At 40.6% G+C, this 62,106-nt stretch overlaps 1 protein-coding gene and 1 pseudogene across 1 annotated transcript; both read right to left on the bottom strand.

Moving 5' to 3' along the window:
• Nucleotides 1-10,169: 10,169 nt before the first annotated feature.
• LOC121641682 (gastrula zinc finger protein XlCGF8.2DB-like) lies at nucleotides 10,170-20,848 on the bottom strand (the record flags this gene model as incomplete). The annotated part of the gene is made up of 3 exons (XM_041987970.1): nucleotides 20,796-20,848; nucleotides 20,613-20,690; nucleotides 10,170-11,146 (listed from the first exon to the last, which is right to left on the bottom strand). A coding segment is annotated over exon 3 (930 nt), but the record flags the coding sequence as incomplete, so codon positions are not given.
• Nucleotides 20,849-40,476: 19,628 nt separating this feature from the next.
• Nucleotides 40,477-55,791, bottom strand: LOC121641654 (annotated as a pseudogene).
• Nucleotides 55,792-62,106: the final 6,315 nt, after the last annotated feature.

Below are 62,106 nucleotides of genomic sequence, written 5' to 3'. Positions count from 1 at the left end.
TAATCCATCCACCATGCCCCGTGGGGTACACCACAGGCAGACCAGAGGACAGCTTCCAGAGGAAGCAAACTTCCCTCTGGATGTTGAGCCTCTAGAGGCAGTAGGCAACCCCTGCTCCCCAGGAGGTCCCCCAGGGCAAGACAGGCCAGGAGAGGCCGCCCCCCCACGACCGGGCCATACAGGGACCACAGCCAAAGAGTCGCCACCGACCCCAAAACACACCCATTCACCAGACACCCGGGAGGGAAGGAGAGGAGTGGAAGGAGATTAGCAGGAGAGCCCAGATCCACAGCGCACCACCCCCAGGCCCCCCAACAGGGTCATGTCATCCCTCTCCACCCCACCTACTCACCTATGATCTTGCATACTCCCACTCATCCTAGCCCATGCATACGCACACACAAACATACCCCCACACCCACATAAACATCATCCAAAGCATAGACACACACACAACATACAAACATCCCTGTCTCACACCAAAGTCACCTCACCCTATAATTCCCCGAATCTCACTCAGCCCCCCTTCAAACCCTCACACCCCTCCTGCCCCTGGGCCATACCCTGGGTCCCAGGGCGGTAACCAGACACAAGGGCATGCACCAACCCACACCATGGCAGCACATCCGGGCAGGCCCAGACCCCCGGCATATACGGACCCCACCACCTCGGAGGGAGGGGGGACCACCCCCAGGCAACAGAGTCCAGAACCCCCGCCCAGCCCGCCCCAGAATAACCCAGCCGCCCGGCCCAGGATCGACGCCCACTGACCCAAGCACCACCAGTGGCCTCACCCCCCGCCATGAGGTGACCCCAACCGCTGGCCCCCACGGCCCCCGACAGGGCCAGACCCAGAGCCACCCCCACCGCAGAGCAGCCCAGTCCCGCACCATGGGAAACCTGAGAGGATTTAGGCAGAGCCCGCAGAGTGACGCATGGGGAAAAGGAGAAAAGGGACGCTGCTGGGAGAGAGAGACGACTGTGATCGGAGGCAGCGGCCGAGAACATGGCTGGCCAAAACCACAAGCAGCTAGAACTGGAGGACTGAGACAGCACCTTGCACTCCGCAAGGTGCCAGGGAAATAGGGACCAGGTGGGACCACAGAGAAGCGAAGGCGCCTGAGAACACGAGGTGCCGCGGGACTTCCAGAGGAATGGGGAGCGGATTGCATGGAGAAGCGCAACAGCCGACCCGAAACCCATGAAGCAGCTACTCAGCCCCGGGTCGCAGGAACACCGTGTCGGCCTGGGAAAAGCGCAAATACATCTCCCTGTCATGTGTCCTGTCTTGAAGTGAGGTATCGCCTGTTGGGCAGGTGGAAAGGGGTGGGGATCTCCCCCAGAGAAACAGATGACTGCCATGTGTGTTCACTTTTCTTTTTCAGGTCGTTGGTGGGCAAGGTCCTACGATGAAGAAGAGGCGTGTAGACACATAGGAAGTGTCGGCAACATCCCGCCCAGAACTCTGCCAGAAGCTACATGCCTGGACACGCTATGAAAGACTTGAAGGCCCAAGACGTGAACAGTTTGGAGACTGGGAGATGGCAAACCTTTTTATATGAATAAACTGTTTTAATATCTTTTTACTTTTATCATGGCTTTTTAACTCTGCTCCCCCCTGACCCGAAAAGAGGAGGTGGCCCTTATCGGGGCCCATGTCACCACCTGTGACATAAAGCACTCAACAGCAACTGACAGAACAAGACAAATGTATATAAATAAAAATTCATGAAAAACTATACAGGCAAAAATTTCAGTCTTGAAATAGCTTTAATAATGAGACAGCTATACATAATACACAAGTTATTTATTTGATGGTGTACAAGGTGTCCTAATTAATGAATATTTAAGATGACTATGAATTTTCTTTGTTTTTATTCAACCACAATAACATTCAAATATAGCATTAACTCAGTACATTTAAATAGTTCCTACCAGCTTTAGTCCAACATTTACCTAACTTTACGCTTCTCCACTTTAACCAAGGATGCCTGTTTTTAAATTCCCTTGCCTGATTCTCAGTCCACAAGGCGAATTCTCTTCTACGAGAATGCACACACACACACACACACACACACACACACACACACACACACACACACACACACACACACACACACACACACACAGAACAGCAGTACCTCTCTTAGTTTCCACGAAACCACCAGTTAGCTTATATATTTTATATATCTTTTAATGTGCCAATCACCTGCTGTTTAACACTCGAATTCCACTCACCTGGAAAACTCAGAAAGTGGGTTAAACAAACTCTTAAGTTTAAAGCGCAACTCTGGGTTGACCAACTCCGAGCTGTCAATCTCAAAGTTTTCACTAAACCTGCTTTCTGAAACGGGGCCCAGGTTGAACGACAGCGTCAGGCTCTCCACCCGCCCATCAGAAGAAGCTGCAGCCTCTTTGCAGTCATCAGGCTCCTTTCTGAATTGTCAGTGAATCAATAATGGAAATGGCACAAGTAGCAGCACACTTACTGAAACACTGAAACATTGTGATTTGAGTTTGTTTTCATTTCATGTTTTATTTTCTCTGTGTTCCCTCTCCACTAACTAACCGCCCAAAAAATTCTTCCTCTTCTTTGTCTGCTGCTGATGCATCTTCTTCTTCCTCTCATCCGCTACTCTTTAATTCGTGGTTGTCTAGCAAAAAGCCACCAGCTGATAGGCACACAGGTCAGGATCAGGACAGACGGCCAAGCTGCTTTCCCTCTGCAGCGGCTCAACATCACATTCGACGGAAGTGCTCGTGGTCTAAACGAGCCGGCTTTGTGGTTAATTTATAACCGGAAAAGTGAAAGTTATGTCACAAAACCATGTTGACACGTGTCTGCACATTTTTTAGTGGTTATATGGACATTTGGGACCTTTTCTAGTGGGTATACGGCGTATACCTGCGTATCATGTAGACTACACCACTGGTCTAACACATTTTAGTTCAAGGTCCACATTCATTCAGCGTGATTCCATTTCAAGTAGGACAAAAACTAACAAAACAGCAAAATAATCTATGAATAAAGACACCCCCATGTTTAAGTGCAAAGTACAAGTACTTTGTCATGTTTACATTTACTGAACTATTGAATTTAATGAAAAAGTAGAAAACATTTAACAAACATTTAAAATTTATCTTTTCAGAAAACATTAACAGCCTGGAACTAGTGAAGAAAAAATTTAAATTAGTTTCATTAAGTGTAGTTTGGGTTTGAATTAGAAGTGTACAACAGGTTACAGCCCTTTTAACTTTTTATTTTTTGTTTTTGTTCATAATCTTTATTATAGGCATTAATATCTGACTGTAGGCCAGGGGATCGGTGGCAGCTTTGCATGTTGTATTTTTAGCCTGGTCACGGAGCAGAGGTGAACATCTCATGCTCTGATGGTGCGCTCCACTTGCTTTAAAATAACTTTGATAAGGCCACTTGCTTGGTCCAGAGGGCAAAGGTCAAGTGCTCTCGCACCACCTGGTGTGTATCTGTGCACGCCACTGACTGATTCTGTTGGTAGATGTGAAAATTAATGGATGCATAAAAATTAAGGGGCAAGGATTAGCCAAACCCTGAACTATATAAAAGCAGCAGTCCTGTGAGAATAAAACCAGTCTGAACCCGGGTTCTGACTTATGCATTCGTTGCCTGTATTTTTGATGGTGCCCTAATAAAATGCACCCTCCTTGCACCTCCTTGTCTGGATAGACATCCTTCTGCATAAAAATACCAAAACAAAGATAAGATGAAATAATATTTTATTGTCCGCTTGCATGCTACAAAAACAAAGAGTCTATAAATATCCATTAAAATATCAGCAAAAATAAAACAAACATAAAAAACATTTGAAAATGTGAATGTACACTTTATCTTTGTGTAATGTTTTAGGTGAACACACATTTTAACTCTGTAGAAAAGCCAGAAAAACAAAATATACCATGAAATTTTAGTAACTTGTTCGCAGTTTTTTTTCTTTTTTCAGTAATAAACATTTTCTTGTGTCCTCTGATTTTCTTCAGCTCTCCCACAACACGTCATCAAAGAAGAAGAGGTTCTTGCCAGCCAGCCCTGTGATCCAGAGAACAACTCCAGCCAGAACCAGGAGGAACCAGAGTCTCTCCCCATTAAAGAGGAAGAGGAGGACTTCATCCCTACTAAGGACACAGAGTAGCTGGTACTGAAGCAGGAGACTGAAACCTTTGCGGTAATTCCTATTTATGAAGATAACGACCTCTGTAAACAAGAACTAAACCAGCAAATCTCTGACAACACTCCTGCTCCTGAGAACAAAGATCAGGAACCAAGACAACATGTAGACTCAGGATCAGCAACATATACAACGACAGAAGAAAAAGAAAAGTAGTAACGGGAACAATAAAGACGACTCTCCCTTATCGACGAGTTGTGTAACAGTGATGAGGTTAATAAATCTACAAACTGTGTCATTTGTGGAAAAGCCTTTCAAGTATGATGATGAATCATGACAGAACCCACACAGGTGAGACCATATTCCTGTAAATTCTGTGGGAAAAGTTTCAGATGTGTTCGATACATACAGATCAACATGAGGATCCACACTGGTGAGAAACCTTATTCTAGCAAAACATGGCAAAAGCTTTATTTACTCATCACTGTTACATATTAAAGGCCACGCTAGAGAAAAAACATATGCCTGTAAAACATGTGGGAAAAGTTCATTTCAAGTTGTAGTTTAAATACAAGAACATCCATACAGGAGAGAAGCCAAGTCCTTGTGAAACGTGCGGTGAACGTTTCAGAGATTCTGCTAAACTGTCAGCCCACATAAGATTTCACACAGGTGAGAAGCCATTTATATGTGATACATGTGGGAAATGTTTCAGGCTTCAGGAAATACTGGTGACCACAAAAGAAGCCACACAGGCGAAAGGCCATATTTTTGCAATATATGCAAAAATTTTATATTCAGAGTGGTTCTTTAAATAAAAACTCACAGAGAAGCTGCTTCATCTTTGTACAACGTAGTGAAGATTTCACATATCGTGATGCATCGTTGGTCCACGCGAGAATCCACACAGGTGAAAAGTCGTATTCTTGTTAAACATATAGGAAAGGTTTTATTATAAATGTCAAAAGTGGACACAAGAAAACTCACACGGGTGAGAGGCCACATCCATTTAATTTACTTGGTAAATATCTGAAATTTAAGTTCTTGGAGTTGGAGTCCAATTTAGTTTTGAGCCACAAATCTGCAGAGAAAGAAATGACTGTAAAAAGGGTTGGGTCTCTACTGTTGTTTTCAGCAGAGATAAACTTATTTTATTCAGGAATTTTCAGATCTTTTCTTGGTTATCTTATCACACCATGTCAGAGTAGGCATGGTTGGAAATGTCCATAATCTTGTGTTTTGCATTATTTAAAAATCAAAGTGTTTTATTTGCTGCTTGTGAAATTGTAATCCAGTCCACCCATTTCTGTAGGCAAACCCTTGACCTTGTGTGGTCTCATTTCTGTGTAGACATTGTAAATAACTTTACACATTTCCACTATCACAATGCAAAACTCTCCCAGTCTTATGTTCGTTGTTCCTGAGCTCAAAACCTTCTCAATTTATTTCTTTGTCTATCAAGCTTCAAGCCATACAGGGTAACATGTCACCACTGCAGTCTTTTGCTAATATTTTGTATTCTGTAGCGAAGTTTTAAAATATTCTTTGTTGGCTTTAAAAGATTTGTTCACCACCTGTAAATCAATCATCAGAAGGAAGAGTGTTCAAAAATCCACATTTTTAAAAGAAGGCAAAAACACCAGAGTTTGAGTAGAATTGACAATTCTTTGTTAAGCCAGTAATAAGAAAACAATACATATCTTCTCGAGAAGGAAGCCTGTTAGCCTTAGCATCATGCCCACTAATACACAGAAGTGTCGGGAACCTTCGGTTCAGCCAAAAGACCCGCCTACCTAAATTATCCTCCTCATTTATAGTGATACAAAGCATTGCCTCTATGTGCGGGCATGTGGTGCACATTTTGATTCCTCCAGGTCCTTCGTCTGAGGTGCGTCAGAGCTGAAAGGAAAAAGACACTATGCTCTGCTTCACTATCTTTTTCTGCCTTTCTACTGACTCCCTTGTATTTTTTTCTCAAAATATTCACACAAAGGCTATTCTTTTTTAATGATTTCTGAGTTACTGGGAAATTCCGTTCTGCTAGGAGTGAATAGATAAGCAAAGAGATGTAACAATATTTATGATTTACTCCCTAATGGCCATCCAGAACATTGTCAAGGCCGCTAGTTCTTAGCTCTTTTCTCAGTATTGAACTCAATAACCCTATATGAGTTTATGTGAATACACTATCTGTAACCTGCAAAGCAATGATGACAATTAAGCTGTAGTTCTATTAATTAAAAGCAAAAACCTAATGCATGTTACTAAAATCTAAGGATAAAATGTAAATGAATAAATGAATGAGAATGCTTAAATGAGTAAATGAATAATAAATGAGTAAATGAATCAAAATGCTTATAAAATATTTGCAACAGTAGTTAATACCTTTCTTTATTTCCACCATGGTTAAAGAAGAAATAAGTTTAATAGACAGCAAACGAAGGCAGAGGGGAATGAGAATAAAAAAATCTCAGGCAAGTTACAATAAAACTTTAGCCCTGTTCAAAGTCATAAAGTTATGTTTGTGTCTTCAGATTTGTAACTGATTTGTTTGATGTTAAATCTGTTCTGTCAACAAAAACTTTTTCTCCTTTTTAATAAATATGCAAATATGGATGTGACATGTGTAGTATGTGAAAAACACATTTATCCAACACATGGTCCACATGAAAATCCACACATGCAAAAGCCATTTTCTTTAAAACATGTGGGAAAGGTTTCACTGTAAAATGTCACTAAACTGTACACGTGTCATGATGCGGAAAAGACGACATGCCCAAAGAGCAGACACAAACCACCGTTAATGCGTAAAATGAAAATTTAACCTAGCTTGCAGGCGCAGCTAAGCAGAGGATGGAGGTCTTTACCGCATGGTTCGGATCTGTTGAGCAGAGTCAGAGTTAAACAAATACAACGCAAAGAGCCACAACAGTCAGAACTTTGAATAATGAACCAGTTCTACTTGGTTTTAAAGTATCCAGGGCAGAGGGTTAAGTGGCCAACATCTCAATGTTTGTCACATAATGAAATAATTTTAAGTTTAACTCCAACATTTTTTTTAATCTAAGTTTTATTGCATTTTACTGTGTTTCATTTTTTTATGTATTGTTATAGATGTTGCTATATATGTGGATAACTCTCTCTTTTATATATTGAAAATCAATAACTTCAAGTAAAAACTGCTTTCTCCGCTCAAAACAGAGAGAGCGTGAGACAACACACTCCTGCTGTGTTCCAAAACAGTTTTTTCAAAGTCATGCTTGTGTGTTCAGGCGAGCTTCAGCCTTCTCACGGGCTTCCAGCTCCAATCTAACCAAACAGACTTTTAACGGAGTCCCAGCACGGGCATCCGAACTGTTTGAGGAAAGTGGATCACACCGGGACAGAGTGATAAGTGTCACCGGCTTTTCAGCCCCCGGTCCCCCCTCAACCGTCTTCGGGCTGGGAGTCTGAATGAGAGGTTTTACCTCTCCATTAACTGGGTCGCTTCTAGCCAGAGCGCCTTCACACACAGCTGCGGCTTCTGCAGACACTTAATCTGGCTCTTGATGGCCTGTTTCGGGACCAACAGGAAAAAATGGCCCACAGGCTGCATAAAATCAGCTTTGCGGCAACAGTCAAGAGCTACACTGGAAGGAGCCGCAAGAAACCGGTCCAAGTCAAAGGACGTAGCCTTCTCGATCAGAACAATATAGTCCACTGCTCCACACCAACCGTGCTAAATATTTTACAAGAAAATAAGCTCCCGGACGAGCCCCCACTTTATTACGACCCACTATAGGGGTATGAGAAACTCAAGCTCAAAAAGTAGCCAAAGCAGTTGTATGCTATCGAAGGCAAAACCAAAATGAAATTAGTAATTATTATTAAACTGACAACATAAACAGTCAGGTTTAACCCTGCTGAAAACTCCGAGTATTCTACGTGTCAAAATGCCACCACTAAGCACTGCAAACAGTCAAAAGCCACCACAATTCTGTCAAGCTGAGGGGGAACCATCTGTGCTAAACAGCTTCTCCCCCCAGAATGAACACAGCAGCAGTCCTTTATTTCCTGGTTGCTGGCAGCCTGCGATGTGATTGGCTGGGTGATGAGCCAACCAGAGGGAAGGAGACGAGGGTGCGTCTGGTCAAGCCACTCCGAACAGGCAGGACTGGCATTTGCATGTGTGACGAGCCTCAGGGGGCAGCAATGACCGGCTTCCGTAACAATAAAAAAAAAAATAATAATAATAATAATAAATTTATATCGCACTTTAAATTTTAGAACATTCTCAAAGTGCCATTTCTATTTTGCATGGACAAGCATGTGTCTTTTTACAGAGACAGGCCACCTAAATAATTCACCACAGACCTCACAGGAAAATGGTCTCTGTCCTGTGTGGATTCTCATGTGTTTGTCTAAGCTTGTCTTGCGACTAAATCTTTGTCCACATTAATCACAGCTGAATGGTTTGTCTCCTGTGTGGATTCTCATGTGTTGGTTTAAGCTTGTCTTCCAACTAAATCTTTGTCCACATTCCTCACAGAAGAATGGTTTGTCTCCTCTGTGGATTCTCAAGTGTTGGTTTAAGTTTGCCTTTTGACTGAATCTTTGTCCACATTCATCACAGCTGAATGGTTTGTCTCCTGTGTGGATTCTCATGTGTTGGTTTAAGCTTGTCTTCCAACTAAATCTTTGTCCACATTCCTCACAGGAGAATGGTTTGTCTCCTGTGTGGATTCTCAAGTGTTGGTTTAAGCTTGTCTTGCGACTAAATCTTTGTCCACATTCATCACAGCTGAATGGTTTTTCTCCTGTGTGGATACTCATGTGTTGGTTTAAGCTTGTCTTCCAACTAAATCTTTGTCCACATTCCTCACAGAAGAATGGTTTGTCTCCTGTGTGGATTCTCATGTGTATGTCTAAGCTTGTCTTGCGACTAAATTTTTGTCCACATTCCTCACAGAAGAATGGTTTGTCTCCTGTGTGGATTCTCATGTGTCGGTTTAAGTGTGTCTTTTGACTAAATCTTTGTCCACATTCCTCACAGAAGAATGGTTTGTCTCCTGTGTGGATTCTCATGTGTATGTCTAAGCTTGTCTTGCGACTAAATCTTTGTCCACATTAATCACAGCTGAATGGTTTGTCTCCTGTGTGGATTCTCATGTGTTGGTTTAAGCTTGTCTTCCAACTAAATCTTTGTCCACATTCCTCACAGAAGAATGGTTTGTCTCCTCTGTGGATTCTCAAGTGTTGGTTTAAGTTTGCCTTTTGACTGAATCTTTGTCCACATTCATCACAGCTGAATGGTTTGTCTCCTGTGTGGATTCTCATGTGTTGGTTTAAGCTTGTCTTCCAACTAAATCTTTGTCCACATTCCTCACAGGAGAATGGTTTGTCTCCTGTGTGGATTCTCAAGTGTTGGTTTAAGCTTGTCTTGCGACTAAATCTTTGTCCACATTCATCACAGCTGAATGGTTTTTCTCCTGTGTGGATACTCATGTGTTGGTTTAAGCTTGTCTTCCAACTAAATCTTTGTCCACATTCCTCACAGAAGAATGGTTTGTCTCCTGTGTGGATTCTCATGTGTATGTCTAAGCTTGTCTTGCGACTAAATTTTTGTCCACATTCCTCACAGAAGAATGGTTTGTCTCCTGTGTGGATTCTCATGTGTCGGTTTAAGTGTGTCTTTTGACTAAATCTTTGTCCACATTCCTCACAGAAGAATGGTTTGTCTCCTGTGTGGATTCTCATGTGTATGTCTAAGCTTGTCTTGCGACTAAATCTTTGTCCACATTCCTCACAGGAGAATGGTTTGTCTCCTGTGTGGATTCTCATGTGTTGGTTTAAGCTTGTCTTGCGACTAAATCTTTGTCCACATTCCTCACAGAAGAATGGTTTGTCTCCTGTGTGGATTCTCATGTGTTGGTTTAAGTGTGTCTTTTGACTAAATCTTTGTCCACATTCATCACAGCTGAATGGTTTGTCTCCTCTGTGGATTCTCATGTGTTGGTTTAAGCTTGTCTTGCGACTAAATCTTTGTCCACATTCATCACAGCTGAATGGTTTGTCTCCTGTGTGGATTCTCATGTGTTTGTTTAAGTTTGAATTGAGACTAAATCTTTGTCCACATTCATCACAGCTGAATGGTTTGTTTCCTGTGTGGATTCTCATGTGTACGTCTAAGTTTGTCTTGCGACTAAATCTTTGTCCACATTCCTCACAGGAGAATGGTTTGTCTCCTGTGTGGATTCTCATGTGTTGGTTTAAGTGTGTCTTTTGACTAAATCTTTGTCCACATTCATCACAGCTGAATGGTTTGTCTCCTCTGTGGATTCTCATGTGTTGGTTTAAGCTTGTCTTGCGACTAAATCTTTGTCCACATTCCTCACAGGAGAATGGTTTTTCTCCTGTGTGGATTCTCATGTGTTTGTTTAAGTTTGACTTGAGACTAAATTTTTGTCCACATTCATCACAGGAGAATGGTTTGTCTCCTGTGTGGATTCTCAAGTGTTGGTTTAAGCTTGTCTTTTGACGAAATCTGTGTCCACATTCATCACAGCTGAATGGTTTGTCTCCTGTGTGAATTCTCATGTGTAGCCCAAGTTTTCTTTTATGACTACAGATGTGACCGCAAACATCACATTTAACTGCTTTTGTCCCTGTGTGAACTCCTCTACGCAAATTTATATTTCGTGTTACTTTAAAACATTTCTTATGCTTCAAACAACTCAAAGGATTCTCTGTTAAATGTCTCTGGAGAGATTGTTGGTTGTCAAACTTTTCACCACATTCAGAGCAGCTGAGGGAGTTGTTGGCAGTGTTACACTCTACATCATCGTTTACACCTGACCCATGTGCCCTGTTGTCATTCCAACTTTTTTCACTCTTTTTGCATCCTGATTGGGCCACAGTTCCTCTGGTTCCTCTTCTAAGTAGAGGGGATCTGGATCCAGCTTGTCCAGACTCCATTTCCAGGGAACCCCCTCTCCAATCACCAACAGCTGCTGCAGGTAACACTGAAAGAAAAAAGAAAGACAAAACTGGATTTCAAGGAGCCTGAACAGTGATGTTGACAGGTTCTCAATGTAGTGAGTCTCCGGCAGCTGGTGGTTTAAGTCGGTCCCTGGGAAATTCAGTGGCTCCCCAATGTAAAAAAAACATATCTTTAAATTTGTTATATTCTTCTATTTCTTAAAATGTAGTGTTAAACTTATTTGATGGGTGTATGGTATGACATGGTTATAAATAACAGACAGTCTCCCTGTGTTGCACTTCGGTCCACATCAAGTGTTAGGATAAGGTAATAAAATAAGGAATAAAATAAATAACTATAAAACAGATTCATATATAGTGTTTACTATACAAAGCAATATATGGAAATATACATACATTAATGTTTGAAACTATAAATAAAGTATATAATACTTAATTTCCTACTGTCACATCCCCAGGCCTGTGGCCGGTGGTTGTGGTAATTTACGTTCTGGTGCTCGGTTGCTTCTCTGCAATTGGCTGTGGATGCAGCAGGGACCTCCCTCCTCTTCCCACCTCCAGAACCCCTGCTCTTCTGTTATTGGACGACTACAGTTCCGCACTTCCTCTCTGCCAGCCAACCAGAAGGACTCCAGGCCTTTAAGAAGGAGGAAGTGCCAGCACTCAGGGCGGCTGTGTACCATTAGGCCCACAGCTCGCCAACTTGGATTGTGTATAGAAGTGGCTGGTCTGAGTAACCCTTGTGGGATTTTGTAAGAGCATTTAGAATTCCCTTAGTTTTTTTTTTTTAGTTTTTTTTTTAGTTTTTTTTTTATTTATTTTTTTTTTTATTTTTATTTAAAAAAAAAAAAAAAAGAAAATAGAATTCCCTTAGTTTAGTTCACGGTTGTGTTTTTGGTTGAGATAATTGAGGATATGCGCGCTCATCGTGTGTGAGTGGCTTTTGAATTAAGTTTTATAGCAGATTTTGGTTTGTATTGAAGGCTACCGTCTGGTATTGCATTTTGGTTTTGGTTTGTATAAAAAGCTCCAATTTGGTTAAGCTTAAGAGTAAGAGTAAGATTTTTGGATTTCTATTAGAATAAGTATTTTGTTTTCGTATAGTATTTGGGTATTTTAATACATAAAGAGAATTGTTTATTATTTTGTTTAATTGTTATTGGTAATTATTGCCTCAGTTGAGGACACCTTATGTTAATTGGTTTTCTTTTTACTTTTACCGGACTTGATATACGGACTATTGGACACCTTTTGTTGTTTTTTTCTCTTTTGAACCTGGTTTTGTAATAAATTTCTTGTACAGATCTTTGAGTTTGGTCCGGCTTGTTTTTGCTATTGATCCCAATTCCCCTGGATTTGAGACATGGTCATAACAAAAGTGGAGGCTCGTCCGGGAGTTTTTTTTTTTTTTTTATTGGAGGATACGGTGAGAGCATATATCTCAATTTGTGTAGTAGTAGTGATATCTGCATTTTTGCCTGTGGTGGCTGGTCTGCCCAAGGAGGCAGGGACCTAGCAAGACTGAGCGTGATTGTCAGTTGGGCTCAGCTGGTGTCGAGGAAGCATCTTCTGTGGGGGATGGCAGGATGACTCCATCCGTCACTCTTCCTAAGTATGATCCGCTTCTCTCTGAGAATGGCTCAGGTTCCTGATGGCTAGATGCCCGGTTGAGGATGAAATTGACAAGGCTGCAGTTGGAGCATCAGCGCAGTTTGCAGCTCGAGATCCGTCGCATGGAAATCGAGGCTGATGAGCAGGTGCGCATGCGTCGTTTGGAGCTGGAAGCTCAAACCCAGTCCACTTTACCGGCGACTGATTGCTCTAGCATGTCATCAGATGCCTCGGTCCCCTCTAGTCTCTTAGATATCACTAAATTTATTCCTTTTTTTTCTCCAGTATTTGGGGATGGAGACTGCTATTTTGCAGCGTTTGAAAGAATAGCGCCAACTTTGAAGTGGCCAAAGGACTGGTGGGCCCTTCTTGTGCAATGCAGATTAAAAGAGGTCGTAGCAGCGCCCCCTCTTCTTGACAGCTAGGGCTACGACATTGTGAAGGCTGCGGTACTCAAAGCTTTTGAATTTGTACCGGAAGCCTACCGACAGAAATTTAGAACATATCAAAAGACCCAATCCCAGACTTACGTTGAATTTGCACAGGAAAAGGGCAGTCTCTTTGACCGGTGGTGCTCTTTAGGTGGTGTGAGCACTTTTGATTCTCTGAGAGAACTAATCCTCTTAGAGGAATTTAAGAAACAGCTACCCGAGAGTGTGGTAGTTTATTTAAATGAGCAGCGTGTGGCTACTTTGTCGGCTGCTGCTGTAATTGCTGACGAATATGTGCTCACTAATTAAACAGTATATAAGCCCGTTGTGAAAAACACTGCTGTTGAAAATATGAAATCAGCCAAACCTCGCGTTCAAGAAGAACGCTCGTTATTATTGCCACAGAGTAAATAATAATAGTAAATAAAATAAAAATGTTAAGGGATACGGGAGGTTCCCAAACGCTCATTTGAGCAGATGCGCTGCCCTTCACTGAAAGCTCATATGCAGGGTACACGCTACAGCATCTCCATGACAATCAACACTCTGGTTGTCTCGCGTTAATAAGTTTCACAGCTTATTTCAGCACATTCCTTCTCGCACCACTGTCATCTCCCATGACACTGATGTGGGAAACAACAGACCAGTCAAACAGCACCTGTACTGGTGTAGCTTGCCCAAGAGACAGCTCATGATTCAGGAAACCGACTATTTAGTCCACAACGGCTAGCCAAGCCAACTTTATTTATAAAGCACTTTACGACAGCAGCTACTGAACATGCTGAACTGAAAAGTGCTGAACATAATATAAGTAAAAACAGCAAAACATTAAATAAAAAAGACAAAATCATTAAAAAAAATTAAAGCAATACAAAATAAAAACAATACAAGCAATAAAAGCAAAATCATACTGGGTGAAAAGCCAATGAAAAAGAGGTGGGTTTTTAGAAGGGATTTAAAACTGAACAGTGATGAAGCCTGTCTGACCTGCAGTGGCAGACATTTCCACAGCTCTGGTCCCGCCACAGAAAAAGCCCTGTCTCCTCTGAGCTTCCTCCGCATCCTTGGCACCTCCAGGAGCAGCTGATCCGCTGACTGAAGGGACCGGGAGGGGGAGTATATGTGAAGCAGCTTAGAGAGGTAGTGGGGGCAAGGTCATTTAAAGACTTAAAAACAAATAAAAGAATTTTAAAATGAACTCTAAAAAGAACAGGCAACCAGGGCAGTGTCGCTACAACAGGACAGATGTGTTCTCTCCTTTGTGTTCCAGTTAACAGACGTGCTGCAGCATTTCGCACCAGCTGCAGACAGGACAGAGATTTCTGAGAGACACCGAAGTATACGGCATTGCAGTAGTCCAGCCGTGTTGTTATGAAAGCATGAATAACTGTTTCAAAGTCCTGCTTTGAAAGAATGTCTTTGGCCTTTGCCAGTTGCCTCAGCTGGAAAAAGCTAGCTTTCACAACTGCACTGATCCGCCTGTCTAGGTTAAAATCACTGTCCATTTTTACTCCCACGTTTGTCACATCAGATTTACAATACTGTGCCAGAGGACCCAAGTCGACAGGAGAGGACCTACTGTCAACCAGGACTAAAAACCATGACTTCTGTCTTCTTTTCATTAAAATGAAGAAAATTTAAGGCCGTCCAGGCTTTCACTTCATTGAGACAGATTACCAGTTTTTCTAAGGAATAAGAGTCCTTGTGTTTAAGAGGGACATAGACCTGACTATCATCAGCATACAGACGGAAAGCACAATTGTGCTTCCTAATAACTGACCCAAGGGGTAGGAGGTATAATGAAAAGAGCAAGGCCCAAGAATGAATCCCTGGGGAACACCACAGAATAGAGGAGCAGGGGATGACTGGAAATGGTCCAATTTAAGAGAGAATGTCCTCTCACACAGGTAGGACCTGAACCATTCCAGGGCAGTACCATGAATGCCAACACAATGCTCCAGACGAGTCATTAAAATGTTGTGATCCACTGTGTCAAAGGCTGCTGTTAAATCCAATAAAACCAAGAGTGCATGGTCACCAGAATCTGTAGCTAATAAAAGATCATTAAAAACCCTCAGTAGAGCCGACTCAGTGCTATGAAGAGGTTTGAAACCAGACTGAAAAACCTCAAAAACATTATTTTCCTCTAAAAACTCTTTTATCTGTGTATAAACAATCCTCTCTAGGATTTTAGAAATGAAAGGAAGTTTGAAAATTGGTTGGAAATTACACAGAATGGTGGGATCCACGTTGGGTTTTTTGAGCAGAGGTTAGACTATAGCATGCTTGTATTCTTTAGGATTCTTTAGGATTGGCTCGCTATGTAACAAAATTAGATCTGTTAAAAGTAGGGATGCACCGATGTGAAAATTTTGGCCGATACCGATATCCGATATTAATATTGTTGTTATGGCCGATAACCGATATTTACAGATGTCGATATATATATTTTGTTTTAAAAGGTTTAAGATTATCAAATTCTGTACAAAGTGAAAATAAGGCAAACATTAGGGGTGTTAGCTTCCCACCATTGTTTGTGAAGTTCTGGATGGCAGTTTTTCAGATGACATATCAAATTTGTGGTGCTGGACGAGTTCACACGGCATCCTCCTCGCATTACTTCGACTTTGCAGATATTGCATACTGCTTTTCGAGTACCTTCTTTCTACACTGTAAAAATTACCACATAGCTGAAATTGCTTCTTGCTTCAGTTACATCCCACAATGTAGTGCTGCATCGCTGTCACATGTCCAAACATGGCTGCATGGCCAAACCTTCTGACACATGTACACAATCAGCAATTATATGAAAATAAATATCGGCTGTTAATATCGGCCCAGTTTTGCTTATCGGACCGATACCGATATGTTAAAAAAATGACTAACATTGGCCAATACCGATATTAATGCCGATATATCGTGCATCCCTAGTTAAAAGGATACTGGCAAGTCCCACTAACAGAAACATCGTTGACCTGTCTCCAAATGTAAGTATTGCAGTTATTGTAGCTTCAGGTGAGAGAAGCTTTTCTAAACTCAAACTCATAAAAAACATATGGAAAGCCGTTTTATTCAAAATTAAATAAATAGAAAAATAACTAAATTATTGAATATATATATAAATAAATAAATATATATATATATATATATATATATGCATTAATTTATTTAATTGGGATCATGAGGACACTTTTATTTTGGAGTAATTTTTGGGAGCAACGTATACTGCAGCACCACATTGTGCTGCGCCTATTTCGTGCTTCTGTTTTATTTCGGATCCTTATATTCAAATTAAGGGGCGGGGCTTCTAGACGTGGGCTGAATGTAGTAGGGGCAGAGCAGAGTGCCTCTAGAGAGAGTGGCGCCATCTCCGTTCACTGCAATGGTTCAGTTTTTTCACAGCAATGGCGGCGTATGGAGCCCCTCAAAAGTTCCCGGTAGTTAGCAAAAGCTAAGCGACGGTCAATGTATTTCAATGGAGCAGATTGTCGGAGCTACACTTCTTCAAGGTAAGATGTTTTAATAGTCATATTTCCATATCAGTTGTGCATCGAAATCAACTTGACAGGAGTAATTAAGTATGTCGACGGATTGTCCCCGTCTAGATTAATATATTTAGAGATTATAAACCGATAAAAGTTTATGCTAGCACACTGATAGCAACAGATGCCACAGGCTGATGAATGTAAATTCTGTTCGTCAATATAAATTGATCCAACGCCGTTGATAGCGAGGTTAATGTGTAGGGAGAGCGATTGTAATTACATTTTTATTTAATTTTAATGTATTTATAAGGCTGTGGAATTATGGACAAAGATATGAAGATGAATACACAGTATTAGATAGCACAATACTCTTAGTATATATGTTTACAATCTTTGCAACTATAAAACCTAACCTGTTAAATGTAACAAACATGTTAACCTTAACAACTTAACAAAATATACAAATACAAAATAAGTGGCTGATTGTACTTGAATGCATTTGCTGCACTAGACAGCACTCAGCACTCAGTGTGCAGGATGAGAGCAGAGAAGCAGAGAGATGCTTAAGGGAAGAATATCACTCTTCCCTCGTGCAGCATTGTCCTGAAGAACTTTCAGCAGTTCTGGGGTTGCCTGACGTTAACTGGGATACTGTTCTTCTTCACCTTCCTGGTTTGGCCACTTTTAAGTGTTGTTTCCTGTCTTTTTTTCTACATTCTGCAACCTCAACCATATAAATCTCCCTGTGATGTGTTCTCTGTGTTTAATTTAAAAATATTAAACTTCCCAATAATATGGTCTTTGAAAATGTGTAAATGCATTGTTTTAATATGATTACCGCACATATTTTTTTGTTTTCACAGTCCCTGATGGTGGTCAAATGTATCCTGCTGACTTTGGCCATCCATATTTTCCTTCTGTCCCTGTCTTTGGGGAAGCCATACATACGCATGCCTTTCTCTGAGCGATTGGAGCATCCCCATGCAGCACAGCATACCATGGTGAAGACTGTATTCGAGGATAGCAGAGAAAAGAAATGGCTAGATATGCTGATCTAGTCGAGTTTTATTGTAAAGGAATTCTTTTAGGTATTAAATGCATTTGGAAAACAAAGGGTGTTTGTCTGATTTATTGTGTATATGTAGGGAGTAAGTCTTGGGATAGTTAACAAATAGTGATAGAAAGCCATGTATTTTCCATGAATTGAAATCAAAATTTTATTTATTTGCCATGGATTTTCTGTAAGAACACATTATATTGTGAGTCCAGACTTGTGTAGTTATCAGTCTGCCTCAGTCAAAATAAGTCTTAAGACTTAAAAGCAATTCACACAAGTAGATAGTAATAAGTAAGAATAGATAACCCATTTATTTGAAATGAATTGGGATCTAAATTTTATTTATTGGATATAGATTTCCTGTAAGAACAGTTATCATTATGCTGTGAGCCTAGATTTATTGTGTAGTCACTTGGTAAATCATTGTCGTCACCTGTTGGTATGCCTCAGTCTGAAAGATAAAGTTAAAAAAACAGAAAATATTACGATTTACATTGCTGTTGATGTCATACAGGTTTAGTTAACATGATTCATATCAATGAACACAACTATAAAAATATTGCAAAGCAAAGCCTTCATTGATCATTATTTACCGATTATCGTAGTTTCCTTATTATTTTGTATTGGCCGCCAAGCACTTCCTGGAACTTTTGGAGGCTACATGGACCACGTGATCGGCAAGCGTTTTGAGCTTCCGGTGGCGCCACTCTCTCTAGAGGCACACTGCTCTGCCCCTACTACATTCAGCCCACGTCTAGAAGCCCCGCCCCTTAATTTGAATATAAGGATCCGAAATAAAACAGAAGCACGAAATAGGCGCAGCACAATGTGGTGCTGCACTATATGTTGCTCCCAAAAATTACTCCAAAATAAAAGTGTCCTCATGATCTCAATTAAATAAATTAATGCATATATATATATATATATATATATATATATACATACATATATATATATATATATATATATATATATGTAAGAAGAGGCACCACACAATTTCTAACCAGTTTTTACTCCAGAGCCATAAGCATAGTGATGGTAAACTCATAACCTGCTTCCAATTCAACAGCACATTGTGCTATATTTTACTATGCTGTTCTTCTTTAGGTACCATGTACTATAGTTAATTTTGTAATATATACTGTATAATGTAATATAAACAATATTATATTTGTGTAAACACATATAAACTATTTACATTTGAAAGATTTTTCACACATATGTACATGCACACACACACACACACAGATATAAAGTTTATAATATATATTTACACACACAAAATAGTGTATACTTCATTTATAGTTTCAGACAATAATGCATGTATATTTGCATATATTGCTCTGTATATAGTAGACACCACTTTATAAGAGTCTGTTTTATTACTTGCTACTTATTTTATTACTTTTTACTTATCCTAATACTTGCACTAGAGTGACATCTGCCAGCAAAACAAAATCTTCCTTGTTTTTTAGTCCAGGAGAAAAACCTGACTCGGATGTTTCTGTGTCAGTATTCTCTGGATCCTTGGTCTGACTACTGAACCCTAAAGCTGACCAGACACTGTATCAGTTTAATTTGACTATAGTATACAGCGCCTTTGCAGAGATCCTGTTTCCAAGCTGCTCACTCAGCTCTATCCAGACTCTGGTCCTAGGAGCGACCATGCTTCCCTTTTCCAGTACTACGGCCTCTTTTGATGAGCAGAGAACTTCCAGAAGGGAATCTTTGTGTGTGTCCAAATGTTCACACTACTCCCTAACCCCTCACTTACTACATAGGGCTGCACTACATAGTGACTCATTCTTGGCGATTCGGACACGAAGCTGCCTATTTTTCCCTCGCCGTAAACCACGTGACTATCAGTCGTCACCACGGCAACCACAAGGTTGTAGGAGGTTGAAGGTAAAGCTTAAATAAACTTTAATGGTGTTGGATTTGATATAATTCTGTCATGTATATATGCCATCAACAGCTTTGAGTAGTTATTACCAAGTATTCTCATTAACCTGTTATTAATCTACTGCAGTCAAATGAAAGATGTGTTTTAACATCCAAGTTACACATTTAGACAATTTTCACTCATCTGGGTCTTTTATTATATAAATGGATGTGAATACCCAGGAAAATCTAACTGGTTTGTCTTTGCATTCATTAGATGAACCTTTCTTGCATGATGCCAAGTTACAGCATGATCTCCATTAGAAGGATGCAGCTCTATGAAGTCTGGATTGTATTAACTGATAATATTACTGCTTTTTACTTACCTTTCAATCTTTTGAGAAACAGTAAAAACTAAATTGCTGTTTAAGGAGAAGAAAAAAATAGCTAAGGTTACAGCCATTTTTCCGTTATAAAATGTTAGGGCTGACAAGAAAACCGTTGGTCCATAAACTGATTTTACGACACAAACTCCAGGTTTTCCGGCACAAACAGATTTTAAATTTATACAACAAACTTTATTGGATATTGGATTAAAACAAGCAAGAAGCTGGATGATTAAATTGTCGACTATCATCAAAAGACAAAGCCACCTTCTTCTAAAACCACACTACAACCTTCTTCTCTGTAAAATTAATTATTCTTGTAAACAACCGTTTTCGTGAGGCTGCGTGAACGGTCTAACATTTGAAATATTATTTAGCCTTTAGAAACCAAAGCAGGACAAACTATTTTTTTCTTCTGGACAAACCAGCACTAACGCAGCACAAACGATCGAGACCATTTTCACTGTTTTGCGTGGGGTGGGGGGGCAGCTTCACGCAGGTCTGGACAACTGATCTCGACACAAGACCAACTTAACATCACTAAGCACCAAACATCACGACCACACAGTTCACAGGAATATTACCACTCGCTGATTAAACCAAACACGTAACACACACCAAGGTGTGTTAATTCTCACCTTCCTTCCCGACCAGGGTCCCTCGATAACGAGTCTTTGTCCGGTCCCTCTTCCACGCCGTCGTTCCTCCCCAGCGAGCTGAACCTCCGCAGAGGACAGAAACGTACAACCGTCAGAATCCAAGATACGTCGAAGTCTCCATCTATAGTTTAAAGTTTTCATCAATTAATGTTGCAGAAATACCTTGAAAAGAAGTTAAATAGATCCTCCAGTGATGTGGCTTGCAGGGCCAAGACGTTGCACCGTGAGAAAAACCCGGAAGTTAGATTGTTTTCCTCCTTCTTCTTCTTCTTCTTAATGGCGGGTCGCAACCAACGTTTCAGGTGCATACCGCCACCTTCCGTATCGGAGTGTGTATTCTCAGGGTGACTAGTTCTTCAGGTTACAGGTTAATGTGATATAGATTTCTTCTTCTTCTTCATCTTAAACCATTTCAAGACAAACAGTGCAGTCAGAACAATAACATACAGCCGCCAGGAGGCTACAATTTCAGAAGCAGCATTTCTGAATATCGTAACACAAATACTCAAAAATGGGAAGGTTTTAAAGGAATTTTTTTCAACATTATAGTTACAAATTAAAAGGGCCTCCCCTCTCTTGGGCTCACCACCTGCAGAAGGGGCCATAGGGGACAGGCGCAGTGTGAACTGGGCGGCTGCCAGAGGAGGTGACCCTGGCAGTCTGATCCTCGGTTGCAAAAGCTAGCTCTAGGAACGTGGAATGTCACCTCTCTGGCAGGGAAGGAGCCTGAGCTGGTGCGCGAAGTTGAATGGTTCCGGCTAGATATAGTTGGACTCACCTCAATGCATGGCTTGGGCTCTGGAACCACTGTCCTTGAGAGGGGCTGGACCCTCTTCCATTCTGGAGTTGCTCCTGGTGAGAGGTGCCGAGCAGGTGTGGGCATGCTCATTGCCCCCCAACTTGGCGCTTGTACGTTGGAGTTTACCCCAGTGGACAAAAGGGTAGCCTCCCTCCGCCTTCGGGTAGGAGGATGGGTCCTGACCGTTGTTTGTGCTTATGCACCAAGTAGCAGTTCAGAGTACCTCATTGGTGGACTCCGGCAGTAAGGGATAAAGCTAAAAAAAAAAAAGGAGTCCTATCGGGCCTTTTTGGCCTGTGGGACTCCAGAGGCAGCTGATGGGTATCGGCGGGCTAAGCGGAGCGCAGCTTCGGCAGTCGCTAAAGCAAAAGCTTGGGCACTGGAGGAGTTTGGAGAGGCCATGGAGAATGACTTCCGGACTGCTTCAAGGAGATTCTGGTCCACCATCCGGGGGCTCAGGAGGGGAAAGCAGTGCTCCGTCAACACTGTGTACAGTGGGGATGGGGGGCTGCTGACCTCGACTCGGGACGTTGTGAGGTGGTGGAGAGAATACTTCGAAGACCCTCTCAATCCCACCAACACGTCTTCCAATAAGGAAGCAGAGCCTGGGATTAGTGGTGCTGGGTCTCTCATCTCTAGGGCTGAGGTCGCTGAGGTGGTTAAAAAGCTCCTCGGTGGCAAGGCCCCGGTGGTGGATGAGGTCCGCCCCGAGTTCCTTAAGGATCTGTGCTACTCCCTGCATCTGAAGACTCCTTTCTGTGGCTAACCCTGTCTTCCTGGTAGGTCAATCCACGGCTTGTGGGCACGTTTCCTGTCTGTATGGGACATTTATTTAGTTTATTTCCTTAGGGAGATTAATCAGATGGTTTCCAACAACATAGCCGTCCTGCTGATATTGGCTGCTGCGGTGCACGTTGCTGGATGAGCTACAGCTGATTATTACGGCTGTTGATCGTCTCCCTGATTGCTGCTGCTTTGCTTTGTGTGTTTTACAGTGATTGTTTTATTTCTGAGCGGCCTTGCTGTTGCTCTCAACGAAGGCCCGGACCATTCCGCCTTGTAAGCTGGTTTGACACATAGTCTCCAGCTAAAGGACTACAGCTGCGGCGGGTTACGGGCCACCACGATCTGTGGTGGGAAAGGGCGTTTCATTTCCTGCTGCCATCCTTCTGGAGGAAGGATTGAGAGTTGGTACAGTTTGGTAGTGACCTACATCACACATATGTATCACACATAACATCAGTATGGAGTGGAAACATTCCACGATTGAGGATTAGTTACTTGTTTTCTTGTAACATGTTCCTACAACTTTAATGTGATGTGGATGGTTACAACTCTAAGCTTATTTATGTATCTTAATTCTTTGGGAACCTGAAAAATATCAGTTGCTGTTTGGGGTTGTGAATGAACACTATCACTGCTTTCTGGGTGGAAGTGTTTTCTGGGACTTTCTTCATATTTATTGACATGTTACATATATTTTTCCAAGACAAACGTTTTATATTAGGTATTATGTTTTGTACCTGAAAAAACCCACTTGTATATCATATAAAATATATTCAAAATTAAAGTGTTTTTTTTTGTTGAGTACAAGTAATATATCCATCACAGAACAAGACACATCTCCTGGATCCACTTGGAGAAACTGCTTCCAAGTTAAAAAGGTGCCAGGATGCATCAAGGTAAATTGTAGTTATAGCTTTAGTTGTAATATAACACAATCATCATATATTGCTACATGTGTGGCATTAATGTATAATGCAGAGATCATCTGAGATCTTTTGAAATATTCCAAATCATGTAGCATTCACATTTGCCAAACAAATGACATTTTTATAGTTATTTTTTTACTACAGTATCTAGATTTTATCATTGTGCTCTTGATTGTCTTTAATAACTTAATAGGTTTGTTTTTTGCATGTTACTCTGGATGTTTTAACTATCTTAGGGTTCTCATGAGGAAAAAGTGGTGCATGTGTCAAGGTGGCAATGCGACACAGTGCCCCATCCCCACCAACCAGACAGCACGTCCTGTGGTGTTTTTGCCATGTGGTTCATAAAAAATGACTCTTTTTACTTAACTCTGAGTACACACACATTTTAAATGTTAGTAGGTGACTACATTGTTTTTCAATCAGTTTGAAAACATTTATGAGTGCACTAGTTGTCATTGCAAATGTTTTTTTTTCTGTGTTCCCTCTCCACTAACTAACCGCCCAAAAAATTCTTCCTCTTCTTTTTCTGCTGCTGATGCATCTTCTTCTTCCTCTCATCCGCTACTCTTAAATTCGTGGTTGTCTAGCATCCAGCCACCAGCTGATAGGCACACAGGTCAGGATCAGGACAGACGGCCAAGCTGCTTTCCCTCTGCAGTGGCTCAACATCACATTCGACGGAAGTGCTCGTGGTCTAAACGAGCCGGCTTTGTGGTTAATTTATAACCGGAAAAGTGAAAGTCATGTCACAAAACCATGTTGACACGTGTCTGCACATTTTTTAGTGCTTATATGGACATTTGGGACCTTTTCTAGTGGGTATACGGCGTATACCTGCGTATCATGTAGACTACACCACTGGTCTAACACATTTTAGTTCAAGGTCCACATTCATTCAGCGTGATTCCATTTCAAGTAGGACAAAAACTAACAAAACAAATAATCTATAAATAAAGACACCCCCATGTTTAAGTGCAAAGTACAAGTACTTTGTCATGTTTACATTTACTGAACTATTGAATTTAATGAAAATGTAGAAAACATTTAACAAACATTTAAAATGTATCTTTTCAGAAAACATTAACAGCCTGGAACTAGTGAAGAAAGAATTTAAGTCAGTTTCATTAAGTGTAGTTTGGGTTTGAATTAGAAGTCTACAACAGGTTACAGCCCTTTTAACTTTTTATTTTATGGTTTTGTTCATAATCTTTATTATAGGCATTAATATCTGACTGTAGGCCAGGGGATCGGTGGCAGCTTTGCATGTTGTATTTTTAGCCTGGTCACGGAGCAGAGGTGAACATCTCATGCTCTGATGGTGCGCTCCACTTGCTTTAAAATAACTTTGATAAGGCCACTTGCTTGGTCCAGAGGGCAAAGGTCAAGTGCTCTCGCACCACCTGGTGTGTATCTGTGCACGCCACTGACTGATTCTGTTGGTAGATGTGAAAATTAATGGATGCATAAAAATTAAGGGGCAAGGATTAGCCAAACCCTGAACTATATAAAAGCAGCAGTCCTGTGAGAATGAAACCAGTCTGAACCCGGCTTCTGACTTATGCATTCGTTGCCTGTATTTTTGATGGTGCCCTAATAAAATGCACCCTCCTTGCGCCTCCTTGTCTGGATAGACATCCTTCTGCATAAAAATACCAAAACAAATATAAGATGAAATAATATTTTATTGTCCGCTTGCATGCTACAAAAACAAAGAGTCTATAAATATCCATTAAAATATCAGCAAGAACAAAAAAATCATAAAAACATTGAAAAATTTGAATGTACACTTTATCTTTGTGTAATGTTTTAGGTGAAAACACATTTTAACTCTGTAGAAAAGCCAGAAAAACAAAATATACCATGAAATTTTAATAACTTGTTTGCATAGTTTTTTTTCTTTTTTCAGTAATAAACATTTTCTTGTGTCCTCTTATTTTCTTCAGCTCTCCCACAACACGTCATCAAAGAAGAAGAGGTTCTTGCCAGCCAGCCCTGTGATCCAGAGAACTCCAGGAGGAACCAGAGTCTCTCCCCATTAAAGGCAGAATTTGTAGGATTTCAAGGCAATTCTTTCCAACACCAGGTGGCAGTAATAAAAAAGACACAACTCCGTCACCTCCACAAACCACCACTGGATGGCAGTAATGAGCAATACTCTTCACCCCTCCCACCCCCAATTCACACAGCAGCGCCACTTTCATCTCCACCGTCCACAAGACTTATTTAGGAGCTGAGATGGCATCCAGTTTTTCAACTCCAAGTGGACCAGTAAGTAACTGTTTAAACAAGTTCTGCCTCACGCTGAAAACTGTAATTTACTATGTTGTTTTGCGAAGTAGTACATGTTAAAATTGCAATGTAGCATTATGGAATAAACAATGCTAGTAAATGAGGCAAAGCTATGTGATTAGCTATCTAGTTGCTAGGTTAATTATAACGTTATAAATATGTTTGCAAATATTCAGCTAATATTAGACTGACTTAGACTAACAGAGTGACACGATAACATGACGCAGAATTTGCAGGTGTGAATGTTACAGATATGTCAGTCTGTGCACTTGTGTTTTCAGAGTGACGAGGACGATGTGTCACAAAGTTCGCAGCGTTTGAGCCGAGGCAGGTCCGGTGGACGGTCGAGAGGACGAGCAAGAGGGTTCAGGGTACGAGGCCGAGGAACACGAGCTGCAGCTTCCAGCGCTGAGCACTCGGATAGAGTTGAACAGTATCGCCGTGACCGGTTGGCTGCCACACAGGTAAAATGCAGGATGCAGCTTCATGTTCAATGGTTTGTCAAGCTATCACTGATAAAAAATATACCTCAAAAAAGTCCATATTTTCACAAATATTGCAATAACTAATAATGCTACATATGTTTAATGTATTATTTCTTGTTGCAACGTAAATGCGTTTTTATGTGTAATTTATGGATGTACTTACAGCACTTATTCTTAGTATTTGAACTTTTTGCTTTGACAGTCAAACCATTTCATCAGATACTATAGTAATATTTAAAATTTATTTCTATACAGAATAGGGAGACACAGGCCTTCACTAATAAATCAAATCTTTTACTTGGCTTTACACTTTGTTTTCCATTAATAAATAAAATTAGGCTCCACTTGTATAACTAATCTTTTTTTATACCTTCCAGAGACTTCTTGATGACATGACTGCTGAGGAACCTAAGAAGGCTTGCATCACAGCTCGTCGAAAGGCAACCAGGCCTGATTTTTGATCTTCTATTGCAACAGAACAATTCAAGCGTCTCAGAGGCAGCTGGAGTCCCAGGAACGCCCTGGTGTACTTGTGGGTTATGCAGGGAGATGCCAACCGACAGGGAGAGGATCTGCTGTGGTCAGACACCAGCTAATTGCATCAGCAAGCTACCACATTTTACCCAATATTGCCTTGATGAAGGATATCTTAGGATACATAGGCATTATCGAGAGGATGTGAAGCACTTGGCCATGCAACAGAGCCAGGTGATGACAACAGGCAGTACCGGTATGCCGCCTATAGGCATTTCATATTATGGAAGCACGGCTCCCTGGGAGCAGGAAATCGGCATGTCATCCCCAGTTGCTGTGTGTGGGCTATTAGAGAAACATTTCCTGATCCACACAGACAGTACACCGGTTTTGTTCCTGGCATATTATATTCTTTTTGGGTAAACTGCAAATTAATATTAACATATCTGTAAAATTTTATAGATTGTACATAATTATTGTATAATTTCTGTTCACTTATAACTTTGTATTTTGTTTTTCATTTATGTATAGTTATATAACTTAATTTGGGATAGTTTGTTTTTATTCATACCTTTTTGATTAAAATAAACTCAGATTTACATGTTTTACCTCGTTAATTCAATCCTGTAATAATATAAATAATTGTACAGTGGGATGTGACTGCAAAGGAACAAGACAAATGTTTATTACAATTTAACTGCAAAAAATAGATAAATGTAACTGATGTAACAGCAGCAATACACAGTATATACACAACAAAAACCCCATAGACCAAAGCCTATCTACAAAAAAAAGCCACATATCCATACAAAGGATGTGAAATTTTGATTGCACAACAGATATTCAATCCTTCTTGACGGTGTTTTTTCTGTGGCAAACACCACTGACTGAATACACATTTTCACTTTTTTTGTTCATTACAGTTATGGAAATAATTATTAGATGCAGTAATGTATCGTATAAGATAGCTGTCAAAAAGACGTATGCATGATTCTAAGATTTGTAGTCGTATTTTTGTGTTAATAAAAGTTTTGTACACAAATCAAGGCTGTCATATATGTGCGTCTGGTCAATTTTATGGATTAGGAGTTGTTTTATGTGAGTATGAATCTTAAAGCTGTGAGTGCAAAATCTTGTGAATACAACTCCAATTTCTACGAAGACAAAGTCTCCTATTCTGTGTGGACACGAATTCACGTTTTTGGGTACGAGTAGAAAAGTATTCAGATGACGTCACAAGGGAGGAGTAATCGATCTGCCGATTGTACAAAACACAACAAGCTCCAATTTCAAAGATGGCTGAAGAAATTGCAGCGGGAGGAGCTACCGGCTCAAGTGAAGCATCACAGGTAAGATGTTCAAGCGGTCTTTATTTATATATTAAAGAAAAACATACTATTTTCAATAATATTCTTTGATTTAAAGACGTACTGCTATAGTTTGCCATGTCGGGTAGTGCTAGCATTAGAAGCTGGCTTGTGCTATTAGCATTGATGGGGAGCCGATGGAGTGAAAAGACTTAATTCCTCAACCAGCGGAGCACCGTTGCTAGGGGCATTGGCGTCCCTAGCAACGGTGCTCCGCTGATTGATCAGATGACAAAGATGATGCTCAGGGAGGAAATATGCCAGATATTTGCCCTATGAGGTTTTACGCGGTACTTAACCAACTTCAGAGTAATAGTGATGGTTAAAGAAATCCATTGCAACTTTCTACTGGGAGGAATTAAGTCTCTTCACTCCATCGGCGTCCCAGGTCACGTCACTCAAACGCCCCCGCAACCCCCGCAATATCGTGTTTATGGCAGAGAAGATTACATAAATATGCATATCATGACATATATAATAAATACGGTTATTCACCGGTACATGGATTGATTTATCCTCAGCTTCGGCGGGCGAAGGGAGTGGGGTAAATGGAAAAGAGGATTGGCGAGGACAGACTGATCGACTAAATAGCGTAATTAATAAATCCATAAAAGTCGCATTTCAATCGACATTGTCTAAGAATAAACATTTTATAGTTTCCACGCTACATCTGTATATCTGTAAAATGTAATAGATGTATATGTACATAATTATTGTATAATTTCTGTTCACTTATAATTTTGTATTTTGTTTTTCATTTATGTATAGTTATATAACTTAATTTGGGATAGTTTGTTTTTATTCATACCTTCTTGATTAAAATAAACTCAGATTTACATGTTTTACCTCGTTATTTCAATCACGTAATAATATAAATAATTGTACAGTGGGATGTGACTGCAAAGGAACAACACAAATGTTTATTACAATTTAACTGCAAAAAATAGATAAATGTAACTGATGTAACAGCAGCAATACACAGTATATACACAACAAAAACCCCATAGACCAAAGCCTATCTACAAAAAAAAGCCACATATCCATACAAAGGATGTGAAATTTTGATTGCACAACAGATATTCAATCCTTCTTGACGGTGTTTTTTCTGTGGCAAACACCACTGACTGAATACACATTTTCACTTTTTTTGTTCATTACAGTTATGGAAATAATTATTAGATGCAGTAATGGGGTTGAGGGGGCAGATTTTGTGACCTAAGCATCAGATGTCTGCTTTTTGGAGACCTTGGCCATGACCTTCTGCTGTCACTGGAGCAGATCAGTCTAGTGTGAAGTTGCTGGGATGAGAATCATCTCCAAATGTGAGAGCATGGTCCTCGGAGGGAAAAGGCTGGAATACTTCCTCTGGGTTGGCTGATGAGGTCCTGAATCAAGTGTGGGATTTCAAGTGACTCCGAGTCTTGTTCATGTGGTAGATGTGAAAATTAATGGATGCATAAAATTTAAGTTCAGTCTGAACCCGGGTTCTGACTTATGCATTCGCTGCCTGTATCTTTGATGGGGCCCTAATAAATGCACCCTCCTTGCACCTTGCTGTCTGATCTTTGTTCACTGATAGTTAAGCTTCCATTTGAAGCCTTTTTGAAGCTCTTTTTACTTAACTCTGAGTACACACACATTTTAAATGTTAGTAGGTGACTACATTGTTTTTCAATCAGTTTGAAAACATTTATGAGTGCACTAGTTGTCATTGCTGAGACTGTGCTGCAAATGAAAGCTGATGTGGTCATTACCCTGTTTGAAAATAATTTAGCAATATTTTGACAGATGACCTGACAAACATCTGTCTTCACTGTAGGGAGGCCAGTGTGGATGGCAGCCCAGGAGAGCAGCTCATCTGGGTATATTATTTTATCTATATTTATATACAATGAATATGGATATTTAATTAGACTTTTTATTTGAAACAAGAATGGGACGTAAAAATAAAACATAAACACCTGAAACTCTTTATCACTCGGTTTCCTCAATGATAAAACATCTTGTGTTGGGCCAATAAATGGAGACATTATAGAGACATATCATGAAAGTAGCATAACAACGACCAGATACTAACTCACGGGAAAAATAAAAAGAAGAATAATCTCTTAGTATATAAACCCACTGGACAACTCAGTGACTGTGTCAGCATGCAGAGGATGAGGAATAAGGAGTGATCAGTGATGAAGAGTGGTGAGTGAGATCGTGCAAATGCGACCACGCCTCTATGGAGGTCAGAGGCAAACCAGGGCAACCCAGAGACCCGGACCCTCAGCAGCAGCCCCGGAGCACTAACCCAAGCTACCCCACCACGAAGACAGCTCCGGCTCCACCCGAAGGGCAACAGAGGAGAGCCCGAGCAAGAGCCCCCCACGGTCCTGGGGCACAGGTCCCAGTGGGCCAAGATCGGCATCCGCCGGCCCCACCAGGGACCGGCCCCACAGGGCAGCCCAAGCAAAGGGCCCAGGGCCCCAGGAGCCCAGAAGCAGCCCCCCCAAAGGCAGAGGGCCCGCACCATGCCTAGGAAGACCAGGGCCCCCCACACAGCCACCTGGCGCAGGCCAGCACACACCCCAATGTTCCAGCCGCACACCCCGGGAAACCAGGGCGGCATCGACCCCCTCTCCCCTCCCTCCACCTACTCCAATCTGCACCCGATATAACCCCACACTCACACCCTCCCCTGTGCCGTACCCACAAGCACTCACTATCACAGTCACGTCACACATAATCCATCCACCATGCCCCGTGGGGTACACCACAGGCAGACCAGAGGACAGCTTCCAGAGGAAGCGAACTTCCCTATGGATTTGAGCCTCTAGAGGCAGTAGGCAACCCCTGCTCCCCAGGAGGTCCCCCAGGAGGTCCCCCAGAGCAAGACAGGCCAGGAGAGGCCGCCCCCCACGACCGGGCCATACAGGGACCACAGCCAAAGGGCCGCCACCGACCCCAAAACACACCCATTCACCAGACACCCGGGAGAGACGGAGAGGAGTGGAAGGAGATTAGCAGGAGAGCCCAGATCCACAGCGCACCACCCCCAGTCCCCCCAACAGGGTCATGTCATCCCTCTCCACCCCATCTACTCACCTATGATCTTGCACACTCCCACTCATCCTAGCCCATGCATACGCACACACAAACATACCCCCACACCCACATAAACATCATCCAAAGCATAGACACACACACAACATACAAACATCCCTGTCTCACACCCCAGCACCTCCCCCTATAATTCCCCGAATCTCACTCAGCCCCCCTTCAAACCCTTACACCCCTCCTGCCCCTGGGCCATACCCTGGGTCCCAGGGCGGTAACCAGACACAAGGGCATGCACCAACCCACACCATGGCAGCACATCCGGGCAGGCCCAGACCTCCGGCATATACGGACCCCACCACCTCGGAGGGAGGGGGGACCACCCCCAGGCACCAGAGTCCAGAACCCCCACCCAGCCCGCCCCGGAATAACCCAGCTGCCCAGGATCGACGCCCACTGACCCAAGCACCACCAGTGGCCTCACCCCCCGCCATGAGGTGACCCCAACCGCTGGCCCCCACAGCCCCCGACAGGGCCAGACCCAGAGCCACCCCCACCACAGAGCAGCCCAGTCCCGCACCACGGGAAACCTGAGAGGATTTAGGCAGACCCCGCAGAGTGAAGCATGGGGAAAAGGAGAAAAGGGACGCTGCTGGGAGAAAGAGACGACTGTGATCGGAGGCAGTGGCCGAGAACATGGCTGGCCAAAACCACAAGCAGCTAGAACCGGAGGACCGAGACAGCACCTTGCACTCCGCAAGGTGCCAGGGAAATAGGGACCAGGTGGGACCACAGAGAAGCGAAGGCGCCTGAGAACACAAGGTGCCGCGGTACTTCCAGAGGAATGGCAGGCGGATTGCATGGAGAAGTGCAACAGCCGACCCGAAACCCAGCTACTCAGCCCCGGGTCGCAGGAACACCGTGTCGGCCTGGGAAAAGCGCAAATACATCTCCCTGTCATGTGTCCTGTCTTGAAGTGAGGTATCGCCTGTTGGGCAGGCGGAAAGGGGTGGGGATATCCCCCAGAGAAACAGATGACTGCCATGTGTGTTCCCTTTTCCTTTTCAGGTCGTTGGTGGGCAAGGCCCTACGATGAAGAAGAGGCATGTAGACACATAGGAAGTGTCTGCAACATCCCGCCCAGAACTCTGCCAGAAGCTACATGCCTGGACACTCTATGGAAGACTTGAAGGCCCAAGACGTGAACATTTTGGAGACTGGGAGATGGCAAACCATTTTATATGAATAAACTGTTTTAATATCTTTTTACTTTTATTGTGGCTTTTTAACTCTGCTCCCCCCTGATTCGAAAAGAGGCGGTGGCCCTTATCGGGACCCACGTCACCACCTGTGACATAAAGCACTCAACAGCCACTGACAGAACAAGACAAATGTATATAAATAAAAATTCATAAAAAACTATACAGGCAAATATTTCATTCTTGAAATAGCTTTAATAATGAGACAACTATACATAATACACAAGTTATTTATTTGATGGTGTACAAGGTGTCCTAATTAATGAATATTTAAGCTGACTATGAATTTTCTTTGTTTTTATTTAACTACAATAACATTCAAATATAGCATTAACTCTGTACATTTAAATAGTTCCTACCAGCTGTAGTCCAACATTTACCTAACTTTACGCTTCTCCACTTTAACCAAGGATGGTTGTTTTTAAACTCCCTTGCCTGATTCTCAGTCCACAAGGCGAATTCTCTTCTACGAGAATGCACACACACACACACACACACACACACACAGAGAACAGCAGTACCTCTCTTAGTTTCCACGAAACCACCAGTTAGCTTATATATTTTTTATATATTTTAATGTGCCAATCACCTGCTGTTTAACACTCGAATTCCACTCACCTGGAAAACTCAGAAAGTGGCTTAAACAAACTCTTAAGTTTAAAGCGCAACTCTGGGTTGACCAACTTGAGCTGTCAATCTCAGAGTTTTCACTAAACCCGCTTTCTGAAACGGGGCCCAGGTTGAAAGACAGCGCCAGGAGAAGCTGCAGCCTCTTTGCAGTCATCAGGCTCCTTTCTGAATTGTCAGTGAATCAATAGTGGAAATGGCACAAGTAGCAGCACACTTACTGAAACACTGAAACATTGTGATTTGAGTTTGTTTTCGTTTCATGTTTTATTTTCTCAGTGTTCCCTCTCCACTAACTAACCGCCCAAAAAATTCTTCCTCTTCTTTTTCTGCTGCTGATACATCTTCTTCTTCCTCTCATCCGCTACTCTTAAATTCGTGGTTGTCTAGCAACCAGCCACCAGCTGATAGGCACACAGGTCAGGATCAGGACAGACGGCCAAGCTGCTTTCCCTCTGCAGCGGCTCAACATCACATTCGACGGAAGTGCTCGTGGTCTAAACGAGCCGGCTTTGTGGTTAATTTATAACCGGAAAAGTGAAAGCTATGTCACAAAACCATGTTGACACGTGTCTGCACATTTTTTAGTGGTTATATGGACATTTGGGACCTTTTCTAGTGGGTATACGGCGTATACCTGCGTATCATGTAGACTACACCACTGGTCTAACACATTTTAGTTCAAGGTCCACATTCATTCAGCGTGATTCCATTTCAAGTAGGACAAAAACTAACAAAACAAATAATCTATAAATAAAGACACCCCCATGTTTAAGTGCAAAGTACAAGTACTTTGTCATGTTTACATTTACTGAACTAATGAATTTAATGAAAATATAGAAAACATTTAACAAACATTTAAAATTTATCTTTTCAGAAAACATTAACAGCCTGGAACTAGTGAAGAAAGAATTTAAGTCAGTTTCATTAAGTGTAGTTTGGGTTTGAATTAGAAGTCTACAACAGGTTACAGCCCTTTTAACTTTTTATTTTATGGTTTTGTTCATAATCTTTATTATAGGCATTAATATCTGACTGTAGGCCAGGGGATCGGTGGCAGCTTTGCATGTTGTATTTTTAGCCTGGTCACGCAGCAGAGGTGAACATCTCATGCTCTGATGGTGCGCTCCACTTGCTTTAAAATAACTTTGATAAGGCCACTTGCTTGGTCCAGAGGGCAAAGGTCAAGTGCTCTCGCACCACCTGGTGTGTATCTGTGCACGCCACTGACTGATTCTGTTGGTAGATGTGAAAATTAATGGATGCATAAACATTAAGGGGCAAGGATTAGCCAAACCCTGAACTGTATAAAAGCAGCAGTCCTGTGAGAATGAAACCAGTCTGAACCCGGGTTCTGACTTATGCATTCGTTGCCTGTATTTTTGATGGTGCCCTAATAAAATGCACCCTCCTTGCACCTCCTTGTCTGGATAGACTTCCTTCTGCATAAAAATACCAAAACAAATATAAGATGAAATAATATTTTATTGTCCGCTTGCATGCTACAAAAACAAAGAGTCTATAAATATCCATTAAAATATCAGCAAGAACAAAAAAATCATAAAAACATTTAAAAATTTGAATGTACACTTTATCTTTGTGTAATGTTTTAGGTGAAAACACATTTTAACTCTGTAGAAAAGCCAGAAAAACAAAATATACCGTGAGCCTTTTAAATGGATAAAATTTTTAACAACTTGTTCGCGCAGTTTTTTTTTCTTTTTCAGTAATAAACATTTTCTTGTGTCCTCTTATTTTCTTCAGCTCTCCCACAACACGTCATCAAAGAAGAAGAGGTTCTTACCAGCCAGCCTTGTGATCCAGAGAACTCCAGGAGGAACCGGAGTCTCTCCCCATTAAAGGCAGAATTTGTAGGATTTCAAGGCAATTCTTTCCAACACCAGGTGGCAGTAATAAAAAAGACACAACTCCGTCACCTCCACAAACCACCACAAGATGGCAGTAATGAGCAATACTCTTCACCCCTCCCACCCCCAATTTACACAGCAGCGCCACTTTCATCTCCACCGTCCACAAGACTTATTTAGGAGCTGAGATGGCATCCAGTTTTTCAACTCCAAGTGGACCAGTAAGTAACTGTTTAAACAAGTTCTGCCTCACGCTGAAAACTGTAATTTACTATGTTGTTTTGCGAAGTAGTACATGTTAAAATTGCAATGTAGCATTATGGAATAAACAATGCTAGTAAATGAGGCAAAGCTATGTGATTAGCTATCTAGTTGCTAGGTTAATTATAACGTTATAAATATGTTTGCAAATATTCAGCTAATATTAGACTGACTTAGACTAACAGAGTGACACGATAACATGACGCAGAATTTGCAGGTGTGAATGTTACAGATATGTCAGTCTGTGCACTTGTGTTTTCAGAGTGACGAGGACGATGTGTCACAAAGTTCGCAGCGTTTGAGCCGAGGCAGGTCCGGTGGACGGTCGAGAGGACGAGCAACAGGGTTCAGGGTACGAGGCCGAGGAACACGAGCTGCAGCTTCCAGCGCTGAGCACTTGGATAGAGTTGAACAGTATCGCCGTGACCGGTTGGCTGCCACACAGGTAAAATGCAGGATGCAGCTTCATGTTCAATGGTTTGTCAAGCTATCACTGATAAAAAATATACCTCAAAAAAGTCCATATTTTCACAAATATTGCAATAACTAATAATGCTACATATGTTTAATGTATTATTTCTTGTTGCAACGTAAATGCGTTTTTATGTGTAATTTATGGATGTACTTACAGCACTTATTCTTAGTATTTGAACTTTTTGCTTTGACAGTCAAACCATTTCATCAGATACTATAGTAATATTTAAAATTTATTTCTATACAGAATAGGGAGACACAGGCCTTCACTAATAAATCAAATCTTTTACTTGGCTTTACACTTTGTTTTCCATTAATAAATAAAATTAGGCTCCACTTGTATAACTAATCTTTTTTTATACCTTCCAGAGACTTCTTGATGACATGACTGCTGAGGAACCTAAGAAGGCTTGCATCACAGCTCGTCGAAAGGCAACCAGGCCTGATTTTTGATCTTCTATTGCAACAGAGCAATTCAAGCGTCTCAGAGGCAGCTGGAGTCCCAGGAACGCCCTGGTGTACTTGTGGGTTATGCAGGGAGATGCCAACCGACAGGGAGAGGATCTGCTGTGGTCAGACACCAGCTAATTGCATCAGCAAGCTACCACATTTTACCCAATATTGCCTTGATGAAGGATATCTTAGGATACATAGGCATTATCGAGAGGATGTGAAGCACTTGGCCATGCAACAGAGCCAGGTGATGACAACAGGCAGTACCGGTATGCCGCCTATAGGCATTTCATATTATGGAAGCACGGCTCCCTGGGAGCAGGAAATCGGCATGTCATCCCCAGTTGCTGTGTGTGGGCTATTAGAGAAACATTTCCTGATCCACACAGACAGTACACCGGTTTTGTTCCTGGCATATTATATTCTTTTTGGGTAAACTGCAAATTAATATTAACATATCTGTAAAATTTTATAGATTGTACATAATTATTGTATAATTTCTGTTCACTTATAACTTTGTATTTTGTTTTTCATTTATGTATAGTTATATAACTTAATTTGGGATAGTTTGTTTTTATTCATACCTTTTTGATTAAAATAAACTCAGATTTACATGTTTTACCTCGTTAATTCAATCCTGTAATAATATAAATAATTGTACAGTGGGATGTGACTGCAAAGGAACAAGACAAATGTTTATTACAATTTAACTGCAAAAAATAGATAAATGTAACTGATGTAACAGCAGCAATACACAGTATATACACAACAAAAACCCCATAGACCAAAGCCTATCTACAAAAAAAAGCCACATATCCATACAAAGGATGTGAAATTTTGATTGCACAACAGATATTCAATCCTTCTTGACGGTGTTTTTTCTGTGGCAAACACCACTGACTGAATACACATTTTCACTTTTTTTGTTCATTACAGTTATGGAAATAATTATTAGATGCAGTAATGTATCGTATAAGATAGCTGTCAAAAAGACGTATGCATGATTCTAAGATTTGTAGTCGTATTTTTGTGTTAATAAAAGTTTTGTACACAAATCAAGGCTGTCATATATGTGCGTCTGGTCAATTTTATGGATTAGGAGTTGTTTTATGTGAGTATGAATCTTAAAGCTGTGAGTGCAAAATCTTGTGAATACAACTCCAATTTCTACGAAGACAAAGTCTCCTATTCTGTGTGGACACGAATTCACGTTTTTGGGTACGAGTAGAAAAGTATTCAGATGACGTCACAAGGGAGGAGTAATCGATCTGCCGATTGTACAAAACACAACAAGCTCCAATTTCAAAGATGGCTGAAGAAATTGCAGCGGGAGGAGCTACCGGCTCAAGTGAAGCATCACAGGTAAGATGTTCAAGCGGTCTTTATTTATATATTAAAGAAAAACATACTATTTTCAATAATATTCTTTGATTTAAAGACGTACTGCTATAGTTTGCCATGTCGGGTAGTGCTAGCATTAGAAGCTGGCTTGTGCTATTAGCATTGATGTAGCGTGGAAACTATAAAATGTTTATTCTTAGACAATGTCGATTGAAATGCGACTAATCCAAAAAATTGACCAGACGCACATATATGACAGCCTTGATTTGTGCACAAAACTTTTATTAACACAAAAATACGACTACAAATCTTAGAATCATGCATACGTCTTTTTGACAGCTATCTTATACGATAGTAATGGGGTTGAGGGGGCAGATTTTGTGACCTAAGCATCAGATGTCTGCTTTTTGGAGACCTTGGCCATGACCTTCTGCTGTCACTGGAGCAGATCAGTCTAGTGTGAAGTTGCTGGGATGAGAATCATCTCCAAATGTGAGAGCATGGTCCTCGGAGGGAAAAGGCTGGAATACTTCCTCTGGGTTGGCTGATGAGGTCCTGAATCAAGTGTGGGATTTCAAGTGACTCCGAGTCTTGTTCATGTGGTAGATGTGAAAATTAATGGATGCATAAAATTTAAGTTCAGTCTGAACCCGGGTTCTGACTTATGCATTCGCTGCCTGTATCTTAACCCAACAACCTGCCTTTTAGACCCCATTCCCACATCTCTTTTAAAAACATTTTATGGTTTCTTCGAGTCTGAGCTTTTAAATATTGTAAACTGCTCTCTTCAGACAGGTGTCTTCCCATCTGCCTGTAAAACAGCTGTGGTGCGGCCTCTTCTGAAGAAGAGTAATTTAGACTGCAACATCCTTGACAACTACAGACCTGTATCCAATCTACCATTTTTAAGTAAAATTATAGAAAAGGTTGTTTATACTCAATTACATGGGTTTTTAAACAAACACAACATTTTAGAAAAGTATCAGTCTGGTTTTAGGACAAACCACAGTACCGAGACGGCCCTTTTAAAGATTGTCAGTGACCTTAGACGTAATTTGGACTCTCAGAAACTTAATGTCCTGGTGCTACTTGATCTTAGTGCTGCTTTTGATACAGTGGACCACCAGATTTTATTAGACAGACTGAGAAGTCTGGTGGGCCTCTCAGGTACTGTTCTTAACTGGTTTTACTCCTATCTGGCTGATCGAAAGTTCTTGGTGAGTATGGATACATGCTCTTCAGGAATCTATGACATAAAATGTGGGGTTCCCCAAGGCTCAATTTTAGGCCCAATACTTTTTAATCTTTTTTATCCCCAATGTTGCCACTTGGGGACGTCATCAGGAGACACGGCATTGACTTTCACAGCTATGCTGATGATACACAGCTTTACATCGCCGTGTCTCCTGATGACCTAGAGCCAGTTAACACCCTTTTAAACTGCATTTTAGACATAAAGTCATGGATGGCAGTGAATTTCTTGCAGCTCAACCAGGACAAGACTGAGGTTTTAGTCATCGGTCCTGAAGACAAGAGAGAGATAATTTCCTGCAGACTGAAAAACTTCAAACCCTCTCAGTGTGTGAGAAATCTGGGTGTCCTTTTCGACTCTGAGCTGAATTTTATTTCACACATCAGAAATGTCACAAAGACAGGCTTTTATCATCTTAAAAACATCGCCAGAGTTCGCCCATTTCTCTCTCTTGCCAGCACGGAGGTGCTAATGCATGCTTTTATTTCCAGCAGGCTAGATTATTGTAATGCCCTGCTCTCTGGTCTTCCCAAAAAGACTATTTCTAGTTTACAGTTACTGCAAAACTCGGCAGCACAAGTTCTGACGAGGACCGGGGGGCGGGAACACATTACACCGGTTTTAAAATCGCTGCATTGGCTCCCCGTGCGCTTCAGGATTGATTTTAAGGTTCTCTTACTTGTTTATAAATGTCGTAATGGTCTTGGGCCTTCTTATTTATCTGACTTGTTTTCAAATTATGAGCCCTCGCGGACCCTGAGGTCCTCTGGTACCGGCCTTTTAACTATTCCCAAAGTTAGATCTAAAACACACGGTGAGGCCTCGTTTCATCATTTTGGTCCTCAACTGTGGAACAGCCTGCCAGAGAGCCTCAGGGCTGCAGAGACTGTTGATGTTTTTAAGAAGAGGCTCAAGACCTTCCTTTTTAGTTTAGCCTTTTGATTTGACTTTATTCATTTTCTGTTATTTATCTCATCTTATCTTATCTTATCTGTCTCATTTATCTATTTTATTTTATTATATTTTATTATAGCTTCTTAACTGTTTCCCTATTTTATCGTTGTTTTAACTGTTTTAACATTTTTAACATTTTTAACTCCATTTGAAGCCTTTTTGAAGCTTTTGAGCCAGACATGATGTCTGGATAGACATCCTCCTGCATAAAAATACCAAAACAAATATAGGATGAAATAATATTTTATTGTTCGCTTGCATGCTACAAAAACAAAGAGTCTATAAATATCCATTAAAATATCAGCAAGAATAAAAAAAACATAAAAAACATTTGAAAATGTGAATGTACACTTTATCTTTGTGTAATGTTTTAGGTGAAAACACATTTTAACTCTGTAGAAGAGCCAGAAAAACAAAACATACCATGAAATTTTAATAACTTGTTTGCACAGTTTTTTTTCTTTTTTCAGTAATAAACATTTTCTTGTGTCCTCTGATTTTCTTCAGCTCTCCCACAACACGTCATCAAAGAAGAAGAGGTTCTTGCCGGCCAGCCCTGTGATCCAGGGAACAACTCCAGCCAGAACCAGGAGGAACCAGAGTCTCTCCCCATTAAAGAGGAAGAGGAGGACTCCATCCCTACTATGACTCAGAGCAGCTGGAACTGAAACAGGAGACTGAAACCTTTGTGGTAATTCCTGTTTATGAAGATAACGACCTCTGTAAACAAGAACTAAACCAGCAAATCTCTGACAACACTCCTGCTCCTGAGAACAAAGATCAGGAACCAAGACAACATGTAGACTCAGGATCAGCAACATATACAACGACAGAAGAAAAAGAAAAGTAGTAACAGGAACAATAAAGACGACTCTCCCTTATCGACGAGTTGTGTAACAGTGATGAGGTTAATAAATCTACAAACTGTGTCATTTGTGGAAAAGTCTTTAGAGTATAATGATGAATCATGACAGAACCCACACAGGTGAGACCATATTCCTGTAAATTCTGTGGGAAAAGTTTCAGATGTGTTCGATACATACAGATCAACATGAGGACCCACACCGGTGAGAAACCTTATTCTAGCAAAACATGGCAAAAGCTTCATTTACTCATCACTGTTACATATTAAAGGCCACGCTAGAGAAAAACATGTACCTGTAAAACATGTGGGAAAAGTTCATTTCAAGTTGTAGTTTAAATACAAGAAAATCCATACAGGAGAGAAGCCAAGTCCTTGTGAAACGTGCGGTGAACGTTTCAGAGATTCTGCTAAACTGTCAGCCCACATAAGATTTCACAGGGGTGAGAAGCCATTTATATGTGATACATGTGGGAAATGTTTCAGGCTTCAGGAAATACTGGTGACCACAAAAGAAGCCACACAGGCGAAAGGTCATATTTTTGCAATATATGCGAAAATTTTATATTCAAAGTGGTTCTTTAAATGAAAACTCAGAGAAGCTGCTTCATCTTTGTACAACATAGTGAAGATTTCACATATCGTGATGCATCGTTGGTCCATGCGAGAATCCACACAGGTGAAAAGTCGTATTCTTGTTAAACATATAGGAAAGGTTTTATTATAAATGTCAAAAGTGGACGCAAGAAAACTCACACCGGTGAGAGGCCACATCCATTTAATTTACTTGGTAAATATCTGAAATTTAAGTTCTTGGAGTTGGAGTCCAATTTAGTTTTGAGCCACAAATCTGCAGAGAAAGAAATGACTGTAAAAAGGGTTGGGTCTCTACTGTTGTTTTCAGCAGAGATAAACTTATTTTATTCAGGAATTTTCAGATCTTTTCTTGGTTATCTTATCACACCATGTCAGAGTAGGCATGGTTGGAAATGTCCATAATCTTGTGTTTTGCATTATTTAAAAATCAAAGTGTTTTATTTGCTGCTTGTGAAATTGTAATCCAGTCCACCCATTTCTGTAGGCAAACCCTTGACCTTGTGTGGTCTCATTTCTGTGTAGACATTGTAAATAACTTTACACATTTCCACTATCACAATGCAAAACTCTCCCAGTCTTATGTTCGTTGTTGCTGAGCTCAAAACCTTCTCAATTTATTTCTTTGTCTATCAAGCTTCAAGCCATACAGGGCAACATGTCACCACTGCAGTCTTTTGTTAATATTTTGTATTCTGTAGTTAATACCTTTCTTTATTTCCACCATGGTTAAAGAAGAAATAAGTTTAATAGACAGCAAACGAAGGCAGAGGGGAATGAGAATAAAAAAATCTCAGGCAAGTTACAATAAAACTTTAGCCCTGTTCAAAGTCATAAAGTTATGTTTGTGTATTCAGATTTGTAACTGATTTGTTTGATGTTAAATCTGTTCTGTCAACAAAAACTTTTTCTCCTTTTTAATAAATATGCAAATAGGGATGTGACATGTGTAGTATGTGAAAAACACATTTATCCAACACATGGTCCACATGAAAATCCACACATGCAAAAGCCATTTTCTTTAAAACATGTGGGAAAGGTTTCACTGTAAAATGTCACTAAACTGTACACGTGTCATGATGCGGAAAAGACGACATGCCCAAAGAGCAGACACAAACCATCGTTAACGCGTAAAATGAAAATTTAACCTAGCTTGCAGGCGCGGCTAAGCAGAGGATGGAGGTCTTTACCGCATGGTTCGGATCTGTTGAGCAGAGTCAGAGTTAAACAAATACAACGCAAAGAGCCACAACAGTCAGAACTTTGAATAATGAACCAGTTCTACTTGGTTTTAAAGTATCCAGGGCAGAGGGTTAAGTGGCCAACATCTCAATGTTTGTCATATAATGAAATAATTTGAAGTTTAACTCCAACATTTTTTTTTTAAATTTAAGTTTTATTGCATTTTACTGTGTTTCATTTTTTTATGTATTGTTATAGATGTTGCTATATATGTGGATAACTCTCTCTTTTATATATTGAAAATCAATAACTTCAAGTAAAAACTGCTTTCTCCGCTCAGGACAGAGAGAGCGTGAGACAACACACTCCTGCTGTGTTCCAAAACAGTTTTTTCAAAGTCATGCTTGTGTGTTCAGGCGAGCTTCAGCCTTCTCATGGGGTTCCAGCTCCAATCTAACCAAACAGACTTTTAACGGAGTCCCAGCACGGGCATCTGAACTGTTTGAGGAAAGTGGATCACACCGGGACAGAGTGATAAGTGTCACCGGCTTTTCAGCCCCCGGTCCCTCCTCAACCGTCTTCGGGCTGGGAGTCTGAATGAGAGGTTTCACCTCTCCATTAACTGGGTCGCTTCTAGCCAGAGCGCCTTCACACACAGCTGCGGCTTCTGCAGACACTTAATCTGGCTCTTGATGGCCTGTTTCAGGACCAACAGGAAAAAATGGCCCACAGGCTGCATAAAATCAGCTTTGCGGCAACAGTCAAGAGCTACACTGGAAGGAGCCGCAAGAAACCGGTCCAAGTCAAAGGACGTAGCCATCTCGATCAGAACAATAAAGTCCACTGCTCCACACCAACCGTGCTAAATATTTTACAAGAAAATAAGCTCCCGGACGAGCCCCCAATTTATTACGACCCACTATAGGGGTATGAGAAACTCAAGCTCAAAAAGTAGCCAAAGCAGTTGTATGCTATCGAAGGCAAAACCAAAATGAAATTAGTAATTATTATTAAACTGACAACATAAACAGTCAGGTTTAACCCTGCTGAAAACTCCGAGTATTCTACGTGCCAAAATGCCACCACTAAGCACAGCAAACAGTCAAAAGCCACCACAATTCTGTCAAGCTGAGGGGGAACCATCTGTGCTAAACAGCTTCTCCCCCCAGAATGAACACAGCAGCAGTCCTTTATTTCCTGGTTGCTGGCAGGCTGCGATGTGATTGGCTGGGTGATGAGCCAACCAGAGGGAAGGAGACGAGGGTGCGTCTGGTCAAGCCACTCCGAACAGGCAGGACTGGCATTTGCATGTGTGACGAGCCTCAGGGGGCAGCAATGACAGGCTTCCGTAACAATAATAATAATAATAATAATAAATTTATAACGCACTTTAAATTTTAGAACATTCTCAAAGTGCCATTTCTATTTTGCATGGACAAGCATGTGTCTTTTTACAGAGACAGGCCACCTAAATAATTCACCACAGACCTCAAAGGAAAATGGTCTCTGTCCTGTATGGATTCTCATGTGTTTGTTTAAGTTTGACTTGTGACTAAATCTTTGTCCGCATTAATCACAGCTGAATGGTTTGTCTCCTGTGTGGATTCTCATGTGTTGGTTTAAGCTTGTCTTGCGACTAAATCTTTGTCCACATTCCTCACAGAAGAATGGTTTGTCTCCTCTGTGGATTCTCAAGTGTTGGTTTAAGCTTGCCTTTTGACTAAATCTTTGTCCACATTCATCACAGCTGAATGGTTTGTCTCCTGTGTGTATTCTCACGTGTTGGTTTAAGCTTGTCTTGCGACTAAATCTTTGTCCACATTCATCACAGCTGAATGGTTTGTCTCTTGTGTGGATACTCATGTGTTGGTTTAAGCTTGTCTTTTGACTAAATCTTTGTCCACATTCATCACATCTGAATGGTTTTTCTCCTGTGTGGATTCTCATGTGTTTGTTTAAGTTTGACTTGTGACTAAATCTTTGTCCACATTCCTCACAACTGAATGGTTTGTCTCCTGTGTGGATTCTCATGTGTCGGTTTAAGTGTGTCTTTTGACTAAATCTTTGTCCACATTCATCACAGCTGAATGGTTTGTCTCCTCTGTGGATTCTCATGTGTTGGTTTAAGCTTGTCTTCCAACTAAATCTTTGTCCACATTCCTCACAGAAGAATGGTTTGTCTCCTGTGTGGATTCTTAAGTGTTGGTTTAAGCTTGTCTTTTGACTAAATCTTTGTCAACATTCATCACATCTGAATGGTTTTTCTCCTGTGTGGATTCTCATGTGTTTGTTTAAGTTTGACTTGTGACTAAATCTTTGTCCACATTCCTCACAACTGAATGGTTTGTCTCCTGTGTGGATTCTCATGTGTATGTCTAAGCTTGTCTTTTGACTAAATCTTTGTCCACATTCATCACATCTGAATGGTTTTTCTCCTGCGTGGATTCTCATGTGTTGGTTTAAGCTTGTCTTTTGACGAAATCTGTGTCCACATTCATCACAGCTGAATGGTTTGTCTCCTCTGTGGATTCTCATGTGTTGGTTTAAGCTTGTCTTGCGACGAAATCTTTGTCCACATTCCTCATAGAAGAATGGTTTGTCTCCTGTGTGGATTCTCGTGTGTTGGTCTAAGTGTGTCTTTTGACTAAATCTGTGTCCACATTCATCACAGCTGAATGGTTTGTCTCCTGTGTGAATTCTCATGTGTAGCCCAAGTTTTCTTTTATGACTACAGATATGACCGCAAACATCACATTTAACTGCTTTTGTCCCTGTGTGAACTCCTCTACGCAAATTTATATTTCGTGTTACTTTAAAACATTTCTTATGCTTCAAACAACTCAAAGGATTCTCTGTTAAATGTCTCTGGAGAGATTGTTGGTTGTCAAACTTTTCACCACATTCAGAGCAGCTGAGGGAGTTGTTGGCAGTGTAACACTCTACATCATCGTTTACACCTGATCCATGTGCCCTGTTGTCATTCCAACTTTTTTCACTCTTTTTGCATCCTGATTGGGCCACAGTTCCTCTGGTTCCTCTTCTAAGTAGAGGGGATCTGGATCCAGCTTGTCCAGACTCCATTTCCAAGGAACCCCCTCTTCAATCACCAACAGCTGCTGCAGGTAACACTGAAAGAAAAAAGAAAGACAAAACTGGATTTCAAGGAGCCTGAACAGTGATGTTGACAGGTTCTCAATGTAGTGAGTCTCCGGCAGCTGGTGGTTTAAGTTGGTCCCTGGGAAATTCAGTGGCTCCCCAATGTAAAAAAAACATATCTTTAAATTTGTTATATTCTTCTATTTCTTAAAATGTAGTGTTAAACTTATTTGATGGGTGTATGGTATGACATGGTTATAAATAACAGACAGTCTCCCTGTGTTGCACTTCGGTTCACATCAAGTGTTAGGATAAGGTAATAAAATAAGGAATAAAATAAATATCTATAAAACAGATTCATATATAGTGTTTACTATACAGAGCAATATATGCAAATATACATGCATTAATGTTTGAAACTATAAATAAAATATATAATACTTGATTTCGTATTGTCACATCCCCAGGCCTGTGGCCGGTGGTTGTGGTAATTTACATTCTGATGCTCGGTTGCTTCTCTGCAATTGGCTGTGGATGCAGCAGGGACCTCCCTCCTCTTCCCACCTCCAGAACCCCTGCTCTTCTGTTATTGGGCGACTACAGTTCTGCACTTCCTCTCTGCCAGCCAACCAGAAGGAGTCCAGGCCTTTAAGAAGGAGGAAGTGCCAGCCCTAAGGGCAGCTGTGTACCATTAGGCCCACAGCTCGCCAACTGGGATTGTGTATAGAAGTGGCTGGTCTGAGTAACCCTTGTGGGATGTTGTAAGAGCATTTAGAATTCCCTTAGTTTAGTTCACGGTTGTGTTTTTGGTTGAGATAATTGAGGATATGCGCGCTCATCGTGTGTGAGTGGCTTTTGAATTAAGTTTTATAGCAGATTTTGGTTTGTAGTTTGAATAGTTTTTGGTTTGTATTGAAGGCTACCGTCTGGTATTGCATTTTGGTTTGTATAAAAAGCTCCAATTTGGTTAAGGTTAAGAGTAAAACTAAGATTTTTGGATTTCTATTAGAATAAGTATTTTGTTTTCGTATAGTATTTGGGTAATACATAAAGAGAATTGTTTATTATTTTGTTTAATTGTTAATTGTTACTGGTAATTATTACCTCAATTGAGGACACCTTATGTTGTTTTTTTTCTTTTTTGAACCTGGTTTTGTAATAAATTTCTTGTATATAAGCTGGACCAAACTTAAAGTCTTTTTTTGCTATTGATCCCAATTCCCCTGGATTTGAGACATGATCATAACAAAAGTGGGGGCTCGTCCGGGAGCTTTTTTTTTTTCATTGGAGGATACGGTGAGAGCATATAATCTCAATTTGTGTAGTAGTAGTGATATCTGCATTTTTGCCTGTGGTGGCTGGTCTGCCCAAGGAGGCAGAGACCTAGCAAGACTGAGCGTGATTGTCAGTTGGGCTCAGCTGGTGTCGAGGAAGCATCTTCTGTGGGGGATGGCAGGATGACTCCACCCGTCACTCTTCCTAAGTATGATCCGCTTCTCTCTGAGAATGGCTCAGGTTCCTCATGGCTAGATGCCCGGTTGAGGATGAAATTGACAAGGCTGCAGTTGGAGCATCAGCGCAGTTTGCAGCTCGAGATCCGTCGCATGGAAATCGAGGCTGATGAGCAGGTGCGCATGCGTCGTTTGGAGCTGGAAGCTCAAACCCAGTCCACTTTACCAGCGACTGATGGCTCTAGCATGTCATCAGATGCCTCGGTCCCCTCTAGTCCCTTAGATATCACTAAATTTATTCCTTTTTTTCCAGTATTCTGGGATGGAGACTGCTATTTTGCAGCGTTTGAAAGAATAGCGCCAACTTTGAAGTGGCCAAAGGACTGGTGGGCCCTTCTTGTGCAATGCAGATTAAAAGGGAGGGCTCAAGAGGTCGTAGCAGCGCTCCCTCTTCTTGACAGCTAGGGCTACGACATTGTGAAGGCTGCGGTACTCAAAGCTTTTGAATTTGTACCGGAAGCCTACCGACAGAAATTTAGAACATATCAAAAGACCCAATCCCAGACTTACGTTGAATTTGCACAGGAAAAGGGCAGTCCCTTTGACCGGTGGTGCTCTTTAGGTGGTGTGAGCACTTTTGATTCTCTGAGAGAACTAATCCTCTTAGAGGAATTTAAGAAACAGCTACCCGAGAGTGTGGTAGTTTATTTAAATGAGCAGCATGTGGCTACTTTGTCGGCTGCTGCTGTAATTGCTGACGAATATGTGCTCACTAATTAAACAGTATATAAGCCCGTTGTGAAAAACACTACTGTTGAAAATATGAAATCAGCCAAACCTCGCGTTCAAGAAGAACGCTCGTTATTATTGCCACAAAGTAAATAATAATAGTAAATAAAATAAAAATGTTAAGGGATACGGGAGGTTCCCAAACGCTCATTTGAGCAGATGCGCTGCCCTTCACTGAAAGCTCATATGCAGGGTACACGCTACAGCATCTCCATGACAATCAACACTCTGGTTGTCTCGCGTTAATAAGTTTCACAGCTTATTTCAGCACATTCCTTCTCGCACCACTGTCATCTCCCATGACATTGATGGGAAACAACAGACCAGTCAAACAGCACCTGTACTGGTGTAGCTTGCCCAAGAGACAGCTCATGATTCAGGAAACCGACTATTTAGTCCACAACGGCTAGCCAAGCCAACTTTATTTATAAAGCACTTTACGACAGCAGCTACTGAACATGCTAAACTGAAAAGTGCTGAACATAATATAAATAAAAACAGCAAAACATAAAATAAAAAAAAAAAAATTATTAAAACAATTAAATCAATACAAAATAAAAACAATACAAGCAATAAAATTAAAATCATACTCGGTGAAAAGCCAATGAAAAAAGGTGGGTCTTTAGAAGGGATTTAAAACTGAACAGTGATGAAGCCTGTCTGACCTGCAGTGGCAGACATTTCCACAGCTCTGGTCCCGCCACAGAAAAAGCCCTTTCCCCTCTGAGCTTCCTCCGCATCCATGGCACCTCCAGGAGCAGCTGATCCGCTGACTGAAGGGACCGGGACGGGGAGTATATGTGAAGCAGCTCAGAGAGGTAGTGGGGGCAAGGTAAAGACTTAAAAACAAATAAAAGAATTTTAAAATGAACTCTAAAAAGAACAGGCAACCAGTGCAGTGTCGCTAAAACAGGATAGATGTGTTCTCTCCTTTGTGTTCCAGTTAACAGACGTGCTGCAGCATTTTGCACCAGCTGCAAACAGGACAGAGATTTCTGAGAGACACCGAAGTATACGGCATTGCAGTAGTCCAGCCGTGTTGTTATGAAAGCATGAATTACTGAAGAACAAAGTCCTGCTTTGAAAGAATGTCTTTGGCCTTTGCCAGTTGCCTCAGCTGGAAAAAGCTAGCTTTCACAACTGCACTGATCCGCCTGTCTAGGTTAAAATCACTGTCCATTTTCACTCCCACGTTTGTCACATCAGATTTACAATACTGTGCCAGAGGACCCAAGTCGACAGGAGAGGACCTACTGTCAACCAGGACTAAAAACCATGACTTCTGTCTTCTTTTCATTAAAATGAAGAAAATTTAAGGCCGTCCAGGCTTTCACTTCATTGAGACAGATTACCAGTTTTTCTAAGGAATAAGAGTCCTTGTGTTTAAGAGGGACATAGACCTGACTATCATCAGCATACAGACGGAAAGCACAATTGTGCTTCCTAATAACTGATCCAAGGGGTAGGAGGTATAATGAAAAGAGCAAGGCCCAAGAATGAATCCCTGGGGGACACCACAGGATAGAGGAGCAGGGGATGACTGGAAATGGTCCAATTTAAGAGAGAATGTCCTCTCACACAGGTAGGACCCGAACCATTCCAGGGCAGTACCATGAATGCCAACACAATGCTCCAGACGAGTCATTAAAATGTTGTGATCCACTGTGTCAAAGGCTGCTGTTAAATCCAATAAAACCAAGAGCGCATGGTCACCAGAATCTGTAGCTAATCAAAGATCATTAAAAACCCTCAGTAGAGCCGACTCAGTGCTATGAAGAGGTTTGAAACCAGACTGAAAAACCTCAAAAACATTATTTTCCTCTAAAAACTCTTTTATCTGTGTATAAACAATCCTCTCTAGGATTTTAGAAATGAAAGGAAGTTTGGAAATTGGTTGGAAATTAAACAGAATGGTGGGATCCACGTTGGGTTTTTTGAGCAGAGGTTAGACTATAGCATGCTTGTATTCTTTAGGATTCTTTAGGATTGGCTCGCTACGTAACTAAATTAGATCTGTTAAAAGGATGCTGGCAAGTCCCACTAACAGAAACATCGTTGACCTGTCTCCAAATGTAAGTATTGCAGTTATTGTAGCTTCAGGTGAGAGAAGCTTTTCTAAACTCAAACTCATAAAAAACATACCTGCGAACCACCATGACACAGAAAGGCTGTCCTCCCTGGCTGTTCTTTCGATTAAGCAAGAAATCACAAAATCCTTAGACATGAAAGATGTCATAGCAAAATTTGCTGATGCCAAGCTCACAAAGTCAAGTTTTGATAAAGAGAGCAGGAGTAACAGAGAGAGAGAAGAAAACTCAGAGAACTGAGGCTTACAGTGTCATGCAAAGAAAATAACCTGACACACTATGTAAAACAAATAAAACTAAATAGAAACAAATATGTCATTATTGCCTTTAGTAAAAAAGAAGGATGATAACACAACACTGTACATCAATACTGAGAATCTGGAGAAGCTTTAAATTCCTCAGCACTGTGGAAGAAATTTGACTTATTATGCCTTATTGCTTCATATATTCACTTCATTAAGGGTTCATTATCACTTTTTACATTGTACATTTTTACTCATCATGCTTTAATTGACTTTTAAGGTTTATTCTCTTCATGTACATGCTCTGTTAAAAGTTTACTATGAGGGTAAGATGACCTTTATCTGGTCCTTCCTCAGACCCTTAGTCTGGTTCTGGTGGAGACACAACTATGTGAGGCTGCTTTGACGTTGTTGCGTGTCAAAATGGTTTATATCATCGGAAAGACGAGACTTTGAGCTTTCATTTGATGTGTATATTGTGGGCATTCATGACGGAGGGGCTTGCACACATGGCTGCAATGTTGTTGATTGGTAGTCATGTACCGGGACCGGTACGTCTGCATCGTAAGGAGTTCAGAAGAGGCACCACACAATTTCTAACCAGTTTTTACTCCAGAGCCATAAGCATAGTGATGGTAAACTCATAACCTGCTTCCAATTCAACAGCACATTGTGCTATATTTTACTATGCTGTTCTTCTTTAGGTACCATGTACTATAGTTAATTTTGTAATATATACTGTATAATGTAATATAAACAATATTATATTTGTGTAAACATATATAAACTATTTACATTCCATAAAGATTTTTCACACATATGTATATGCACACGCACACACACACAAAGATATAAAGTTTATAATATATATTTACACACACAAAATAGTGTATACTTCATTTATAGTTTCAGACAATAATGCATGTTTATTTGTATATATTGCTCTGTATATAGTAGACACCACTTTATAAGAGTCTGTTTTATTACTTGCTACTTATTTTATTACTTTTTACTTATCCTAATACTTGCACTAGAGTGACATCTGCCAGCAAAAAAAATTCTTCCTTGTTTTTTAGTCCAGGAGAAAAACCTGACTCGGATGTTTCTGTGTCAGTATTCTCTGGATCCTTGGTCCGACTACTGAACCCTAAAGCTGACCAGACACTGTATCAGTTTAATTTGACTATAGTATACAGCGCCTTTGCAGAGATCCTGTTTCCAAGCTGCTCACTCAGCTCTATCCAGACTCTGGTCCTAGGAGCGACCATGCTTCCCTTTTCCAGTACTACGGCCTCTTTTGATGAGCAGAGAACTTCCAGAAGGGAATCTTTTTGTGTGTCCGAATGTCCACCCTACTCCCTAACCCCTCACTCACTACATAGGGCTGCACTACATAGTGACTCATTCTCTTGGCGATTCGGACACGAAGCTTCCTATTTTTCCCTCGCCGTAAACCACGTGACTACCAGCCATCACCACGGCAACCACAAGATTGTAGGAGGTTGCAGGTAAAGCTTAAATAAACTTGAATGGTGTTGGATTTGATATAATTCTGTCATGTATATATGCCATCAACAGCTTTGAGTAGTTATTACCAAGTATTCTCATTAACCTGTTATTAATCTACTGCAGTCAAATGAAAGATGTGTTTTAACATCCAAGTTACACATTTAGACAATTTTCACTCATCTGGGTCTTTTATTATATAAATGGATGTGAATACCCAGGAAAATCTAACTGGTTTGTCTTTGCATTCATTAGATGAACGTTTCTTGCATGATGCCAAGTTACAGCATGATCTCCATTAGAAGGATGCAGCTCTATGAAGTCTGGATTGTATTAACTGATAATATTACTGCTTTTTACTTACCTTTCAATCTTTTGAGAAACAGTAAAAACTAAATTGCTGTTTAAGGAGAAGAAAAAAATTGCTAAGGTCGCAGCAGTTTTTCCGTTATAAAATGTTAGGGCTGACAAGAAAACCGTTGGTCCATAAACTGATTTTACGACACAAACTCCAGGTTTTCCGGCACAAATGATTTTTAAATTCATACAACAAACTTTTTTGGATATTGGATTAAAACAAGGAAGAAGCTGGATGATTAAATTGTCGACTTTCATCAAAAGACAAAGCCACCTTCTTCTAAAACCACACTACAACCTTCTTCTCTGTAAAATTAATTATTCTCCAGTTTTCTGGGTAATAAAATCGGACGAATTGTAAACAACCGTTTTCGTGAGGCTGCGTGAACGGTCTAACATTTGAAAAATTATTTAGCCTTTAGAAACCAAAGCAGCACAAACTATTTTTTTCTTCTGGACAAACCAGCACTAACGCAGCACAAACGACCGAGACCATTTTCACTGTTTTGCGTGGGGTGGGGGGGGGCAGCTTCACGCAGGTCTGGACAACTGATCTCGACACGAGACCAACTTAACATCACTTCTTTCTTTCTTTCTTTCTTTCTTTCTTTATTAAGATCCCCATTAGCTTTTGCAAGGCATCAGCTATTCTTCCTGGGGTCTTTAAATTTTTGCAATTGACAATAAAAGCACAATACACACATAATACAAGACAGTACATATAGTACATGAACACAAACTCACACAACATACCCACTCTCTGTAACACAAATATAACACTAAGACTGCAACACACATCACAAGCTCCTACACTGAAACATCATTAAAGAAAAAAAATATGAAAAAAAAAAAAAAAAGTTAAATATACAACAAAATAATTGTCTTACTCTAGGATACCATGACCCATCAACAGGCCTGAACACAAAGAAATAACAGTCAACTCAAATCAGTACAGACTGTTACAATCAACCTAAATAAGCTATATCAAAATTACGTGCTAAATAATAATCTTTTAATTTCGTTTTAAAATTTACCATATTATTCTGTTTTATTATATAATCAGGAAGTGAGTTCCATTCCTTCATTGCTCTAAATATCACTGTAGATTTAACAACTGTCTTGCTTATTGGCAAAGTAAAATAACCTCCACTAGCATGTCTTGTTGTATAGTTATGCATCTCTGAACTGAAGGACAATTTACTATACAAAATAGTAGGCTTTTTTGAAGTAATTATGTTTCTAATGAAGACCATCAACAGAAATAATAATCTATATTTCACCTCTAGCCAATGAAGATGGTCATGCATTTTACTTATGTTTGTCCGTATTCCACAGCAGAGGGCCACTCTTGCTGCTTTATTTTGTGCCATTTGAAGTTTCCTGATGTTATTTAATGATGTATTGGACCAAACAACTGTACAGTAATTGATATGTGACAAAATCAGAGCTTGACATACCTGTTTAGAAGTTTGTGGTGTGAAGAATTTATAACATCTTCTAATCATAGATAAAATATTTCCAATCTTTATTATTATTCTCTGAACATGCTTAGTCCAGGATAGTTTATGATCAATAATTACACCTAACAATTTTACTTCATTTTCTTGTTGAACTCGTGTACTATTAATGGTAAGTTCAAGCTTGGGATTTGAACGCAGTCTGTGTTTAGATCCGATCACCATGCTAGTAGTCTTTGACACATTCAACATTAATCTATTACAATTAATCCACTCTACTACAGACTTCAGTTCGTGATTTAAATTTGCATTCAGTTCCTCGATGGTGGCTTCTGATAAGTAAATTGTTGTGTCATCAGCATACATTGCCATTTGAGCTTTCTGTAATACTAAGGGAAAATCATTTGTAAAAACTGAATACAGAAGAGGCCCAAGGCAACTTCCTTGAGGTACTCCATGTTTAACATATTTGATGTCTGATTCACTCCCATTCAAATAAACCAATTGCTGTCTGTCACACAGATAATTTTGAATTGTCAATAATGCAGATGATGAGAAACCATAACATTTAAATTTTTCCAATAACAACTCATGATTCAGAATATCAAATGCTGCCGTAAAATCAAGAAACACAACTCTGATTATTTTCCTTTGCTCAATATTATTGTGCCAATCATCCACCATTTGTGTTAATGCTGTTTCTGTTGAATGTTTTTCCCTATAAGCATGCTGGAAGTTAGTAAACAAATTATTATTGGAAAAATAAAACTGAATTTGTTCATAAACAATTCTTTCCATAATCTTACCCAAAACTGGTAAAAGACTTATGGGTCGACTATTTAGCTCAGAGAACTGCATCTTTTTATCTTTTGGTATTGGTACAATTTTTGCAATTTTCCATGCTTGTGGCCATTTGTTCTTTGTGAAACATAGGTTAATTATATGTGTAATCACTGGAGCTATGATAGAAACAACTGGTTTTAACAGCCTTCCATCTAGAAAATCAACCCCTGGTGATTTATCTTTACAAGTCATTAACATCAACTCCACTTTAGATGTAGTCACACTTTTAAAATTAAAAATACAATTTTTGTTCATCATAATCTGCTTTATTGATCTCACTGTGATATCATTATTTGTATTCTGCACTATACTCTTCAGTTTGTCAATCTTTTCAATAAAATAGTTATTCAAATGGTTTGCGATTTCTTTAGGACTTGTTAGAAGCTCTCCTCCTACTTCTAAATACGATGGTATAAATTTGTTATTTCCTTTAATCAAATAATTTAAAGTATTCCATAATCTCTTACTATCATTTTTAATTCCATGAATAATGTTAGTGTAATACTGTTTTTTCTTACTCTTATTCAGTTTTGTAACAAAGTTTCTTAATTTACAATAAATTTGCCAATCTGATTTTAATCCTGATAGCAACGCCATTTGTTTTGCCAGATCTCTTTCTTTCATGTATTGCTTCAGGTCCTTGTCTAACCACGGAGAGTTAAAAGCTCTTACCGTTGATTTTACCACAGGTGCATGACAATCTATAATTCTCATCAGGATTTCATTGAATACCTGAAAGGCAGCTTCTGGATCATCCAGTAGCAAAATATTTAATAAATTACTATTCATCACATCAGTAATATATTTCTCCTTATCAAAATTTTTAAAAGATCTTCTTTTAATTATTTTTGAACCTTTTTTCGGCACTTTGGTTTTCCTAACAATTGCTATTAGATTATGGTCACTACATCCTATAGGCATTGAGATGGCTTTAGAACAAACTTCAGGTGTATTTAGATAAAGATGGTCAATACATGTTGCCACTCTCTCATGACTAGTATTAAAACTAATTCTTGTTGGCCTACCAATTGCTTGGGATAATCCAAAAGCTGCACAAACATCCCACAATTTCCTTCTCATTGGACAGGACAAAGATTGCCAGTCTATATTCATATCAGCCATAAAATATACTTCATACTTTGTACTGCATACAGCATCAAACATATCACATATCCTATCCAAATATTCAGCATCTGAACTTGGTGGCCTATAACCACATCCAACAATAATTGGTTTAAGATGTTTTAAATGCACCTGCAACCAGAGGACTTCAATGTCCAATTTCATTAAATCCCACCTGATTTTTACCTGTAGGTGGCTCTGCACATAAATGCAGACTCCCCCCCCAAATGCATTTCTATCCTTCCTGTAGATACTAAACCCATCTATCATCAATGATGTATCCTCAAAACTTGAATCAAGATGTGTTTCTGATACTGCTAAGATATGAAAATTATTTATCAAAATTATGTTTTTTATTTCATCTAGTTTATTCCTGATACTACATATATTTATATGGGCCATTTTTAAACCTTTCTTTGGTAACTTATATGACATCAAAAATTAAATACTTTTCATTCATTCTAACCTTGATAGATTCATGTGTGGAGCTAGCAAGACAACACTTAACATTAAAACACATATAAACACATACATTTACCAACATTTAATACTGTCACTAAGCACCAAACATCACAACCACACAGTTCACAGGAATATTACCACTCGCTGATTAAACCAAACACGTAACACACACCAAGCTGTGTTAATTCTCACCTTCCTTCCCGACCAGGGTCCCTCGATAACGAGTCTTTGTCCGGTCCCTCTTCCACGCCGTCGTTCCTCCCCAGCGAGCTGAACCTCCGCAGACAGAAACGTACAACCGTCAGAATCCAAGATACGTCGAAGTCTCCAACTATAGTTTAAAGTTTTCATCAACTAATGTTGCAGAAATACCTTGAAAAGAAGTTAAATAGATCCTCCAGTGATGTGGCTTGCAGGGCCAAGACGTTGCAGCGTGAGTAAAACCCGGAAGTTAGATTGTTTTCCTTCTTCTTCTTCTTCTTCTTCTTCTTAATGGAGGGTCGCAACCAACGTTTCAGGTGCATACCGCCACCTTCCGTATCGGAGTGTGTATTCTCAGGGTGACTAGTTCTTCAGGTTACAGGTTAATGTGATATAGATTTCTTCTTCTTCTTCTTCTTAAACCATTTAAAGACAAACAGTGCAGTCAGAACAATAACATACAGCCGCCAGGAGGCTACAATTTCAGAAGCAGCGTTTCTGAATATCGTATAACACAAATACACGAAAATGGGAAAGTTTTAAGGGAATTTTTTTCAACATTATAGTTACAAATTAAAAGGAAACTCAGTCCTCCTAATGTAGAAAAAATAAAGTTTGGTATTAAGTTCCAGATTAAAGATGGGTCTTGATTAACTGTTTGAGCTAATTCATTTATAAAGTATTATTTAAAGTGTAAAAGTCTAAAAGGTTAAGGTTGTCCTCATCATATGAGTTCATTATAGAGGTTTTTGTTTCTCTATATAAAGCTGAACTGAACTCTGCTTTGCTGCATCTTGGAAAACAGTTTTATTCAACCCAATTCTAGGTGCAGGCCAGTTTCTAAACGTATAATAGGAGAAGGAAGACTAGAAGGCGCCGCTCTCCTACCGTCTTGCCCAAACAGGCTGTTATTTCTAAACAACTGTTTCTATCTAGCAGGTTCCCACCAGTCTCAACTTTTCCCTTATCAAGAGTCTGGAAGGAAAGTGGTCAGCCTGACCTCACACAACCCTGCACAATAACCCAACAGAAGAATAACAACTTCAATGTTCTATATAAGGAAAATACGCATCATGAAATGTAATTGAGGGTAATAAATAAATAAATGTATTATATGAATAAAAGAATGATTACATGTGTGATTAATAAATGAGTAAATATGACTGATTACCATATGCATTAAAATTACTTCCACACTATTATCCAGTAAATAATCTGCAGTGCAGTAAAATAATTACACTTGCTAAGATGTACTGAAATAAGAAACATATCTGGACTTTAGACAAGTTAGAAATATCTTAAAACAAGTTGTAAAACATTCATTTCACCTCCGTCATTAAGTGGAAAAACCCTCAAAACGATCACGTTAATGCTTCTTTTCAATGTTGTTTCTTTTTCACTTTGTTAGAAAAAGATTATAAAACAAGATGATTCTTCTCAATTCAAGAATATTAATAGTTTCATTAGAAAATCCTAACAAATCCCCTGCTGCAGAGGTAGAGGGAGCACCAATCCCTGCCAACAACTTCTCAGACCACCACCAAACATTCATTTACCTGAATGAGCAGGATGAAGTGGACGATGAACTAGCAACCTTCTACTTACTGGACAACCTGCTCTACCACAGCCGCTGCCAACAGCTAAACCATATACACTGCCACACTGTTGAATTCTTCTTTAGTTTCTCTTGTTTTAGGATCTTTTCTCTCAAAATGAGAAGGAAACACTGAAAGAATTCCTTCCAGAGCCACCACCTTATTGTGGTGGAGTTTGTGCATCCTGATGATCCTAGTGACTATGATGTCGGGGGCTCATGCCCCTGGCAGGGTGACTCATGGCAAACAGGTGTCTAGGGGAGGGACCAGACGAAGTGCGGCTCAAATCACCCCTATGATGAGGAGAAAGCAAGGACCAAGGTTTCCCTTCCCTGGACGTGGGTCACCGGGGCCCCTACTCTGGAGCCAGGCCTGGAGGTGGGGCACGGAGGCGAGCACTTGGTGGCCGGGCCTTTGCACATGGGGCTCAGCCCGAAAGGGTGACATGGGCCTCCCCTCTCTTGGGCTCACCACCTGCAGAAGGGGCCATAGGGGATGGGTGCAGTGTGAGCTGGGCGGCTGCCAGAGGCGGTGACCCTGGCGGTCTGATCCTCGGTTGCAAAAGCTAGCTCTAGGAACGTGGAATGTCACCTCTCTGGCAGGGAAGGAGCCTGAGCTGGTGCGCAAGGTTGAACGGTTCCGGCTAGATATAGTTGGACTCACCTCAATGCATGGCTTGGGCTCTGGAACCACTGTCCTTGAGAGGGGCTGGACCCTCTTCCATTCTGGAGTTGCTCCTGGTGAGAGGTGCCGAGCAGGTGTGGGCATGCTCATTGCCCCCCAACTTGGCGCTTGTACATTGGAGTTTACCCCAGTGGACGAAAGGGTAGCCTCCCTCCGCCTTCGGGTAGGAGGATGGGTCCTGACCGTTGTTTGTGCTTATGCACCAAGTAGCAGTTCAGAGTACCTCATTGGTGGACTCCGGCAGTAAGGGATAAATCTAAAAAAAAAAAGGAGTCCTATCGGGCCTTTTTGGCCTGTGGGACTCCAGAGGCAGCTGAAGGGTATCGGCGGGCTAAGCGGAGCGCAGCTTCGGCGGTTGCTAAAGCAAAAGCTTGGGCACGGGAGGAGTTTGGAGAGGCCATGGAGAATGACTTCCGGACTGCTTCAAGGAGATTCTGGTCCACCATCCGGGGGCTCAGGAGGGGAAAGCAGTGCTCTGTCAACACTGTGTACAGTGGGGATGGGGGGCTGCTGACCTCGACTCGGGACGTTGTGAGGTGGTGGAGAGAATACTTCGAAGACCCTCTCAATCCCACCAACACGTCTTCCAATAAGGAGGCAGAGCCTGGGGTCAGTGGTGCTGGGTCTCTCATCTCTAGGGCTGAGGTCGCTGAGGTGGTTAAAAAGCTCCTCGGTGGCAAGGCCCCGGTGGTGGATGAGGTCCGCCCCGAGTTCCTTAAGGATCTGTGCTACTCCCTGCATCTGAAGACTCCTTTCTGTGGCTAACCCTTTCTTCCTGGTAGGTCAATCCACGGCTTGTGGGCACGTTTCCTGTCTGTATGGGACATTTATTCAGTTTATTTCCTTAGGGGGATTAATCAGATGGTTTCCAACAACATAGCCGTCCTGCTGATATTGGCTGCTGCGGTGCACGTTGCTGGATGAGCTACAGTTGATTATCACGGCTGTTGATCGTCTCCCTGATTGCTGCTGCTTTGCTTTGTGTGTTTTACAGTGATTGTTTTATTTCTGAGCGGCCTCGCTGTTGCTCTCAACGAAGGCCCGGACCATTCCGCCTTGTAAGCTGGTTTGACACAGAGTCTCCAGCTAAAGGACTACAGCTGCGGCGGGTTACGGGCCACCACGATCTGTGGTGGGAAAGGGCGTTTCATTTCCTGCTGCCATCCTTCTGGAGGAAGGATTGAGAGTTGGTACAGTTTGGTAGTGACCTACATCACACATATGTATCACACATAACATCAGTATGGAGTGGAAACATTCCACGATTGAGGATTAGTTACTTGTTTTCTTGTAACATGTTCCTACAACTTTAATGTGATGTGGATGGTTACAACTCTAAGCTTATTTATGTATCTTAATTCTTTGGGAACCTGAAAAATATCAGTTGCTGTTTGGGGTTGTGAATGAACACTATCACTGCTTTCTGGGTGGAAGTGTTTTCTGGGACTTTCTTCATATTTATTGACATGTTACATATATTTTTCCAAGACAAACGTTTTATATTAGGTATTATGTTTTGTACCTGAAAAAACCCACTTGTATATCATATAAAATATATTCAAAATTAAAGTGTTTTTTTTTGTTGAGTACAAGTAATATATCCATCACAGAACAAGACACATCTCCTGGATCCACTTGGAGAAACTGCTTCCAAGTTAAAAAGGTGCCAGGATGCATCAAGGTAAATTGTAGTTATAGCTTTAGTTGTAATATAACACAATCATCATATATTGCTACATGTGTGGCATTAATGTATAATGCAGAGATCATCTGAGATCTTTTGAAATATTCCAAATCATGTAGCATTCACATTTGCCAAACAAATGACATTTTTATAGTTATTTTTTTACTACAGTATCTAGATTTTATCATTGTGCTCTTGATTGTCTTTAATAACTTAATAGGTTTGTTTTTTGCATGTTACTCTGGATGTTTTAACTATCTTAGGGTTCTCATGAGGAAAAAGTGGTGCATGTGTCAAGGTGGCAATGCGACACAGTGCCCCATCCCCACCAACCAGACAGCACGTCCTGTGGTGTTTTTGCCATGTGGTTCATAAAAAATGACTCTTTTTACTTAACTCTGAGTACACACACATTTTAAATGTTAGTAGGTGACTACATTGTTTTTCAATCAGTTTGAAAACATTTATGAGTGCACTAGTTGTCATTGCAAATGTTTTTTTTTCTGTGTTCCCTCTCCACTAACTAACCGCCCAAAAAATTCTTCCTCTTCTTTTTCTGCTGCTGATGCATCTTCTTCTTCCTCTCATCCGCTACTCTTAAATTCGTGGTTGTCTAGCATCCAGCCACCAGCTGATAGGCACACAGGTCAGGATCAGGACAGACGGCCAAGCTGCTTTCCCTCTGCAGTGGCTCAACATCACATTCGACGGAAGTGCTCGTGGTCTAAACGAGCCGGCTTTGTGGTTAATTTATAACCGGAAAAGTGAAAGTCGTGTCACAAAACCATGTTGACACGTGTCTGCACATTTTTTAGTGCTTATATGGACATTTGGGACCTTTTCTAGTGGGTATACGGCGTATACCTGCGTATCATGTAGACTACACCACTGGTCTAACACATTTTAGTTCAAGGTCCACATTCATTCAGCGTGATTCCATTTCAAGTAGGACAAAAACTAACAAAACAAATAATCTATAAATAAAGACACCCCCATGTTTAAGTGCAAAGTACAAGTACTTTGTCATGTTTACATTTACTGAACTATTGAATTTAATGAAAATGTAGAAAACATTTAACAAACATTTAAAATGTATCTTTTCAGAAAACATTAACAGCCTGGAACTAGTGAAGAAAGAATTTAAGTCAGTTTCATTAAGTGTAGTTTGGGTTTGAATTAGAAGTCTACAACAGGTTACAGCCCTTTTAACTTTTTATTTTATGGTTTTGTTCATAATCTTTATTATAGGCATTAATATCTGACTGTAGGCCAGGGGATCGGTGGCAGCTTTGCATGTTGTATTTTTAGCCTGGTCACGGAGCAGAGGTGAACATCTCATGCTCTGATGGTGCGCTCCACTTGCTTTAAAATAACTTTGATAAGGCCACTTGCTTGGTCCAGAGGGCAAAGGTCAAGTGCTCTCGCACCACCTGGTGTGTATCTGTGCACGCCTCTGACTGATTCTGTTGGTAGATGTGAAAATTAATGGATGCATAAAAATTAAGGGGCAAGGATTAGCCAAACCCTGAACTGTATAAAAGCAGCAGTCCTGTGAGAATGAAACCAGTCTGAACCCGGCTTCTGACTTATGCATTCGTTGCCTGTATTTTTGATGGTGCCCTAATAAAATGCACCCTCCTTGCGCCTCCTTGTCTGGATAGACATCCTTCTGCATAAAAATACCAAAACAAATATAAGATGAAATAATATTTTATTGTCCGCTTGCATGCTACAAAAACAAAGAGTCTATAAATATCCATTAAAATATCAGCAAGAACAAAAAAAACATAAAAACATTTAAAAATTTGAATGTACACTTTATCTTTGTGTAATGTTTTAGGTGAAAACACATTTTAACTCTGTAGAAAAGCCAGAAAAACAAAATATACCATGAAATTTTAATAACTTGTTTGCATAGTTTTTTTTCTTTTTTCAGTAATAAACATTTTCTTGTGTCCTCTGATTTTCTTCAGCTCTCCCACAACACGTCATCAAAGAAGAAGAGGTTCTTACCAGCCAGCCCTGTGATCCAGAGAACTCCAGGAGGAACCAGAGTCTCTCCCCATTAAAGGCAGAATTTGTAGGATTTCAAGGCAATTCTTTCCAACACCAGGTGGCAGTAATAAAAAAGACACAACTCCGTCACCTCCACAAACCACCACTGGATGGCAGTAATGAGCAATACTCTTCACCCCTCCCACCCCCAATTCACACAGCAGCGCCACTTTCATCTCCACCGTCCACAAGACTTATTTAGGAGCTGAGATGGCATCCAGTTTTTCAACTCCAAGTGGACCAGTAAGTAACTGTTTAAACAAGTTCTGCCTCACGCTGAAAACTGTAATTTACTATGTTGTTTTGCGAAGTAGTACATGTTAAAATTGCAATGTAGCATTATGGAATAAACAATGCTAGTAAATGAGGCAAAGCTATGTGATTAGCTATCTAGTTGCTAGGTTAATTATAACGTTATAAATATGTTTGCAAATATTCAGCTAATATTAGACTGACTTAGACTAACAGAGAGTGACACGATAACATGACGCAGAATTTGCAGGTGTGAATGTTACAGATATGTCAGTCTGTGCACTTGTGTTTT

Source organism: Melanotaenia boesemani, chromosome 6, assembly GCF_017639745.1.
Source record: "Melanotaenia boesemani isolate fMelBoe1 chromosome 6, fMelBoe1.pri, whole genome shotgun sequence".
NCBI lineage: Eukaryota > Metazoa > Chordata > Actinopteri > Atheriniformes > Melanotaeniidae > Melanotaenia > Melanotaenia boesemani.
This window is presented reverse-complemented; position numbering and strand designations above follow the sequence as displayed.